At 35.8% G+C, this 60,948-nt stretch overlaps 3 protein-coding genes and 1 non-coding gene across 8 annotated transcripts; 3 read left to right on the top strand and 1 right to left on the bottom strand.

The window, feature by feature from the left end:
- Positions 1–4,231: 4,231 nt before the first annotated feature.
- Positions 4,232–5,968, top strand: LOC145051783 (thioredoxin H-type-like). Of its 4 annotated transcripts, none has more exons than XM_078999607.1 (5): positions 4,232–4,368; positions 4,873–4,928; positions 5,290–5,406; positions 5,528–5,650; positions 5,741–5,968. In XM_078999607.1, the coding sequence occupies exons 2-5, from the start codon at positions 4,908–4,910 to the stop codon at positions 5,894–5,896; spliced, it is 417 nt and encodes a 138-aa protein (XP_078855733.1). In that variant the 5' UTR covers positions 4,232–4,368; positions 4,873–4,907; the 3' UTR covers positions 5,897–5,968. The 4 variants fall into 4 exon arrangements, with proteins under 4 accessions (XP_078855733.1, XP_078855731.1, XP_078855732.1 ...); XM_078999605.1 differs by having other exon boundaries at positions 4,873–4,952; XM_078999606.1 differs by having other exon boundaries at positions 4,240–4,385.
- A 2,230-nt stretch (positions 5,969–8,198) lies between these two features.
- On the top strand, positions 8,199–8,301 carry LOC145055814 (U6 spliceosomal RNA). The gene has a single exon (XR_013685366.1). It is a non-coding gene; the product is annotated as a U6 spliceosomal RNA (small nuclear RNA).
- Positions 8,302–22,122: 13,821 nt separating this feature from the next.
- Positions 22,123–30,723, top strand: MAN6 (Glycosyl hydrolase superfamily protein). 2 transcript variants are annotated; one of them, XM_079003127.1, is made up of 7 exons: positions 22,123–22,220; positions 28,839–28,866; positions 28,937–29,222; positions 29,303–29,497; positions 29,655–29,777; positions 29,867–30,078; positions 30,149–30,723. In XM_079003127.1, exons 2-7 carry the CDS (start codon positions 28,859–28,861, stop codon positions 30,582–30,584), a joined length of 1,260 nt encoding a protein of 419 aa, XP_078859253.1. In that variant the 5' UTR covers positions 22,123–22,220; positions 28,839–28,858; the 3' UTR covers positions 30,585–30,723. The 2 variants fall into 2 exon arrangements, with proteins under 2 accessions (XP_078859253.1, XP_078859251.1); XM_079003125.1 differs by lacking the exon at positions 22,123–22,220 and having other exon boundaries at positions 28,722–28,866.
- A 101-nt stretch (positions 30,724–30,824) lies between these two features.
- On the bottom strand, positions 30,825–33,827 carry LOC145054868 (serine/threonine-protein kinase AtPK2/AtPK19-like). The gene is made up of 7 exons (XM_079003128.1): positions 33,682–33,827; positions 32,157–33,006; positions 32,005–32,087; positions 31,803–31,923; positions 31,557–31,730; positions 31,359–31,466; positions 30,825–31,275 (listed from the first exon to the last, which is right to left on the bottom strand). Exons 2-7 carry the CDS (start codon positions 32,739–32,741, stop codon positions 30,973–30,975), a joined length of 1,374 nt encoding a protein of 457 aa, XP_078859254.1. The 5' UTR covers positions 32,742–33,006; positions 33,682–33,827; the 3' UTR covers positions 30,825–30,972.
- Between the last annotated feature and the right edge of the window lie 27,121 nt (positions 33,828–60,948).

Raw genomic sequence — 60,948 nt, 5'->3', positions numbered from 1 at the left:
CGGTGTAACGGATAACACGTGATATCAGGGGCTATTAAGGTGTTAATGATTTTATGATTTTAATTTATTTTTTTAAAGATATGATTTATTAATTGATAATATATTGTTTTCTGAGAACATCTTCGTAATTAGTATTAGATTTGGTAAGTAGGTTCCTTTCCATAAGGCTATAAAAACTGAAGATATTATCGAAAATTGAATTATGATATGAAATCAAGAATAATTTACTCACGAAAACCAATTATGATACCAATATTCAATGGGATTCGAATAGATTGTGTAATATTCGAATGGATTTTATAAGATTCGATCGGAATTCTGACGGAATGTCTATATTATTTTCATTTTACCAAGTAAATACCTAACTGTTATAAACAAACTACATAAAAAAAGATTATAAAGAGAATTATACTAATGAAAATAGTATAATCTTGTCTCACTTTTCTTTCAGGTTAGTATTGAACTTATGGGTTATGTTATCCTTAAATTACCTATATGAATTCTATAAAGGATTTAAATTACAACAATTCTAAAACAGCAATATACAAAATGTAACATCAGAGTATAAATTCATACAGATTAACATTGCATTACCACATTCACAATATTATTTACACATTTAATATTACATTGTTAAATAATTCAAAAACACGTGTGTAACATCCAAACAAAAACGATATTGCTCATTATATAGATTTAACAGACACCAACTAATATAATATAATCTAACCATACATCAAATGATGTATGAATTTATTTGAATTACATAATGAAAACACCTAAAGTTTCATTGATAGAATCAACTCATACATATAACCGAAAACTCGTTTTTATTGAAAAATAAACTCCAAACAACTAGACTTCTAATTTGATTTCCCGGCAAATGGGCAATTTCGTATGTCATGATTCACCAACTTATTACAGATCGAACATCTTCTTTTTCGAATCATACTTGCATTCATCGGAGGAGGATCAATTTGTAAATTGAGATCGTTGTTTGGTTGTTGCTGAAAAAAAATGATAACACATATTGTATCGAAATTGTTAATTAGATAAACACAAATTGTAAATCATTTGTACCTGATCTTGATTATTGTTCGGTTGCTCCATTGCAATTGCAAAGAAAAAAACCGGCCGATGATAAGTTTAGATGATCCAAATGAAGTCGACTACAGAGGGATTATATATGGCTTAAAGGATAATGAATACAAATTAAAAATATATCTATAATTAAGCTAAAAATAAGGGCTTTGATTGGGAATAATTGGGAATAAAATCTTATTTAAGTAATGAAAATACTTGGTCTAGAGTAATCCCTACATCCACACAATATCTGTGTATCCACATTTGAACCTATATATATATTCACAATGTTAATATATGAATTTAGATATTTTTAGATTTTTTTTTCGATAAAGAATAAGCTATAGAAATTGAAAAAAAGATTTGGTTTCTTGAAAAACCAATAATTATGGTTCTCTATTGAACTTTTCCCTATATATATATATATATATATATATATATATATATATATATATATATATATATATATATATATAACATTGTGAATGTGAAAAATATTTTTCGGATTCACATTGTGAATTTGACGTTAAAAAAAATTCGAATTTGATATCATTGGAAAAATGATAAAAAGTTATGAATTTCTATATTTTTAGTTTTTTTTTTATAAAAAATAAGTTTTAAAAGTTAAAAAAAAGATTGGTTTCTTGGTATGGTTCTCTATTGAACCTCACCCTATATATATACAGGGTTAGGTTCATGTGAGACGGCCTAATTTTGTTAGACCGTGGGACGCATTTTTTATTTTTTTATTTATTTATTTTTTATTTTTTTTAGTTAATCAAGTTCCGAAAATAACATTTAAAAAAAGAATTTTTGGATTTTTCCATTTATTTTGCATTTTAAAATTATTTTTAGAATATGTACAGTGTAATATTCTATTAGAATATTTCACGTATTTTTCAAAAAAAAACGTGATTTTTTTTATTTTTTTATTTATTTTTAGTTAATTCAAGTTCTGAAAGTAATATTTAAAAAAAGAATTTTTAGAATTTTCCATTTATTTTGCATTTTAAAATTGTTTTTTAGAATATATATAGTGTAATGTTCTATTAGAATATTTCACGTATTTTTCAAAAAAAAAAAAAAAACGGGATTTTTTTTTATTTTTTTAGTTAATTCAAGTTCCGAAAATAATATTTAAAAAAATAATTTTTGGATTTTTCCATTTATTTTGCATTTTAAAATTATTTTTAGATTTGGTCTCACAAAATTAGAATGATCTCAAATGAACCTTAACAAATATATATATATATATATATATATATATATATATATATATATATATATATATATATATATAGGGTTAGATTATATTGTTTCCAGTAACTATTGTGTGCCAGAATGCACAAATCTGGACCACCGAATGAATAGAATCAACAATCATGATTTGAGGGTCTATGATATTACAATAGGGTAGCATGTATTATATAATCACACAAATTTCAGCAAAAGGGTATTTTAGTCAATTAACCTCTTGTAAAAAAGGTAATTTTCGGATTTTAAGGGATCATTAATTCCCTTATTTTTAAAAAATCTGATTTTTTTTAAATTAATTCTAGTTAAATTATAATATTACTTTTAATAATAACCGATTTTATTCTGTCAGAATGAAAAAAAGTCAACAATAAACTAATAAATATATTTGTGGTTTTATTCTTACATAATGTTTTTTCATTCAAGATACTTTTTATATTAAACATGCTTAAAGAATTATACAACATATTATCAAGAATAACATTTTCTAAAGAATACGGATTTTATTCTTTAAGAATCACTATTTACATTCACCCGTAGACAAAAAGAGTATAAACAATTATTACAATCATTCTAAAAAAATATGACTAATAATGGTTTAAGGATTACATTTACTCTTAAAGATTAAAACTAAAAATGGTTAAAAAAAAAACATCAAAATCTAACAAAAACACTACTCTATTCCGAAAGAATATTATCCTTCTCCATATTTTCTTCATTTTCCATATTAATGGCAACCTCTTCAAAACCTAAATTCACAAGGAAAACATAATCAACTTTCAAATATTAAAAATTTTAGTGCATTAAATAGAATAAAACAATAAATTCTAATAGAATGTGATATATATTCAAATAGAATATAACTATAATTTCTACAAACCAATATTAACAATCATCTCTAAACTTGCAATGTATATTATTCTGAAAGAATGTAATGTTTCATTATATAAAATGTTATTCCATAAGAATCAAGACCAATAACAAGATTATAAACCAATTTTATTCTGACAGAATTGGTTAGGGTAATTCATTGCTTAAGTTGACAAGGAATTCAAGATTATATTCTAACAAAATTAGAATTCGATATTCCATTCTAGCAGAATGATCGACATCAAGATGCCTTAAAAAACCTAGATTTCAACTATGCATTTTATCAAACACTGGTGTGCTTCTTCAGTTTCTTCAAAAAAAAAAAAAAAATAGTGAGAGTCTTACCAATTCAGTTTCTTGGTGGTCGAGAACTGGAGATACAACTAAAAATACATGTTATATGATTAGTACAAGAGTATACCAATTCAGTTTCTTGGTGGTGTCGTTGACGACCTAAAATCCCCATGTTGCCTTCGTTTTCACCTCCTTTTGCAGACTCCACAACAGGCACCGAGCACCTCTTCACCACCATCTGTTGTTGTTGCTTTTCCCCGGATTTCTTGTTGCAGACCTAAAATCCCCTGCTGCCTTCGTTTTCACCTCCTTTTGCAGAGTCGATGGAGGGATCGCTAGAGAAAAAGACGATGTTCGATGCAGACGAAGGAGGGTCGTGAAAGAAGCAGAATCAGAGTAGAGAATTTTGTGAGGAGGCGAGATAGTTTTGTGAGCGGCAACTGAATGATAAAGGGATGGTGGTTTTCTAGGGTTTAACTAATTAAGGAGAGATTAATTGAATGCCTTTTTACCATAATTAGATATACTAAGTTTACCATTATACCCTTTTCTAATTTAATTAATGATTTATTGTTTTCTGAGTTCTCATTGGTGCATTTAGGCACACACTATTTGCTAAAAACATTTGAACCTAGCTCTATATATATATATATATATATATATATATATATATATATATATATATATATATATATATATATATATATATATATAATGAAAAATAGAAAATGTGGCGTCTTATGGTCTCCTACAAAAATTTTGAAATTAGTTCCTTTTACTTTCTTGTCATCGGTTATGAACAAAGATCAACCGAATTCGGTATTTAGGTTACGTTTGTGATTTCGCCGGACATTTTAATCGTTGCCGGTAAACCTCAGATTCAGGTATCTCGTTCTGTTAATCCAATTATGTAAAGCTGTTGCTCGTCATAGGCAAAATTATCGTCTCAAATTTTCTCCTAATTCACGCGTCTATGAGGAATGCGATATAATTGGAATCTTTGATTCATTTTGAGCTAATTTTTAAGTTAAGTTGAGATTAATGGATGTTTATTAGGTCTTGGCAGTTCACGTTCATACTCTTACCTGTCTTTTATTTTTCGCTAGTTAAAAACCATATTTAATTTGTATATGTTCTGAGAATCTATGAGGTTTGAAGCATCTTGATCTATTGCTCTATGATACTTTAGTTTACTGCGGTTTCCATTTTAACACTAGATTTCTGATCTTCTGTATGCTTCTCTCCTCCTCTCCCCTGATACATTGATCTTAATTTGCTATTAATAACAGCTTAGATTTTAATACACCGAGTTTTAATTTGCATTGATAAACGTAGTTTGTTCTGCTAATATAGTTTTTTTTTGGTTTTCAGGGTAAACCCACTGCAATTACAGGTTTAAAATCTGAATGGGACTTTGCTTCTCTTCGGTGAGTTTATGTTGCTTCTCTTCGGTGAGTTTCCTTGTAAGTTGCAACAAATAACAGGACTTGTATGCAATTTTTCTTAAACAGAGGAGCTCCTGTGGCCTCAGTTTTTGTTTCTTGAATGATTTTTTCAAACTTTATAACTAGTTTCTCTGGCTAAATGAAGAAGATGTGACAGAGGAATGATAGTTTCCAGACACTTGTTGTCTTCTGATTTTAATATGTTATTACATTACATGCAACATATGGGACCCACAAAAAGGAGAATGTGGTGATTGAATATACAAATAGTCAAATACAACCTTAGTTTTCTTGAATTCTTGATCATTGAGTTTGATTATGCTATTGATATTTGTAAACTCAGACTGAAGAAGATGAACCAGATGATCGCCCTCAATTCGCAGGAGGTAAAGTGACACTTGTCACTACCAAGGATGTTTGGGATCGAAAGCTCTCTGAAGCAAAAACACAAGGCAAAATAGTAAGTGTCATTTTCATCATTTCATGGTTTCTTAATTAAGACAATAAAGATTAGGTCTTTTCTTTAACAAATATCTGCTTCAAAAGATTGTAAGTAATTTGAAAAAGTGGTTATTTTACAGGTGGTTGCCAACTTCAGTGCATCTTGGTGTGGACCTTGCAAGTCAGTTGCACCATTATACATCGAGCTTTCAGAGAAACATCCATCTCTTATGTTTCTGACTGTAGATGTTGATGCATTAACAGTAAGTCTTTCTTGTTGACTTAATGCAGAAAGAGCGACTTAATACAGAATTTAGTCATTGGAATGATGAAATACATTATTTTTGATGCAGGATTTTAGTACACAATGGGATATAAAAGCAACTCCAACATTCTTTTTCCTTAGGGAGGGGAAACAATTTGATAAACTTGTGGGGGCCAACAAGGAAGAATTGCAGACTAAGATAAGCAGCATGGTGGTGTCAGAAGCCCCAGGTGGTCAAAAGTAATTGGTTATCAGAAATTATGTAATGTAAATACATCTTGTGTTTCATAATATCAATATGAACATTCATTCTCAATATGGGTTCACCAACATTTGTTTTCATAATTATGGTTTAGCTCTGAAAATACTTGAAACAATAACAAACTTCATACTATGCAGAAATATGAATGCATATGCTTCTAAAATCTAAATGATACATCGGAAATCAATCATAATGGAAACAATACGGAGGATCCATGCTTAAACCTAGTCTGAGGAATAACAACCTTCCATGGGAACAATATTACACATATATGATATATGTGCTTGTATTGAACAGGAGAAAGAAACCTACGAACTATAACGGAGACTTATACAAAACCTATAACTTACAATTATTATTTTTAGTATATACCCCTGTCAAGATCCAAAAAGCCCATTGGTTGCTCGTATTGCTCGATTTATAGTCTTGGATAGTGCCATATACATATGATGCAGTGTAGAGACACAAATAAAGATTGACCATGTGGATTTGTAGACCTAGAATAATCTATTCCAAACCATGTTGATTCAATGAATACAGTGGAAATGGGGTTCAAAATCTGGTTTGAAGAAAAAATGATTTTAATAACACTTGAATAAAAAGAAAATTTTAAATGGGTCCCAAAAGAGCCATGGGTCAAGCACAAACCCAAAAAACATAAAAATGTCTATAACTTCACTTCGAAAGCATTTTTGGGACATAAATATGGGTAAGTCACCATGACGTGTTACTCGTTTCAAGCTTTGATTTGACCACTAGGCCTAAAATAGAGCCCATAGCCAAAGTTATGGTCTTTTATCATGAGCCTCTAAGAATATAACGTCAGATCATCCACACTAGGGCCCACATCAACGTCGTAACAACACACGCTTGGTCTATCTTGGACAATTTAAGACAAACTTGATGATTTAAAAGGTGTATGTACCATAGTTTTCGAAGCCCATGAACTATTACGTGTGGAGAGTCATTGAGCATGTATAGAGCTTGAGCTTGAGCTTCAAGCCTAAATTCTGCAAAGCTAATTGGGTACCTCAACAAGTCGACCCCCTAGGAGACTATGGTTCTTTTTTGTGTATTTATAGATTTATTTATTATGGAAAACTTCTTGACTTAATATACGGAATTACGGATCATGAAAAATCGTTATGGCTTACCGGGTACCATAGGTGCATGACACATATTCTAAAAACATGGTGGAACTCTTAGAGAAGTCGAGAATAATCCATATTACTGTATGTTATCCATTTTTACCCTTTTCAATTTCTTTTTTACCTTCGGGAATCTACTTCTTCTCCATTTTGATTTCTATTATGATATTGTCTCTATATGTAATAATTTTCTTAAAACATCCGATGTCCTTTTGGTTGACTCTTCATAGATCTCGATATATAATCTCGATAGTGGCAATTGTATACCACAATAAAAGTACTTATTTCCTAAGGAAAGTTGAGGAAATTAAGGGGTTGGTTGTGAATAAGGACCATTTGCAATGATAATCACCTTTGTAGGTATTATTAGAGGACCTTGCAAATCCTTTACCTTTGTTGGCAATAGGCAATAGTGTACAACCTAGCAGATATTCTTTTGAAAACGAAGAAATCGGAAAGACAAAATGTAATAAAAGTAGAGTTAGTGTGATTGAACCATGAAACTTTTGCAACTTTTATAAGAAAAAATAGGTGATTTTGCAACGATTTAAGGTGTTTACGCAATGTGGAGCCTAATTACACTAAATGAAAAAAATGTAGTATTGAACCTCCTGAGAAAATATTTCGTAACTACGAGTTACTTCGCAACGTGCATTATAAAATGACTACTATTTCAATATCGCCCTTAAGCGATCGTGATGCTAGACGAATACATTTGCATTATCCTAAACTGAACTAAAAGGTCATACACATATTTTAATAGGGATAATGACTTGGGAGGGTAATTAGGTTTCCAGTTTGTCCGTATTAGGTCACTAAGGTTTTTTTTTTTGTGTGTATTAGACCAATATGGTTGTTATTACCGTTTAGAAATAGTCTTTTTACCAGTTTTAACCGGTAAGAATGACTATTTGTAAACGGTAATAACAACCATATTGGTCTAATACGCACAAAAAAAAACCTTAGTGACCTAATACGGACAAACTGGAAACCTAATTACCCTCCTAAGTCATTAACCCTAAATTTAAAGACATTGAGAATATATGACCATCAACAGTAAACTAGTTTGTTTAGAACTCACGTCGTCCCATATAACCTGCTACTCCTCTATATGGTGAAGCTCTTCATCTACAGTCATCCCTTTGGGGACATCCGATAAAATTGGAACGATACAGAGAAGATCAGCATGGCCCCTACGCAAGGATGATACACACAAATCGAGAAATGGTCCAATTTTTTTAAACCCTTCGTCGTCTTCTCTAGAACCCTAATTCCATTTTCAAATGCTAATAGAGTTCAATTGCAATTCTTACGTTTCGGTAGTTCATCTACTAAAGTCATGATTAGACAACATGTGGATTCCATGGTCAGATTGATCTTCTTGTTGATGTCTTCAACCATTTGTGGCAAGTAAGGGTGATCTTTCTTTTTATAAAGTCTCCTTTAAGTTTTTTACTTTTCATGTCATTAAGTTTCATGCTTTATAACTTTCGTTTATGTGTTGTATATAGTCTATATATGTTTGTTTATGTGTTGATTTTTGATTAATTTTGCAACTTCAGTTTCTTACTTCATGTTGTGGTTTTGCTTCTTATAAAATAATTGATAATAGGCATCCTCTGCAAGTCCCTGTTGGTTTAACATTTCCATTCGTTATCAAATGTAGACATTGATTGGAGGTATCAAAGTGAGATTGTATTTGTACATATGGATGTGATCATGTAAACATTTAAATGACAAAAAAGAAGTTATTGATAAAATGTTGCATATTTATGTAATGAAGTCCATCAATCATATGAGTTTTTGGACTTAGAAGTTCTGGAAGGGTTGTGAAATAAGTTTAAATGGAAGCAACTATTTTCAGTCAAACAAGTCAGTCACATTGATTAGTAAGCATGTTCTCTAAATAATTAGGGTTAATGACTTAGGAGGGTAATTAGGTTTCCAGTATGTTCATATTAGGTCACTAAGGTTTTTTTGTGCGTATTAGACCAATATGGTTGTTATTACCGTTTAGAAATAGTCATTTTTACCGGTTTTAACCGGTAAAAATGAATATTTCTAAACGTTAGTAACAACCATATTGGTCTAATACGCACAAAAAAAACTTTAGTGACCTAATACAGACAAACTGGAAACCTTATTACCCTCCTAAGTCATTATCCCATTTTAATAAAAAAACACAGGATTAGGTCTACACGTGCATTTTCATTTGTCCTACATAGATCAATGGGTCACTCAACTTGTTTGTCATATATACTATGAGCGGTATTTTCCTTCACTCGTCAAAACTCAAGAAATGGTCACCTTTAATTTTCTTTCATTTTTTCACAATAAATTTAACTTGATTTAAAAAACTATAAACTTTTTATAAAATATAATTAATTAAAAAATACTTAATAAAAATAAAAATATTTCATTTGTTAAAAATAAAAATGACATAATGAAACGAAGAAAACATGATTAAAAACTACACAATAGTCGTCTGAATCTTCGCCTGAATCCTCGACGATCATATATGAATCTTCATTTGATTCGTCAAACAAATAATCATGCAAATCTATAACCTCAGGTTGTATGTTAGCCCAGTAAATATGTTCCACCAAATCTGATTTAAGGGAGTGGCAAATGTCACAATCATGTACATCTCTTATGTTTTCCCTATACTCTTATGTACTAACAGTTACTCCTTCGATGGTTTTGCAAAACTCCGTCGTCATTGTAGCGGCATATCGTTTTTTCTTCATCTTCTAGAATCATATTATGTAATATGAAGCACACGTACATTATGCTTTGCAACCTTTTGACTTCATATGATTGTGCCCCGACTTGTAGTACTTGCCAACGCCTCTTAAGCACACCAAATGTTCACTCCATATCCTTCCTAGCTGATTCTTGTGTTGCCTTAAATTTTATTCTTTTTTCGTCGTTCAGACATGTGAATTATGATAGGTTGGGATATATCACATCAATAAGATAGTACTCATGCTTATATGATACCCCATTTGCTTGAAACGGTACATCGTGCGACTTTCCAAGATAGATGTTATTGAATATCGACGACTGGTCAAGAACATTGATGTCGTTGTTTGTTCCAGCGAAACCAAATAATGAATGTCATATCCAAAGATCTTGTGATGCGATTGCTTCTAGAATAATCATCGGATGTCTATGACCACCTCGTATGTATTGACGATGCCATGTATTAGGGCACAATACCCAAGACCTGTGCACGAAATCGATGCTACGTAGCATTATCGGGAACCCATGATTGTTTTCATGCAACGTGTGCAATTAGTGGATGCCATTGATCGTTGGTTTGTGTAAATATCATTTTCCTTAAACCAAAATAACAACTTTCACGAACTTGTACACACTTTCCCGTGTTGTACATTCTGGCATCCTCAAATACCCATCCTATTTGTTTGCTCCCATCCTCAAATACCCATCCTATTTTTCTACCTCTCACATCCCACTTCAACTGAAAATATGGAAGTCGACCCTCCAAGTCACCAACAATACGCACAAACTGTTGGATTAAGTGTCTAAGCCCATAAGTATTATGGTATGTACTTGACCCGATTATGAGCATGGTCCTTTTGGGCTGCCTTCACCTTAGCAACTGATAGGATGAATTATGGAGAAAGAGGATTAAATGTGATTTATTAATATATTATGTGAATAATATATTAAAATAGAAATCATATGGTTTAATTAATATTGATCAAGAATTAATTTAGAATTAGTTTTGTGGTCAAAAGAGATTAATTAAATCAAGGGGGTTGATACTGTAATTACAAGATAGTTACAAAGTTGGGCTTAGGATCCATAAAGAAGCAATGGACGAATTCTATATGGGAGTCCATATAGAAATTGTCCAAGGGGCCTTCTGGAAGGATCCTTTGTGCTGCTTAAGGACTAAGCAGCTGGATTAGGGTTTTGACTGAAACCCTAATTGCTCAGCTATATAAGGAACCCTTAGACATGCCAAAATCGGCCACTAGAAAGCCTAGGAGGATTCTATAGCCGATTTTGAGCCTCTCCTCTCTCTCTTGTTCTTCCTTGTTGCTAGTGGTGTTTGGGACTCCATTAGAGGTGCAACATTTGAGGCACTAAGATTTCAAAGGTCAAGGAGTTCTTGTTATTACTACATAACAAGTTGAGGTAATCATTCTAACTTGTTTATTATGTCTATTTTGAAATAAGCATGCTAAATTAGGTTTTATTGCTTTGGTATTCAATGTTATATGTTCAAGTTAGAAAAACCTAGATCAAAGCGATTAAGGTTGCATGTACACCATAGGAATGATGCTATGCTCATAACCCATCAGTGGTATCAGAGCCTAGGTCAGTTTTCTAGTTGAATAGATGCAAAAGTGAACTGCTAAAGGATAAAAAAGTAGAATTTTTGCTGTCTGTGAAGCTGACTCAGCGAGTCCATCAGTGGACTCGGCGAGTTGCATGAACTCGGCGAGTCCAGGGTGCTGTTGCCAGAATTTTCAATGTTTTGAGCAGTTTTTGATGAGGATGTAGCACTTGGTTCCTGGTATGTAATTTAAACTAAGTATTTTTGCATTTTTAGCTAGAACTAGGCGATTCATTTGTAGGCCCGACTCACCGAGTAGGATCGGGATATTGAGCACGTTTAAGTTGGCGACTCGGCGAGTCCGTCAATCTGGAAGAAAACCTAATTTCAAAGGGTTGCACCCCATTTAAACATCGTTTTGTGCCTCATAACGGCCCCCATTGCGTCCAGAACACCCCCTCTCGAAGCCCTAACCCTTCTTTTAGTAATTTGAGTGCTTTTGGTGCAATTCCTTGAAGTTTTGGAGAGAAGAAGAAGGTAGATCAAGAGGAGAGGAAGAAGATCCAGAATCTTTGTGCCATTTTAGAGATTCTAGAGGTATTAGACTCGAAACCCTCTATGTTCCTTCATTATTATCTCGTTAAGAGCTTATGATAGTCATTTTTAGGCCTCTTCTAGTCTTGATCTTTGAGTAATGAGCTTATAGTGTTAAGGGACTTTAGATCTAGGCATGATTAGGCTCTAGGAGCTCGGATCTACTGCCTTTATGGATCCATATTGCATGGAGGCCCTAGATCTACTCTTTTAGTGCATTTTGAGCCCTAAAACCTTCATTGGTGTTTATTTACACGTAAAGTTGGAAGCTTTATGTAATAATCAAGCCCTAAGAACCCAGATCCATGAATGGAATGCACTGGATTCAAGCAGAATCGAGTATATAGTAATTGCATGCATGCGAATCGGCGAGTCATTCTTCGGACTCGGTGAGTCGAGTCACGAGTCCCCGATTTTTCCCCTTTTGAGTTATGCCGAGTGGGATCAGTGAGCTATAAGTGGACTCAGTGAATCGGAAGCCAAACTCAGTAATGGAGGGACTCGGCGAGTCAATGCCCTGACTCGGCGAGTCCAAGGCAACCTTCTTGCCTCAAGAACAAACTCGACGAGTTGTTCATACAACTCGGCGAGTCACAGACCAAAGTGTTCATCGGATGAAGATGATCTCGACGAGTTGTTCATACAACTCGGCGAGTCGAATGAAAGACTATTGGATATTTGTATGGAAGGAGAACTCCTCGAGTCATGCCTAACTCGACAAGTAGGGGCGGGAGTGAGGACAATCGACTGGATATGGACTCAACGAGTCAGCAAGCCAACTCGGCGAGTCGGGTCAACTGGAAGTTGAATTTGACTTTGACTTTTGACTTGGTTAGGGGTAAAATGGTCATTTTACCTTGAGGGTGGTTAGCAGTGTTTGATTGAGTGTTTCGTGGGAATTGCAGCCGGAGGATTTCCGGAGCAGCAGCAGCAGACAGACAGTTCCCGCGCAGGTCAACAACTACTTTAAGGTGAGTTACCTCCCAGTAGCGGTGGGTCTACAGCCACAATGCCGGCCCACCAGTAGGAGTTGTATGTTAGATGATTTTCTTCGTGGTATCATCTAGGTTTGCTACTACCTGATATGTTGTATGCTAGCATGATATATGATAGTAGTAGAGATCGATTATCAGGACCGAAGGGTAGGTTGGGCACCCCAGATTTGTCTGACAGTACGTGATTATATGTTTATATGCTGGCTTGATGTGATATATGAGATAACGGTAGCAGGAGGGGAATAGTCCCCAAGTTCGGTTGTTAGGACCGACGGGTAGGTCAGCACCACAGAATGGCTTGACATGGGTAGGTCAGCACCCCAGAATGGCTTGACACGGGTAGGACGGCACCCCAGAATGGCCGCACGGGTATGTCGGCACCCTAGAATGGTCGTACCGGGTGAGTCGGGCACCCCAAAATTTCCTGGCAGTATGTATGTCATGTGATTGTTTGGTATGTGGTACGTTGGGGGAACTCACTAAGCTTTGTGCTTACGGTTTATAGTTTTGATTTCAGGTACCTCTTCAGCGAAGGGGAAAGAGCTGGCGCGGTAGCGGCACATCATACACACATCTTGTTTTCCGCACTATAATATTGTTCTGGGATTTGTACTCTGTCACTATGGTTGATTTTTCATATTTTGGCTTTCAGACACGTAACATGTTTTAAGAAATGATAGGATCGAATGTTGTTTATTTTCAAATGTTTTGTAAAGTGTTTAATTGAAAATGAAATTTTTGGCCCGTATTTTGGGTTGTTACAAAGGATAATTACCAAAACTCGTTTTTCTTGCCTAAAATCGATTTTTCATGTTTGGTATGGTTATCCTTATCAAAATTAATGGATTTGGTTAAATATAGATGATATACGATTATTATGATTCAAATATTTAACCTAGTAAGTTTGAAAAGTTTCAATTTACACCCTTTATGTTTTATAGTTTAAATTTGAACTTAAAAGTTTTAGTTTTTGAAATTTAAATAGTTAAACCCTAATATTTTGAAAGGTTTCAAAATTTGTCCTCAAGTTTTGGAATTTAAAATTTAATTAAAAGGTATTAATTTTGAAATATTAAATTCTAGAACCCTACTATTTTGAATAGCTCAAATTACACCCTTGTGGATTTTATTAAATTAATTAAGAGTTTAATTAAAAGAGAAAATTAATAAATCCATAATAATATTGTTTTAAGATTAATCAAATTAAAAGTTTAATTTATTAATAGATTAAACCACCTAGTATTTTTAAAGTATAAAATACACCCTTATATTATATAGAATTAAAAGTTTAATATTATATATGTATAAGTAAATGTTCTTTTTTTAACACCTAAAGACCTTCTAGAGCATGCATGGGGAAGAACTAAGCATCAAGATCTCATTTTTATGACTCAAGACCCCTCATTGGGTCTGAAAGGACGAATTATTTTATCAAGAGCATGCCATTTTCAAGAACCACAAGGTTGGGACAAAAATGCCCTAAATGGAGGAATATCTAGATCTACAAGAAAGGAGGATCAAGCTAAGATCTTTTTACCTCCTGAAGGTTGCTAGTAAGGTGAGAATCCCATGTCCAAACTCCTTCCAAGCTCTAATGTCTTTTTACCACCTTCTTCTTCTTCAAGAACACCACGAAAACACACACATGAGCTCAAGGTGCACTCTTCACACTTAGGGTTAGCTAGAGGGGCGAGTTTTATGTGGAGGCTGATGAGAGTATATATATATATATATATATATATATATATATATATATATATCTTAAATTAATTTTTATTTGAAAATATTTTTATTTTACTTAAAATTATAATATGTATAAAAAGTATTTGATCACAAAACAAAATTTACGGATTTTGAAAATATATATCAGTACTAATTTTTATTTGAAAAGAAAAAAATTAATTCGTTTTTAAAATAAAAATAAAAATAAAAATAAAAATATAGATATATACATTTTGCTCGCAAATTAACATTTTGCCATGGGGAAAATGACTTATTAAGGTAACTAACTATTTCAGTTGTCCATATATATGTAATGTTCTTTTTTTTGTACACATTAATGAAACTAACTTGTTTTGTTTGTTCACATTTAGGTAATATGACCGGCTATCACCTGTTTTCACCCGCTTTACCCAATAGCATCGATTGACCTCAGTTAAAGTGAAATATGTGGATTCTTACGTGGACATTACACCCGTTTCTCATTTAATTAGGGTTCAACAAGTTCAATTTGTCCGAAATCACCTCCTGATTAGTATCGATTCATCAAATTGAAGATTAGAGTTTGGAGTTGAAGCTACGTGTTGAAGTCGACTGTAAGATGGCATCCCCATCATTTATAGGTAAGTATCTAACCGTAGATGTTCATTACAGGGGACTATTTTCCCCAAATCCGTTGAAATACTTAGACCCCAAAACAATAATAGTGCGTGATGTTGATTTTGGAGGATTTACATATAAAGGGTTTCTTTTGTGGCTTAGGGATTTAACCAAAGGAAGTTGTAATGATGTGTATTATTGTAGTAGAAAGGAAACCTTAGCTGAGGGTATTATAAGAATCAACAGTGATGCTAATTATTGGGAGTTTGTTGAAGCTACTTATACTCCTGAAACTAAGTTGGATGTCTACATTGACCACCAAAAAGAACCAATCCTTGATTGGGCTGACAATGAGGTGTTATCATATGGTAACAGGTATGATTTGGATGATAAGGAAGAAGAGGATGACAATGATGAAGATGATATTATGGCATATGAACATGAAGTTGATGAAGAAGTCCATACCTTTAACAAAAATGTTGGTGACGATTTTTTAAACAAACTTTCAGGAATTGGTAACCTCAGTGATGATGATGAACCTAATGTTGGGATAGATGATAAGGTTGTATTCCCTGTCCATGATGAGAAACAAGAATGGGATAAGATGGTGCCAGTTATAGGTATGAAGTTTGCTAACCCAATGCAATTGAAGTTATGTGTAACCAATTATGCAGTGAAGAATTGGTATGATTTATGGTATGAAGAAAGTGATCATAACAGGTTACTGGTGAAATATTGCAAAGTTAAGAAGAATAAGAAGAATAAAGGTTGTCCCTTTAGGTTGTGGGCAACCTGGATGACCAATGAAAGGTCATTCCAGATTAAATCTTTAGTTGATAACCATAATTGCTCAAGAGTCTTCAAATTTGGGTCCATTGTAAGCTATAAATGGATATGGAATCATTTCATGATTGAGATACTCCAGAAACCAAAGATGAGTGTGAGGAAATTAAAGGCTAAAGTTAGAAAGAGATTTAATTTGATTGCAAGTGTGGGACAGTGCAGAAATGCTAGGAGGTATGCATTTAAGGAGATAAAGGGTACTTTAAAGGAACACTATGCTAAAACTTGGAGCTATGGAGAGGAGCTAAGAAGGACTAACCCTGGATCAACAGTGAAGATGGATGTGGATGTGATGCTTGATGGAACCACTTACTTCTCAAAGTTCTATGTATGTTTAAAGGGTGTGAAGGATGGATGGATTCAAGGTTGTAGGAGGGTAATTGGACTAGATGGCTGCTTCTTAAAAGGAATTTACAGAGGTCAGTTGCTTGCTGCTGTAGGTTGGGATGCAAACAACCATATTTACCCTCTTGCTTGGGCTGTGGTTACAGTGGAGAGTAAAGAAACATGGAAGTGGTTTGTTGACCTTCACCTTGATGACATTGAAATGGGATGTGGGCATGGATTGACATTAATATTAGACCAACACAAAGTAATGATTTTATCTACTCTCTTTATTTAATACTCAATTTATATGAAGCTTATGTTTTGTTTATAATGCTTACAAGGATTACTTGAGGCTGTCAAGGAAAGGGTGTCTGCAACAGAGCATAGACAATGTGCTAGGCACATATGTGCTAACTTTTTGAAAAAATTTAAGGGGCAACAGTAGTAAACTTTTCTGGTATGCTGCTGCTTCTACTACCCAGGCTAAATTTGAGCAGCATATGAATGAAATCAAAAAGCTAGAACCACTTGCCTATGATTATCTGATGGAGAGGGACCCTAAAACTTGGAGTAAAGCATTCTTTGAGACTGATAGGGCATGTGATGCATATGAAAATGGTGTATCTGAGAGTTTTAACTCAGTCATTGATGATGCCAGGAAGAGACCTCTAATCACTATGTTAGAGGAAATTAGAATTTATGTTATGGAGAGACTTTGTACACAGAAAAGTAAGGGAAGTTCTTGGGGAGACTTACACATATGTCCTTCCATTAGACTGAAATTGTCTAAGATTAAGGCACTTCAAAGGTTAGTGGTTGTACCATCTGGTTATCAATTGTTTATACTTACATATATATGTGTGTCATTCAATTGTTTATACTTACATTTATATGTGTGTGTGGAAAGATTTTGGAGAGTTGTACCATCTGGTTATCAAGAATTTGAAGTGAGGCTTGGATATGATGCATATTCTATAGACCTTGGTAAGAAGACATGTGCATGTAGAGCTTGGCAATTAACTAGTTACCCTTGTGTGCATGCATATGCTGCCATTTCAAACCTCAATAGGGATTCAGAGGACTATGTGTCACCATGGTTGACCACAACAATGTTTGGTAATGCATATATGTACACCATTAAGGCAATTAATGGCAATGATATGTGGTCTAATGTTGATTACATCAAGCCATTGCCTCCCAAAAAGAGAAGGATGCCAAGAAGACCATCAACAAAAAGGAAAAAGGATCAAATTGAGAGGGAACTAAAGGGCAATAAGCATACAGTCTTAAAAAGGGGTATGGTCATGAGATGCAGCATCTGTAGGGAAACAGGGCATAATAAAACCAAATGTCCTCAAAAACCAATTAGGGAATCATCTGATCCACAGCCAAAGTCAAATCAAAAACCAAAGTAAAAAAAAAAGCCAAAAAAGAAGGTATGTGTTCTCCTTTACATTTAGATTACAATATAACAGTTTGTAATGCTAACATTTAAATTATTTCATAACAGGTAAAGTGAAGGTTGAATTGACTCAAGAAGGTGATATGGCAAGTGATAGTGACAGTGAAGTTCAAATGGAGCCTAATTAGGGGTGTGCAAAAAAACCGGAAAACCGAAAAACCGAGCCGATCCGGCCAACCAGAAACCGAAAAAAACCGAATCCGAAAAAACCGAAACCGAAAAAAACCGAAACCGAAAAAACCGAGTACCTACAGGTCGGTTTCGGTTTGGATATTTAGATATCCGCGGATACTCGAACCGAACCGTTGTATATATATATATATATATATATATATATATATATATATATATATATATATATATATATATATATGAGATTCGGTTATATTAATATATTTGATTGTAATTTAAACATCAACGAATTAACTTTTTTTTACTGTAATTCGAATATATTGTGTTTTGTTATGCGTAAATCTAGAAAATCTAGAAGTGAAGTTGGTTTTATGATATCAAATTAATTATCCTTCGTAACCAAAGAATTAGTTTGACGCCACATGCAAAAAAACAATAATTAATAAATATCAAATATCAATATATCAAAGAATTGATGATTGGTTTTATAATATTAAAGAGTTGGTTTATTAGCAAGCATTGATTTTTTTTTTTAAATTTTGTGAGTTTTTTATTTTTAGAAAAGAATTGTTGAAAATGGAGTTTGTAGTTTTGATTGATTATTATTTTTTATATTTAACGGATACCCGTGAACCGAACCGTGGTTACCCGCGTTTATACGGTTCGGTTCGGTTCGGGTTTTTTAGCAATTCAGTTCGGTTACGGTTAGTGATAGCAAGGTACCCGCCCCGTTGTCACGGTTTATAATTTTTTTACTATCCGATCCGAACCGCCCCGTAAACACCCCTAAGCCTAATAGTGAGGTGGAGTCTTATGAAGTTGATTTTGAAGGGGATAGTCATAGATATGAAGATGTAGACCAACCTAAGGTTGAAGTTGAAGCTCAAGGACAGGGTGAAGGTGTAGTTGGAGGGATTGAAGAACAGGTTGAAGTTGAAGCACAGGTTGAAGTTGAAGTTCAAGATGGTGAAGACCAGGCTGCGGTTGAAGTTCAAGGACAGGGTGAAGGTCAAGAAGGTGAAGAACTTGCTGCACTTCAAGATCCATTTGGACAGGATGACCAAGGACAAGATGCAGTTCAAGATCCAGTGGAAGAAGAGCATATGTAACAAGTACCAGCACTTCAAATTCTACAGGGAAAGATAAGAAGGAAACCTTCAGAAAGAATCACGAAGATTCAGATAAGAAAGAAGTGGGAAGGGAAACAGGGGAGTAGTGGTGAAAATCCAATGGAATTGGAATAGAATTTGGCATCATTGACTGGGAATTTTTTGTCTAGTTATATGTGTAGCTTTTGGACTTTTGTCTAGTCATATGTGTTTTGGAATCTTGTGTGTAACTTTTGGCAGTATTGCATGTGTAACTGTGTTAAAAATAACTTATGGCACATCTTTTGTAAACAATGTTTCTTGGGAATCCAATGTTTGCTTTAATTACATTCCAATGTTTGATTATATTACATTCTCATGTGTCATTATATACCATTACAATGTTTAATTATATACCATTACAGTGTTTAATTATATTTCATTCTAATACAAAAGTTCCATTCATTACATCAGAAGCAAAAACATGTAACACAAGTTTGTTGCTTTAATTACATACATAAGCATACACAAGAACAGGTGGACTACATCATTCTAATACCAACCAAGTTTCATTCATGAACTAACAGGTGGACTACATCATTCTAATACCAACCAAGTTTCATTCATGAACTACATCATCCAACAATTATACATCATGAACAACATCATTCAACCCTAATACATCAAATCAACATTTTCACATACAATACAAATGACAAAATCAGTGCCACTTTGTGAGTAAACAACTTCCACTTCACGTTGTCCAATTCTTGTCTATTAACCAAATTGGTGTTGTCTTCTTGTTTGATCTTCATCCTACATATGTTGATTTCATTTTCCAAAGTGCAAATTTTTAAGGTTAGATTGCAGCTTTCTTCTGGTTTCCTCCTATTAGAACTTCTTCCATCTATCCTCCCTTCATCCTCATCCAGTTATTGCCAGAATTTACAATTTGGACTTTTTCCATTCTTGAACAAAAATAAAAAAAATGTTAAATTGAAGGATGAAGAAAAAGAAAGTTGCAACATATTCAACAATATAGATTTACCATCGAGTTTTGACAAACTCTAAATTTTCCTCCAAGGTTGTCAGGAGTTCTTGAAATCTTCACACGATATGGTAAGCCGCAATCACATGAATGATCAGCTTGAAATTCATCTGGTCGTTTTGAAGAATAAGATGAGGAAGAAGAAGCCATCGTCGATCGATCTAGGGTTTAGAATTAGGGGTGGAATCGTATGACACAGTTATAGTGTAATCGAATGAAGACAATATATGCACCATGCCACGTAGGTGCAACGTATTCAAGTCATATGCCAGGTGGATGCCACATAAACAAAAACAGGTGATAGTTGGTCATATTACCTAAATTTGAACAAACAAAACAAGTTAGTTTCATTAATGTGTACAAAAAAAAAGAACATTACTATATATGGACAACCGAAATAGTTAGTTACCTTAATAAGTCATTTTCTCTTTTGCCATATGTGTACGAACTTTTCAAGTTAGGTTCGCCACTTTTATTTTCCTACTAGGTATGAGACTCATGTATTACATCGGTTTATTTCAAAGAAAAAACTAAATGTAAAATTCTAAACATTTGAGAAGTTTGAATTTATAAGAAAAATGAGAAAAATATTGAATTATAAAAATTAAAGTGTTTTTTTTTTCTCTAAATTTAAACAAATAATTTAGATAAATAAATAAAAGAAATTAATGAAGCTTTAATTTAGTAATTTTAAAATTAAAAAGAAAGTTTTTAATTTAGTAATTTTAAAATTAAAAAGAAAGTTCATTATGGAAACTAATATGCATTTATTATTGCATTTAACTATTATATGAAATTTAATAAAATAAAAAAACCATAAAATAACATATGGAATAAAAATTAATTCAAAATAACTACAAAATAATATTTGGCAAATTGAAATGACAAATGACAAAAAAATCTTCATTTATTAGAGTAGATTTCCGTTTCTATAAACTTAATTCAACCATTTTCTTCTTGTCGTGACCAGGTTCAGTAAAATCATCGACGTTTGCAATATTGCATAAAGGAAGGGAATCCATATATATATATATATATATATATATATATATATATATATATATATATATTATATATATATATATATATATATGATGTTCAACTTTTTACATTATTTACTTAGAAATATCCATTAAAATATATTAAGGGTCATCGTCATGGGGACAAAGTGGGTTGAGCCCAACTTTTTTATTATATATTATATATCTTTTTATTTAAAAATAAAACTTATAATAACCATAAAGGTTTTTTTGTTATTTGTCTTGTGCCTTTGATAATAATTAATTTTTCAGGACTGGTTTTGGTCTTCGTCAGCGAGTAGAGATCAAATCAACATATTTGACTCAACCAGTACCCAAATATACAAGTAAGACCGCTTTCTAAATACAATAATGTAAAACAAAGGATAAAAAGTTCAGTAACATAGGTGTTCATTATATATATATATATATATATATATATATATATATATATATATATATATATATATATATATAAGTACGTTTGATATTTTAATAATGTCAAATCATATAAACAAATGGAACGTTTTCTGTAAAAACAATGACTTAGGAGTACATGTTAAAAAAACGAAACTAAATGAAACATATATAAAAAAAAAATATGGGTGGCATTTTCTAGCATTTGGTCAAACATTAGGGTCAAGAATGTGATTTGAAAACAGGTGATCATCTGGAACACCATGACCACCAACACGTATACATAAAATTCAAACATGTTGCATAAGCAAACCTACTAAGTTAAGTTTTATTGTTGTCATAAATAGATATACTTACGCATCCACATCTACACCGATATCTAAATTAGAATTGTCTTTCTCGTATCCATTCAAGATGATGACCTAATATTAGTATATAGCCGACATGGTACCACATCTAATGCATGTTGAACATATATATATATATATATACATCTACTTCACAATTAATATGAGCATTTACAGAAGAGAAAAGGAAAGCAAATTAAGTATATGGACTTTTGAGGAGCTGCTTTGATAGATAAGGCCTATATCGATCTTCATGTTCAGGTGAAATCGTTTGTTCTTATGTCAACCTCTGTGTTATACGATACGATTTGTATTTTCTTTTTGTTTTACAAATATTTTTGTTTTCATTTTCGTTCGCCAAGAAACATGAGTTGATTATAACCTAAAAAATAATAAAAAGTTTTTATGATAAGAATACTTTTAGTTAAAGATTGTTTTATTAATAAACTAATAGGATCGATCTTTAATTGGAGTTTTATTGAGAGTTTGATCATTTAAAATCAACCCATAAAGTTTTTTATTTATTTTTTTATTTTTTATTTTTTATTGGAGGTGATACATTTTTGGGTCGATATATATTTATCACTTTTATTCTACGAAATATTATTTTTGAGTTTCCTATGATTTATAAAATTAACATTTTTTTATTCAATAATGTTCTATTTTTACTCCATAATTATATTTAATTTTCAAAGCTTTATTATTTTTATCAATCAATTTGTTTCATTTTACTCTCCGATATTAAATATTAAATTCGTAATAGTCGATATGATTATAATCTTCAAAACATATCATCAACTATCATACAACGCGATAAAAATAAAATAAGGACTCATGATTAATTAGTACTATTTGTATAAATTTAATGTATTATTGATATATTGATTTTATTTGATATTATTGTTTATTTTTTTTTTTCATAAATATTACATATGTTTAAAAAATAATAAATTAGATGGGATGATTTTACAAAACATTTTATTATGAAGGTAAATTATTTAATTTTACAATAATAATAATAATAATAATAATAATAATAATAATAATAATAATAATAATAATAATAAACTTTTAAAAATGGTCACTAATTGGAAAGAGTTTAAATTTATGTCTCGTTGGTTCATGATATATATTAATAATAAGTAAAATATTACAAAGGGTTATCAAATGTTTTTTATTAAATAGTAAACAAAAAATTTATTGTTACAAAAGATAACAATAGTTTACTTGCATTTTCATTTTACAAAAACTATAATAAATACAGCAATCAACATCAAATTTTATATCACAATTTTATTCATTTATAAAACAAACGTAATATTAAGTTTAAAATTAAATATTTAAATAATGACTTCCTTCGTCGCGTCCTCCAATATGTCGCACCCATGAACTGCCAATATGACTTCCTACGATGTTGTCGATGGTTGAGCGGCGTTCTTTCCTTTTCTTTTGGATTGGGATGGTTTTGTTTTCAGAAAAGTATTTGAATTCTAGCTTAGGTGGGGTTAGGTTTCGGGAACATATATGGGAAGATGCCATAAGTTGGGAAATAGGGTTGGGGTTAGGTTTGCGTGGATAAAATGAGTATGCCATGCCCGGGAAATTGAAATTGGATGGATGAGTGTATATGGGCGTCAAATTGTGGTCGGTAAAATGGTGTTGAAGAATTGAAACAAAAAATGATTCTAGTATGCATGTTGGAACTAGTAACACACGATTGGTTTTGAACGGATGTTAGGGTGGTGTTGTTGGGAGAATCATTTCAAGCCATTTGAATGTAAAATTGGATTGAAAGAAGTAGAAGATTAAGATAAAGGATTGAGTGGAGGTGTGGTAAAAAGTGTTAGAATTGGTTGGGAAGTGGAATGAGGCGTGATGGCCTTCCACCAAGGTTACCCCACCACAGTGCTATCTCAGTCTACCGCACCTTAGACTGGCCACTCATCGGTCTATGGTTTTCAAGGCTTTAAAATTGGTTTCACTTGTCATAAGAGAAAAAGAGTAGGTACTCTAATGAGTGCATTATTAGAGAGGACCCACATATAAGACTACAAGTGAAGAGGTCTTTGTTTTTTCTGGGTCCTTAGTTTGTTATTTGAATAAGTTTATTAGTATTATGTTTAGAATAAGTCTTCAGTTATTTTAGGAGTATCTTTTATTTGTTTGATGTATAGGCCTATATAAGTCCTTTACCTACATTGTCATTTCAATTGAAGAATCAAAAGACACGAATGCCATGATAGTGGATGGCCTTTAGATTTCTCTTTTGATTCATGAGCAAAAATTTAAAAGAGTAACACAGGAAGATGAGGGTCAAGCTCTCAAAGCTAAAGGAAGCAGAAAAAGAGGTCGAAGTGATAAGAAGTGGAAGACTACGGATGAAGATGGGCAATCTTTTAAGATAGAAAGTAGTAGAGGTAGAGGTCGAGGAAGCTTTCGAGGTGGATGAGGTCATGGTAGGGGAAGGCAATAACCTTTCTTAAAAGCCCACATAGAATGTCACAATTGTCTTTATCTTAGACATTTTCAATATGAATGTCCAACATGGGGAAAAAAAGCAAATTATGTCGAGCTAGAGGAAGATGAAGAGCTACTTCTAATGGCTCAAATAGATGAAGAACTGCTCTACAAAAACCAAGTAGAAAAAAGACAAAGTTCAGGTGTCTAATATGCATAACAACATGTGGTTTCTTGACTCGGGATGCTAAAACCATATTTATGGAGATAAAGACATGTTCCAAGAGATAGAAGATTGTAGCAAATGCTACATTAAATATGGAAACAACTCCAAAATGAAGGTTGCTGGAAAGGGGAGTATTAAATTGATTTTTAATAGTGTCGTCTTTAATGTTCAAGATATATACTATGTACCGGATGTAAGACATAACTTGTTAAGTGTTGGACAGATACAAGAAAAGGGAGCCAGTCTACTCATTTGTAATGGGGTGTGCAATATTTATCATCCAAAAAAGGGAGCAATAGTTCAGTCAAAGATGAATGAAAATAGAATGTTCATTTTAATCAATGAACAGTCAATTCAAACAGCCTAAGACAGTGATGAATACTTGCATACAAGCCAAGACTTCACACACGTGTGGCATCAAAGACATGAGCACTTGAACTGCAAAGGATTAAAGCCGATGCAGTAAAATAACATGGTACACGGGCTACCTAAACTAGAAAACCTCAGTATTACTTGTGTTGATTGTCTCTCTGGAAAACAAAATAAAAGTGATATTCCCAAGAAGAGCCAGTAAAGAGTAACTAGCATCCTGGAGCTTATACACGCTGCTATATGTGGTCCCATAGAATTTGTCTCAAACAGTGAAAAGAGGTACCTTTTGTGTTTCATTGATGATTTTAGCTGAAAGGTTAGGGTTCATCTCTTAAGTTAAAAATCATAAGCTCTTGAATGTTTCAAGCTTTTGAAAACATGTGTAGAAAAAGAGACAAGTGGATTCATTAAATGCTTACGAACTGACATAAAGGAGAGTTTACCTCCTCTGATTACAAGGTGTTCTGTGAGAAAGAGGGTATCAAAGGGTAGCTGACTAATGCCTACACACCACATCAAAACGGTATGGTAGAAAGGAAAAGTAGAACAATGATGAACATAGTTAGATGTATGTTGATTGCAAAAAGGGTTCCAAAGCCATTTTGGGCAAAGCTGTAAAATGGACCTTTTGTGTTTTGAATCGTAGTCCAACCATGGGAGTGAAGGACATCACTCCACAAGAAGCACAGATTGGAATAAAATCCTTAGTTGGTCACTTTAAATTCTGGGTTTGCATAGGACATGTCCACAAACCTGAGAACAAAATAAGTAAGCTTGGTAACAAAAGTTTTCCTTGTATTTTTTTAGGTGTCATCAAAGAATCCAAGGGATATCGGTTGTTTGGCCTAGCCACAAAGAAGATCATGATAATCAAGGATGTATTCTTTGAAGAAAACAAAATTTGGGATTGGGACAACAGTTTCAAAGACCAAATTGATGCAGAACTAACATGGGGTGATGAATTTTCTGATGATGAAAGTGATGAAGAAGATGAAAGTACACCACAAGATGAAAATAACACTCAGATAGATGGGGAAATAGGAAACATGTCACAAGGTGGGATAAGTAATACAACATGTGGGAGATTAAAAATACCTCCGGCATGGCTAAGGGATTATGAAAGCGGTGAAGTCCTAAGAGGCCAAGAAGAAACTGGACATATGGCATATATGGAAATAGAAGACACAAATGACCCCATGTATTTTGAAGATGCTATAAAAGAAGAAAAGTAGAGAAAAGCCATGAACAAAGAGATAAGCTCAATTGAAAAGAAAAGACTTGGAGCTTAACTTACTTGCCGAAAGGAGCAAAGAAGGATGGTGGCAAATGGATCTACAAGACCAAATGTGATGAACATGGAGAGGTGATCAAACAAAAAGCCCGTCTTGTGGCAAAAGCGTACTCGCAAAAGGAAGAAGTCGATTACACAAAATTTTATGCACTTATAGCAAGACTCGATACAATACGCACCATCATCGCCTTGGCAGCCAATAGGAAATGGAATGTTTATCAACTTTATGTAAAATTAGCTTTCTTGCATGGTACGTTGAATGAGAATGTATACATTAAGCAACCAAAGGGTTATGAGCGGGAAGGAAAAGAACAAATGGTGTATAAGCTTCACAAAACATTGTATGGACTGAAACAAGCTCCATAGCTTGTTTCAGTCGCATTGAAGCTTATTTCTTGAAGGAAGGGATTGAAAAATATGTTACGGAACAAATGTTGTTTATCAAGAAAGGTAGCGGTGGACACTTAATTATTGTAAGTGTTTATGTAGATGACTTGTTGATTACAGGAGATAACCATTAACTGTTGTTAAGTTTCAACAAAATCCATGATGAAAGAGTTTGAAATGACGGGTCTGGGAAAGATAAGCTATTTCTGGGAATTGAGGTTATACAAAAGGAAGAAGGTTTTTTTATATGTCAAAGGAAATATGCAATTAAAGTTCTGAAAAGGTTTGATATGTACAAAAACAAAGAAGTATGTACTCCAATTGTCTCAGGTTCAAGTCTTACCGAAGATTTACATGGAAAAGAAATTGATAAAACATGGTACAAACAACTTATGGGAAGTCTGTTCTATTTGACTTCCACAAGGCCAAATATGACATATGTTACAAGCTTGTTGAGTAGATATATGAGCTGGCCAACATAAATATACCTCCAAGCAGCTAAAAGAGATCTTAGATACCTTAAAGGGTCTGTGAACTTTGGTATTTTTTATAAACATTCGGCTCCAAGAAAGTTCAGTGATTTCGTGGGCTACATCGACAGTAATCATGCAGGAGATGAGGATGATAGCAGAAGTTGTGTGGGCTACGCCGACAATGATCATGTAGGATGATAGCAGAAGCACAAGCGTGTATGTTTTTATGTTCAACTATGGAGCTGTTTCATGGAGCTTAAAGAACCAACCAATTGTAACCTTATCTTCCACGGAAGTGGAATATGTAGCGGTTGTGTCAGGAGCATGTCAAGCAGTTTGGTTGAAATGAATTTTGGAGCATCTTGGTGTTGATGATGGTGAAATTTCAAACATCATGTGTGACAACACATCGGCTATAAAGTTGTCATGAAATCCAATCTTTCATGGACGAAGCAGACATATACGAGTACGTTATCATTTCCTTAGAGAACTGGTAAATGAAGGTGATATATAATTGTTGCATGTGGAAGTGGTGAACAAGTTGCGAATATAATTACAACATCAATCAAAGCATAGGCATTTGCAAAATTCAGAAACATGATGGGGATGTGTGAAGTCAACAATGTAAGCTGATCAAGTTCTATTGTATTCGGCTTAGGGAAGGGTATGACGAGGTCTTTGTTGTTTATTATTTGAATAAGTTTCCTAGTATTACGTTCAGAATAAATCTTCAGTTATTTTAGTTATTTTAGGAATGTCTTTTACTTGATATATCGGCTATATAAAGCCATTTAGCTCGTTTTAATAAAGCACACAATTTGGGGCTTCAAATTAATTTCTCTCTTTACTCAATAACGGGCCATTCTTTGCTAGAATTTGTAACATACATTGGACAATAATCCTTAAATTAATACATAAAATTTCTCCATGTTTCATCCGGCTTTACATTTGTATTAGCCCATGTTGTCCTAACCTTTCTATTAGGCCCAAATCGTTTTTTCTAATGAATAAAATTTCGTACATACAAAGTAAGACATAACTTCGAATTCACAATGTTAAAGTCATTATATGCTCCTTGACTAAAAACATTTCCTCCTCTATTTGCTTTCTTTGTATTTATCTCAAATAATTGTTTTTTTTAGAAAATTAATGGAAATAATATGTTGTAATGAGACTACCTTCTTCATAACTCTTACTCAATCACGTATGTATGTATATCCTGCGAACCAATTTCTCTAAAAAAATAATTATTTCATGCCCCACAACTTTCACCACTTTTGGATGAATATTAATTAATAATAATCTTTTTTGTTATTTTATAAAAACTACACGTATAGTTAATTTGCAGTAAAAAAACCAAATGGTTAGCTAAAAAGGTAAACCATTCAAATCATAAATACATTAGAGAAAGAGAAACACCAAACCCCGTAATTTCATCATCTTAGCTTCGAAGGTAGCAAAATGGTTTCCTCCAACAACACTTCTCTTGAGTTGCACAGCAAGGATGCCATCATCATCGCCATTATTACACCAAATTATCTTGTTATTTATACTTGTTTCATTACACATTCACCATGTCACCATGGCTACCCATATAACAATTTTCTTCGTGGTTATTATCATTTTGATTTTCAATGGGCACACTAACGGTTTGTTACATGGTCTCAATGAAGGTCAAGTTACTGATACAACAATGCATAGGTTTGTGGATTTATCTTCATTACTATGTTTGTGTTCTAGAGTTTATTTGATTTCATCATTGAATATGCAGGGTTGATTGCAAGGGTGACGTGGAAATAGAAGATGATGCATGGATGATGGTGCAAAAAAGTGGGAACCAATTTGTGGTGAATAATCAACCGTTTTATGTAAACGGGTTCAATACATACTGGTTGATGGTATTTGCTGTGGACAACTCTACAAGAGGAAAAGTTACTCAAGTCTTTCAACAAGCATCTGATGTGGGATTGACCGTGTGTCGAACATGGGCTTTTAATGATGGTCAATGGCGCGCTCTTCAGAAAAAACCATATGTTTATGATGAAGATGTTTTCAAGGTTCTTTTTATCTGTTACGTGTTATCTGTTAGGGTTTTATTCTTCACTTCACCTTCCGACTAATATACGAAAGCTTACAGGCATTAGATTTTGTGGTGAGTGAAGCAAAGAAATTCAATATTAGGCTCATACTGTCGCTGACAAACAATTGGGATGCTTATGGTGGAAAACCGCAATACGTTAAATGGGGGAAGGAAGCTGGTTTAAATTTGACTAATGATGATGATTTCTTCTCTCACCCGACTCTAAAAAGCTACTACAAGTCCCATGTCAAGGCAAGTTTTCTTTTTAACAGACTGTGTGTACTTGATTTACATCTCACATGATGTTTTTAGAGCAGAGTTGTGTTGTTTGGGTCCGCTCTGTAGAAAGAATAACTATTTTGCAGAAACTTCTATATTTTACTTTACACATTGTTTCTTGGCTTTGTAGACTGTGTTGAATCGAGTGAATACGGTAACCAACATGACTTACAAGGATGATCCCACTATTTTTGCTTGGGAATTGATTAATGAGCCGAGATGTGAATCAGATCCTTCGGGGGATAAACTTCAGGTACTCTTTTGGGGTTTAGGGTTTATCGATAAAAAAAACATTTATGATTTGTATGCTTTGAACTAAGTATACAGTACGTAATCATATAGGAATGGATAGAAGAGATGGCGGTCTATGTGAAAACAATCGATCCAAAACATCTAGTGGAAATCGGTCTTGAAGGATTTTATGGTCCTTCAACACCTAATAAGGTTCAATACAATCCAAATACCTATGCTCAACAAGTGGGTACCGATTTCATCAGAAACCATCAAGTTCTTGGTGTTGATTTTGCTTCCGTTCATATTTATGCAGACTCTTGGTATGTCAACTATCAACTATCAATTGTTAATATTGTCTGTGTGACTCACAAATTCAATGGTTTTATTCAGGATTTCACCATCAATATCTAATGATCATATCGCATTCACAAAGTCATGGATGCAATCACACATTGATGATGCCGAGAACTACCTCGGGATGCCGGTTGTTTTCAGTGAGTTTGGTGTGTCTAAAAAGGATCCGGGGTACAACGAGTCATACAGGGACAACTTAATAAGCACGGTGTACAACACATTGTTGGATTCAGCGAAGAAAGGAGGGAGTGGAGGTGGGTCCCTTTTATGGCAAGTGTTTCCTGATGGAACAGAGTATATGGATGATGGGTATGCAATTATTCTTTCAAAATCTCCTTCAACATCAAGCATCATATCGCGACATTCCACAAGGCTCACGCTTTTTAATTCCTTATGCAAATGGAAGTGTCATTGGGGTTGCAAGAAAAAGCATGAGTTTGATGGAGGATTCCATTTCCTTGATGAGCTTTAAACAATGATGGTATTTACTAGTTACTTTTTACCATATGTTACAGTCGTACAATGAATCTACAAACATATGTCACATGTAAGTAATGACGCTGTCTGTTTTATATGATACACCAAAGTAATGCCATATTCCAGTTGTCTCATATCACTACTCGGTTTCAAATTAAGTTTTATTAAATAATTACCAGCTTTTAGTTTTGTTTCACCTAGTTACCTCAAAAAATTTAAGGGTTTTGACATCTAATTAAAACAAACTTTAATTTATGGACTTATATATATAATTATAAGTCGCAATAAACTATTTTAAGCATATCACAAATAAAATTGTAATAAAACAAACTAAAATTGAAATCAGAAATACAAGTTTTTTAGAACAAATAAGTAGAGTACCATTAGCATGCTGGGCTTTGTCTGTGAAGAAAAGAGGCTGCAGGCTTGACATAAGTAAACCCCTGAAAGAGGTCAGATGAGCCATTTGGGCTGGATGCAGGTGAATCCAGTAGGGGCATATCCGTCCAACGTTTATCAAAGTTAGCAATGCATTGATTTCCAGAAACTTCCGGACGAAAACTCGGCTGGATTTCACGTGCATCCAGTTTCTTCCAGTTTATTGGTTTGAACCATTTGTGATTCTTTATTTCATCACTTCCTGTTACCCCATTGCCTAGCCTCTTGCTTGGATCCTTTTGTAACAACTAAAAAAGAAAAAACAATTTTGTTATGTGGTCAAACATGGTCAAGATTCAATTTTTTTTTTTTAGAAAATAAATCCACTTACCCCTTTCAAAAGGGCGTGTGCTTCACTTGACAAAAATGCAGGGAGCTTCATCTTGTCTTTCACTATCTTTTTCTGTACTTTGTCCCTGTTTCCTCCATGAAACGGTGGCTGTTCAAGACTTAATTAAATTAGACTTGATAAGGGCAAAATGGTCATTTCACTAGGAAAATTTTTACCAATAAGAAAATCACATTTCACCTGTCCTGTGAGCATCTCAAACAACAAGATTCCAACACTCCACCAATCAGCAGCCTTGTCATGGCCTTTCCCAAGAATAATTTCAGGTGACATGTATTCTACTGTTCCACATAAAGAATTTGATCTTGCATTTTCATCAAACTCTTTTGCTAGCCCAAAATCCGTAAGCAAAGCCTAATAAATAAACTCACATTTTAATAAAAGAACTATGTGTGTGTGTGAGAGAGAAAACAAAAAAAAAAGTACATGTCCATCCACATCAAGTAGTATATTTTCAGGCTTAAGATCCCTATGCATTATCCCATTTGCATGAAGGTGAGAAACAGCTGAAACAATCTCTGCAGCATAAATACGAGCCAAATCCTCTCTGAAACAATCATAATCATAAATTCTTAATCGGTTTATTTTATTTTTAAAGTAACAAAACAAATAAATAAATAAAACTCACCGAAACAGTCCATGGTGATATAGCTGGAAAAAAAGATGTCCACCATTCACAAAGTCCAAAACGAGGTAAAGTCGATATTTTGTCTGAAGATTAAAAGAGTGAGCATAAACAGATAACAAAAAGGGTAGTTTTGGAATTTAGAAAAAAAGTACCTGGAAAGAGTAACGAAGCTGGACAATAAAGGGATGATCAATCTTTGTCAAGATATCTCTCTCTGCTTTCATATACTCAGCATGATTTTTCTCCACAATCTTATCTTTTCTCACAACTTTCATTGCATATATTTCCAAACTATCTCTCTTTCTCACTTGATACACTTTACCAAAAGCCCCTTGCCCCACAACTTTCATGACTTCAAAATCTTCAAGCCCTATGGTTTTCACCTTACAACCATTTTCTTCTTCTTCTTCTTCTTCAATCTCTTTATCTATCACATCACTGAAATCCTCCAATGATTCATCCGTTTCACATATGGTTAACTTCCTTAGATTTAGCAAGTGGCTTACACATGGCGTGGGGCCCACTAAAGAATGTGAACGGCTGTAAATGACCACAGGGTCATCACTTGGAATTTCAGAATTGCCAGCTGGCAGTGGGAGAGGACCAAATGTATCAGAAAAGTCCAATTCAAGAGTATCTGATGTTTCATTGGGAGGGTTTTTTGGGAATTGGAAATAGTTCTTGGAGGATTTGAATGGTTTGTTTTCAATTAAAGCAGTTAATTGAGAAGAAACCATTGTGGAAATTGGAAAACAGAAAGGAGTGTTTTGTTTGTATTAGTATTACAGACTATGGATGGAAAGATACTAAGATTCGAGCTGATGAAAGGCTTCTACCAATGGCTTTAATTAGAAGGAAGTTCAAGTAAACAATCGGATTTTTAAAGAAATTTGAGAGAATGCAAACCAAAGTAGAGTAAGTGGAGTTGTTCTTGTTTCCCGATTTACAGGAAACGATGGATGCAATGCTGTTTCTTGAATTCATGAAGATCTGGTCTAAATTCTGTTTACATGAAGAAACAACACACAAGTCAGAAATTCTAATTTTGTAAATATGCATCGTGATGGATTTTAGTTGTTATTGACTTATTTCAGTATGTTGTATTATCATATGATAAATTTATACAGGCAATAGTAATTCCAGTTTATGAGACTATACGCTCCTTCACACAAAACATGCAAGCCAAGCCTACCACCTAAAAGATTGATATGAACTTCGCAAAAGTCCAATTTTGACTTTAATGGTCAAATTGACAGTTTTGTCATAGCAATATTACTATGAATCTATTTCCATTTCCAACCTTGAAACTTCTAGTTCTTTTGTCCAACATATCGTATTTTAAAGTTAAAGCAAGTTCATATCAAGCGTTGACCTTAAATTTTTAAAAGATCCCCATAAGATCAGATGCGATATCAGATCTTTCAGGGGAAAAAAAGGCATAACCTAATTCAACAGGGGAAACCAAAATTCCAGATTCTTTAACAATTCACTTTCTGGATTTCATTTCAACAAATGATAAAAACATGAGATCGGAATTTTGCTGCGAATTTTGTGTAAAAATATAAAGTAATACGGATTAAAGAATGAATTCTACTAAAACAAACATGAAACTCGTAATGTAGCGAAATCCCAACATAACAACTAACAAAAACAGATGGAAGGAGAAAAATTCGGTACCTTTGAGGCGCTTCAAGGATGGTTTTGGTCTTTGGAGATGTGTTTTTGGGGGGTTGTTCTTGAGATCGGAAGATAAAAGCACGAAATTTTGGGCCGCCACTTTAAAATACGGAGGACAATTTCTGAGAATGTGGGCTTTACCACGTGTTGACTTTTTAGTGGTTGCTTGAATCCAATACGAAATCTTTTTGCCTTTTTCATCTAATGCCAAAAAAAAAAAAAAAAAAAAAAAGTTAATACTTCAAATTTTAAGTTAAGTGAATTTGTTATGCCACACTTGATTTTTTGTACTAATTTTAGGCTGTGTTAGGGGTTTTACACTTAATTTTGTAAATGTTTTAGTCTCTTATTGGTCTCTTTCTTAATTCTTATTATATTTGGTTGGTGATTTAGGTAAACCATGGTATTATATTAAATGAATGATGGTTGGTAATTTAGCTGTGGACATGGTACACTAATGAAGGAATGGTTAGAAGAATATGGAACATAAGATGTGTACCAAATACATCCCTAACATCTTTGATATTTTATTTTAGGAATCTTGAGTTGATATTAATGTGTTTAAGATTATTATTGTGACATCTCTATTTTTACGTTAAAATTAAAACTATTTTTATTTATGCTTATTTATTTTAGAGTATAAAAATTATTGCGGAATTTGTTCATAAAACATGATAATAGTATTATCAAATCATTTCCAAATAAAAGTATTTATTTTATAAAATCATGGGATGTCATTGTCAATAAATATGCATAATCATAAATCAGTCTTAATAGGCCTTACAATATTTTATTATACTAATGGTCTACAAACTCCTCAAATCACTCACCATCCATGTATATTCGTATCGCCATCTGTTATATAAAGAAACTGAGTGAGTCAGGTTTGGGAGTCTGGTACAATAATTAAATTCTTTAATTATATATTTCACATCAAATAATTTACTCAATTACTCATTCCCATTGTTATCACATACTGATCCTAAAATATTGATCTCAAAGCACTTATCCTAAGGATCATCATTAGTAACGGATAGACAATAATGTTTAAGGGATTCTCTTAGCAATATATGTCAATAAGACAACCATGAGGGAATAGAGTACATTAAATGAACACATAGTTCATTAACATCTACATGTTGCGAGTATATCAGTGTTCCACTTGACTGTCTACAATAGTATGTGGTCGTCATCTATACTCTGTTAGATGAATGGTTCATCATCAATCAAGTCCTCTCATCATCATCTCATCTTTTCATCACCCGTCACTACCCAATATTATATATATTCAATTAAATCAAGTAAAAATCATATATTTCATCTAACACATATATCAAGAAATATAAATAATAAGCACATATAGCATTTAATCATCTAAGATCTTTTATATAAGATCTTTTATATTTATATGTAAGATGAAACTAACCATACACTCACTTGATATGACAAAGCTATTTCTTCTCAAATAGTTAATACGTTGCCCCCTTTGATATTTTATTATCTGAAATTTCTCTTTTCATAAATATGTTTTTATTTCTTCTAACTTTACTCTTTTTTTATTGAATAATGTCAAATAAACGAACGATATTTATACTACGAAAATAAAAACTTCCATTAAAAAGCGTAGTCACAAAGAATATTAACACATCACCCTTAAAAATTTGATATGAATTACTCCGTACTTTCAAGAAGATTAGTCATTCCAAAATAATGACATGTTATCCCAATATTACCACAAATTATATTTACTTCTGTTGTATATGAATCACCCAAATTTAATTATAGGCTCCATTCAAAGTATTTGGTTCATTAAAGCCATGTATTCTAATTTTTTTGTACGGGCAATTCTATCGTCCTGAAGGTTTCTTTTGTTTCCACCTTTATATTTCATAATAACTAGGAAAGAGACTCGTACATTGCACGGGTCAAACTTTTATTATCGATGTTAGGTGGGTCAGATATACGAAAATCCAACAATATGTTGTAGAGCAAAGAGGTGATTCGTGGAATTTATGACTTTCCATCTCACGAAATCATGTTTACTTTTCTTGTAACAAGCATGTATTATATTTGCTAATGAATCACATGGAGAGTGCATAATTAAAAAAAAAAAAAACAAAAAAAATATTTTTTTCTAAAATTTTTAATGTCTAAATAGAAAATTAAAGGGAATGATATGATCTAACAAACAAAGTCCATGCCGACCACATGAATAATGAGTCAATTTTATTTTACTTTGCTGCTTTACAAATGATCTTCTACCACTCTTTGCACCTTCAATATAATTATGGTCATACCAATAGTCAACGTTGATTGCATCCATCTGCAAACAACAGAGAACCATCAATATAACATATTTCATACGGACAACAGTAAACATTTGTACATTTTTTACAACAAGATTTTATAAAGTTTTTACAACTTAATAGATTTTGCTAGCAACAATTTTACCAGATTATGTCATTTTGACATAAATTTGTTCTCAAATGTTTTACACATTTAACTAATTAGGAGTTTGCTCATTTTATCACTGTATGCATTCACAAAGTTTTTCGGTTGGGTGTTGTGCATATAGTCTTGTATTGTAAGATTAGCTCATTGTAAGAAAACGCATTATACTTCCATTTTTTTATTAAGATATTCTACTTTGATTTAAAAAAATACACAATTATAGCAAGGAAAAATGCTTAGTATTTGAATAACATTGTATAATTTTGTAGATTTTTCAAAGTACAATGTTGTAATAAGAGAATGAAAGTATCATGTTGTAATAAACAATTATATGAAAGTAAGAAACAATGAACATAAATTTGTCATACCTATTCCTCCTTTTTCTTTTCTAGCTTTTCAAATGTTGTCCTATCAGAGACCAAAAAATAAAATAAGGCACTTGATGATCATATACAACCAACCCAACTTGTTTTCATTGTTCAAAATGGCAATTAGGGAAACATCACTTATCTTTACAAACAAATTTGATGAATGATTCTTACCTTTGACCACTTGGTTAATTGAACCAAGTTGATACCTCTATTCAACAAAACACCATTTCACTTTTTATTTTCAATTTATGCAACGAAGTTTTATTCTTTCACAAATTTATGCAATAATATTTCCATTTTTTACCAAAATATATAACAAAACAAAGAAAAAAGGATCATACTTGCTTCTGAAAGCTTTAAGAGTATTTATAGAATACCTGCAACATCTATAAAATCATAAGATTTTTCCCAATGTCATTACAAATAGCAAGCTTTATTGTTGCTGACCAATCATTGATTCTAGTTGGGATTCACATCGAAAACGAACTCATCTTTTTACCAAGATCATAAAAATAAAATCAAACATTAAAATAAGATGAATATAATTTTATAGAAACAAAAATTCCAATGGACCTGGAATGGTCAACAAAAGGTTTGACCATGTTTACTTTCTTTACTTCTTTTCTTTAGTAATATAAATGTGGACAGAAATTAAAAAATTCACATAAGCACCTACCGAATTAGTATAATATACGAACTAGATTATAACCCGCGTTAAACGCGGAAGAACGTATAAAAAAATCATATAAAGTTATAAAAAGTCGACACAATAAAAAAAATGATAAAGTAACCTAAAAAAATTAATATCATTAAACAAAATAAAACATGAGTTGAAGATTAAAATATATTTCTACTTGGCACAGTCATTATCTCAAAATCTAATTGAAATGAAAATACTTCTTGAGAAACGATGTGCCGGAACAACATACTTAATATTATTTCCTTTAGACAATAAGATGTAAACCACATATGATGGATGAGTGATCTTGTGCATCATTACTTTTATTGCTTGAAGTGTAATCCATTATTGATTTGATAAATTGAAGTGATTTGATAAGTCGAACTGACAATTAGTAAGCAAAACATCATGTAATAGCTGTCTTTCAATGTGTGTCAAGTAAAAAAATTGATATTGTATACACAAAAAGAATAAAATCACTAACCTTGTGTATTTCTCGGTATCTTGATTCCGATATTAGAGAGCTTTGATGTTCACAGTGAATAACAGTAATCGTTAAGGAAGTCATATACAATATATACAGCAGAAGTTTAAAGACAATTTTGGAAATTATTACCCGTATATTATAGATGTCAACAAAATTGTTTCTATACTTAATTTCAAAGGATGCATAAATAGATTATATATTATTTACTATTAAATCAACCTAAAAGTATAATAAGATCATACCAAAATATTTTAAAATCATATCAAAATTAATCTGATTCTTATAACATAATATTTAAAAAAATCATAATCATCTCTAATATATAAAAATGATATTTTCGTAATTAGTATCAAATCCAAAGATAATTAACTTCGATGTTGTTAAAATTAATTAAAATTAAAATTTAATATACATCTAAAAAATTATACCAAAAATATTCAACATCATACCAAAATTAATAAAGATTTTATAATATTTTCATTAAAATAAAAAAAATGATATCATACCATATTTAGATAGAATCTTAACATATCTTTCAAATTATAATTAAATAATATCGATAAAATAAAAGTTATATCATTTAAAAATTCGTTTTTCTAAATGGTAATAAAATTTTAAAATAACCAATAGATTAAACGTAATTTCATATTTAGTTATAACTAATTGTAATAACTAAGTTTACACCAAAATTCTAATTTGACACTATGTTTATTTTTATCTCAAATTTGACACTGCGTTTTTCAATTTTTTTACAATTCTGACCACTTGACCGTTCAATCCGATTGGCTGCTGACGTGGCATGATAACGTGACAAGTTGACATGACATGTCAAAATTGAATTTACTTCCCACAAAAGACACTAATTTATTGTTTTTTTTTTTGAATTTTTGACACTAAATGTTTTTTTTTTCCAGTTTTGACACTCTGCATTTTTGTTCCAAATCGAACATCATTTTATCCAATTTTATTCAATGTTGACCATTTTCCATTTGAAATCATATAAATATATTTTTATTACATTTTAAACCATATAAATATATATTTTTTGTTTAAAACCCACATTTTTATTTAAATAAAAGTTTTTTTCTATTATTATTTTTACATTCAAAGCATAATGTTATGCATAAATATGCATTACTTATATCATGAGAACCAAACTAACCATAAGCTTCGAATAAAATGCAAAAATTTCATAGGTTGCAAACCTGACATCTGGGCCTTGATCGAATAGCCAAATAGCTAAAAATGTCTCTAATCATATTTTTATAATTTTAGATTAAAACCTTTTGCTATTTCAGATTAACAAAAATAATTCCTTGAATATTGAATCTCGCACAAACCAAAAAATAAAACTTTTTGTTTTTATAAAGACGTATACACAAATAGCATAGTACTTTGCTATAAATAAATAAAATGAAAAAAAAAACTATAAACCATACACTTGCACCAAAAGCCAAGAAAATTATCAAATTTTCACAAAGGAATCTGAAACTAACCAAATCAGTCAGCAAAAATGACCTAAAACAAAGGATTAATGTGTGTTATTGTATAAACATTAACGAAAATGTCCCTATACTGTTTCCTAATAGATCGATATACTCCATCATAATCAGTTTATGTCATAATTCTATTGCAAATCGAATGACAAGAAACAAATAAATGTTCCTAATTCTCAATAAATAATAAGGAATAAGAGCTGATTAACGATTTTCAATAAATAATTAGAAAATAGGAGGTGTGATTTTATATTAAATTCAAATAATTGTCAAAAATAGATGAATTAGATGCATATTTAATGAGATTTGATTAAATGATGGTTTTGAACATTATAAGGGTCAACGATTTTAAATGATTTAAAGAGATTATTTCCTTAATAAACATTTTAATCATAAATGTCGGAATCCAAAAAAAATAATTATTTCCTTAATCAACACTTGAAAGGATTTAAAAAAATCCTATTAACATTGATGACATCATCAAATTGATCTAAGGGTGGAAAACTATAAGGAAAAGCTAATCAACGGACCTGATTTTTGAAGATGATGTAATCAGGTTTCTCTTTTAATATATATAGAGATTCAACGTATTACCAAATATATAATAAATGTTATTTTACAACCTATCCAAATTTATAATTGATGGATTCGTATTTACGATAACATCAACTCTCGTTTACATTGTTTTGGCTAACAAGTCACCAATCTTCGTTTCATATTTTACGACACATGTCCGACATGTGTCAGGTTGAACGCAAAATTTTGAAAAATCATAACTTCCTTATACAAACTCATATTTAGGTGTTCTTTATATCCACAGGCTCGTGATCACGATTAGTACGACTTTTGTTTATATTATTTATCCTAAATATTCTTTTATTTTTAACGTTTATTTTAGCCATATTTAATAAATTTTACACAAATGTTATATAAACATAATATTTAGGTGTTCTTTATATCCACAGGCTCGTGATTACGATTACTACGACTTTCGTTTATATTATTTATCCTAGATAATCTTTTATTGTTAACGTTTCTTTTAGCTATATTTAGGTTACAATCGTTTATATATATTATGTGCATGAAGATTGGACAAATATTATATTACCACTGATGCGAACCATTTTTTTTCTTGACAAAAAGGATCAGTGTTCCCCACGGCGAACTACTCGTCCGAATAAACTCCTTTCCTAACACCTTTTGAAGCTGAGAGGATAACTCTTGCATCTCAGGTGGCACAAGACAATATGGTGCCTTGGCAATCAGCGATGTACCAGGGATCAGGTCGATCGGAAACTCCCCCTGCCTCTTGGGAGGCACACCCGACAACTCATCCGGAAAAACATTAGGGAAATAAAGCACAATAGGAACATCAGAAATGGAAATCGATCTCTTTTCATCAACCTGAGTATCCACCAAATATGTCAGATAAACCATACACCCATGTTGTAAACATTGTCTTGCCCTGGTGACAAAACAGAAACTCGACCTTGACCTAGTACCCTCACTATAAATGGTAAGCACTCCCCCATTAGGATCTCGAACCGTCACCAATTGCCGCTCACAGTCAATCAGAGCCCCAAACCGGCTCAACCAATCCATACCCACGATAACGCAGACATCTCCCATCTCAATAGGGATAAGGTCTACCAGATACCCAACACCAAAAATCTCCAGTACACAGCCCTGATAAATGTCAGTAACGGAGACCGCATGCTCACCAGTTATAGAAATCCTTAGTGGCCTACTCAGGGCCTCATGTACAATGCTAAATCACGACAAAAGGATGATGACACAAAGATCGACTCCCATCCGAGTCAAACAAAACTAGAGTAGGTACATAATTCACAAGGAAATTACCTAACAGTAGCAATATCATAAGCAACACAGAACAAATAAACAAAAATAATAAAGAAACACATATCAAACATGACATCCGGTGTCGATTGGGCCTCCTTTGTTTTCAGCTGGAATGCTCTCCCTCGAGCCCTTGGAGCCTCGGCCTTCCCCTTCTAGCCATCAGTAATATGTAAAAGTAGTAGGAGTAGGAGCCTAGACCATCCTCAATGCAACCTGAGGACACTCAGAACTGATATGACTCGTCTGGTTGCAATTGAAGCAAACCCAAAATCCTTTGGGTCAATCCTTCGCTATATGCCCCTCCTTGCCACACATGTATCAAATAGTCCCTGACCGACAGGGTGCCTCATAACCCTTTGACATACTTGCTGCAAGTGCGGCCCTTCTGGCCTCCAACTCTCGAATCAGTGGGCTTGAACCGCTTAGTCGTCGACTGTGACTAAACTAGCCTCCTCTCTCTCCCTTGATCCTCTCTCCTGGGTCACTAGCTCGATCTTCCTCCTCCTAGCATTGGTCTGCAACTCAGCCAATGTTCGATATTAAGTGTTCGTTATGAACTCATGGATATATTTCCTTAGGATACTTATATACCGACTCACATGTGCCTGCTCCGAAGACACATGTTCAGGGAAAAACAGGGCCCTCCATGGAACAACCTGGTGATCTCACTCATCGTCTCTGTCTTCTGCTTGAGAGACAGGAACTCCTAGGCCAACCACTATCTCTCAACAAATGGTACAAACTCATCTCAGTAAACCTCTCCCACATCATTGCAGAACGTTCCGCAGGAAAATAGTCAACCGTCACAAACATCCACCAGTCCTTCGCTCCCAAGCGAAATAGGTTTAGCGCAAAGCAAACCTTCAGATTCTTCGTATAGGAGCAAGTGTAAAAGCAACCCTCAACATCAGAAACCTATCTCATCGCAGAAATCAGATCCTTGTTCCCGTCAAAATTTGGTGGAGTCATATTGTTGAACTCCCAGTACCACACCGAATTACCCCCCTAGTCTCGCAGTAGCAACGGTTATGGTGGATGCTGCATTAGCAGCCTTAGTGAAGGTAGCATAGCGCTCGTCAAAAGTCTTAATCGGCATGGTCTTAATAGACCTGAACATCTCTGGTATGGCCTCTCTGATTGCCATGGTCACCTTGGTAGGAATGATCCTACGGATCTCATCATCACTGGTACTCGACCTCTTGGGGTCGCTAGTGCCTGAACCTCAGGTAACCACCATACTGAAACACACAAGAATATTATCAAAAACATGCTAAAGCGCATACACAAACACTTACACACTCCTACAAGTTCCTTAGTACCCTAAGATTCATTCTTGAGTCGCATACGAATCTGATGCTTTTAGTAGTACAGGTCTAATACTAGCTTCCACACCAATCTTTATTTGCCTCAAGTCTTCCTCACAAGACCCTAAGTCACAAGAACTCTATTCATCAAGGGTATCTCTAGACTCACCCCACAGGCATTCTAAGGCTATAAAATCCTAACTATGTACAATTATGCAACATATACTAAGAAAATAGCAATGATAGGTTCATTCTTATAAAAGAAACCTCTTAGGCTAAAGGCATCACCACCATACTAAAACACACAATAAAACTATCAGAAACAGGCTAAAGTACATACACAAACACTTACACACTCCTACAAGTTCGTCAGTACCCTAAGATTCCTTCTTGAGTCGCGTACGGATCTGGTCTTTCAGTAGTACGTGCTTAATACTACCTTCCACACTAATTCGTATTTGCCTTAAGTCGTCCTCTCAAGACCCTAAGTCACAAGAACTCTATTCATCAGAGTATCTCTACACTCACCCTACATGTTCCTCAGAACTACTACTAAACATCTAGGCACTCATCCTAGACTACTCCCCAACACCACTCCGCCTCCCAAAGATCTCTATTAACCATGACATTTGCTTTGTGCATGCCAATCGTACACAATACATGACTCGATAGGCAGTCGAATAAATGATTCTACCTTAAGTCCACAACCAAACAAAGAACAGGAAGAAAGGCTAAATCAGGCATTCTAAGGCTATAAAATCCTAACTATGTACATTTATGCAACATACACTAAGCAAATAACAATGATAGGTTGAATCTTATAAAAGAAACCTCCTAGGCTAAAGGCATCACAAATCAGACAACCCTAACACACTCTTCCTAAAGGATCCTTAGCCTATCATCTAGCATGCAGTTATATCAGCTCATAAGATAACAACTCAACACTACACATAGAATAAATAGAGATATTTGGTAAACTACATCTCGAGCTCTAGCTGATTGTACACACTACTTCATCCGGGTCTCTCCTTTGAAATTCTTTGTTTCTTTTTGAAAAGTTTGATGAAAATCCTTAGATCCTTAGTTTGAGTTTAGAATCCCCCAAGAGTTCATCCAAATCACTCAAACCATGGCTCTGATACTAATTTGTAACATCCAAATTTACAAACCAAATTTTCCATTTTTAATTTCATATAAAAATATTTTTCATAAAAACCATCTCAATGAAATCACGATGTCAAATACAGATCATCATCCAAAATATCAAAGTGTCCCAAAATATCTGAAATCATAAACTGCAGGCGAATGGAGACTACTTGAAGTCTCATTGGGCAATAGCATGCCCGATGGGTTATCAGCAACCCTGGAGACTACCCGAAGTCTTAACACATATAGTAACACATGTCATAGTAATAACACATAGACCTAGTTGGTCATCACGAATATAAGTATATTCTACCACATATGTAAGAATAATGAGGAAACTCACCTTGCATAGATGACTGATAGAACTCACACCCAAACTGTCGGAACTAGACTCCGTCTAATAATTACACCAATTAACCATAATTAATAATTAAGGTAAATTTCCATACTCCACTAATCCCAAGACAAGTCTAATACACATTTAGGACAGAAGACCCTTTTTTGCCCCTTCAAATCCATCACGAATCCACCTAAGGCATAATGGTCATAAAGTCAACAAAAGTCAACATGGGACCGTATGCGGGGAGTACCCAGCTCTACGTTGGACGTAGAGCACAGGGAAGGAAAGGACTAGCTCGAAACTCGCTACACTGGGCGTATCCATGATTACGCTCGACGTACGCGGCTGATCCCAAAACTCCATTTTTAAGGTCTTAATCATTAATACATTTACTCCAACTTCATATCTGACACTAAAAAGACATCTTAATCCATAAAATCTCTGACTTTATACCTTTGCATGGATAAAGAGAGCTTAATCCCAAAACCCTAACTTCTAGCATCATCAAAAACTCCATAACACATGCATGGAAGAAAAGGAAGGACCAAGCTAACATTTTTATGACTCTAAGCACCCTAAAACGTTTGAAAGGACAACTCATATACTCTGGAGTATTCCATACTCACAAAGATCAAGGTTTTGGGAGAAAATGAACATAAATCTAAGCCTAAACAAGATCTAACAAAACAAGCTCCAAGGTATGAACTTTATACCTTCAAAAGATGAACAAGGAGATGTAGATTCTGGATCCAAAAGCTTGAATGCAACACCACCTTTTGGATGATCTTCCTTCATTACCAAGAATACTCAAAAATCACCCACAAGCTTCAAATCTCACTCACAAAGGCTAGGGTTTCGATATTAGAGTTTAGAGGGATGGAGGCTGGTCATAAGGATGTCCAAGGGGTATTATGATGTTTAAATAGGGGTCACAACCCTAAATTTTAGGTTTAAAGAGCTGCACGAGTACACCCGATGTGACATCCCAAAATTTTCAACAAATTTAAACTTTTCAAAACAACTCATTTACAAATAAAAGTGTTTGCAAAACCATTGTTTCCAAAACATGATTTAAATCAAAGTCTCCTAAGATCCAATTAGTAGTAAAACCAAGGATGTGTACGGTCACGCCTTCACTTTGCCACATTCCTCTGAAGTACGTGAAACCATAAACAAAAACTGTAAGCATGAAGCTTAGTGAGTTTCGTCAAAGTACCAGCACACGAACATATAACATATACAAATAACAACATGTATTGGGTCCACAACTAAAAGACTAGATTACCCTTGAGCCCACAGTATGAGTCTGGCTTGCCTATCGGCCCCACAACTTATATTTGGATTGCTCCTGAGACCACATCATAAGTTTGGATTGCCCTTAGGGCCCACAGCTTATGCCTGGCTTGCTCCCTAGTCCAATCAGTCATCAGACTAGAATATAATGTTCAGCTCGCATTACGAGTCTGGCATACCAACTGGTCCTCAAATCGTATATGGAATGCTATTGAGCCCTCAATATGAGCCTGGCATGCCCTACGTGGCCCTTATCTCATATTTGGAATGCTCCAATACCCTTAAGCCCTCGGTACGAGTCTGGCATATCGTAAGGTCCTCATCGCATATCTGGAATGCACCTGAGCCCTCGGTATGAGTCTGGTATACCCTACCCGACCCTCAGCTCAAATCTGGAATGCTCCACGATTTGTTGGCTACCCCACAAAGTACTACAACCTCAACCCGATACAATATGTCAACAAATTACAAACATATAAACAAATAATCATGTAGCCAAAATCATAGGCAGTCTTACAGATCTACCAGACTAGCATATCGACAATTAGAATATAATCATACAGATCTATTCCATACTCAACATATCAGTGTATATCAGGATATCAATCCAATAGGCCAGCCTTGGTACATTCGACCCGTAAGTACAGTTAGGAAAACTCAACTCTCGATCTGATCAATAGATGATGAGGTCCCGATTCCGAATCTTAGCTTTAACTGCCACCTATCCAACCAAAATACCAATTCTAAATCACCATCCAAAAGACCTATTTCTCAACACCAACCAAAATACCCAAAATACCCCTGGGTCAAAACTTGGTTAAAGTTAAAGTCAAAGTCAAACTAATAAAAATCCAAAAGTCAACTAAGCCAACTGTGACATCCCTATTTTCACGGCTAGAAAAGACCGATTTGTTTATGCTTTATTTTGAAAATTAGAGTAACCTTTTAAAGAAAAGTGTTTCGGAATTTGTTCCCAGAAAAAACATGATAAATACGTTATCAAAGCATTTCCGAAGAAATGTATTTTATTCATTTTAAAACATTGGGATATCATCGTCAATACAGAAACATAAGCATAAACAGGTCTTACATTTGTTATCACTAGTGATTTATATCTCATTAATCTCTTAGTGTAATGTAACTTCATATCGACACCTGTGATACAAATAAACTGAGTGGGTCAGGTTGGTAAAACTGGTGAGTACTTAGGGTTTTCAAACCACAATAATATAATTATTATGTTTAAACATCAAACAATCAACCCAATTACCCATTCCCATTATATTCTTTACTCTTAAGGATCTACACTAAGAATCGGCTATTGGTGGTTGTCGAGGCCAACAAAATAAATGCCCTAAATATTACACATTAAAATAGTGTATAATGGTAAAGGGATCGTATCCATAGAGATTGGTTCAATTTAAATCTCTATGTAAATCTTTGTAAAATACTTGCAAAACAAAATTTAAAAGTAAAATGGGGGGGGGGGTTAATTCTTTTTGATTGTTTGACAAAATTAAAACTAGCTAGAATGAAAATATGACAAGTAAACAAGTAAAAGATTGGATTAAATTCAATGAAGTAAAATTGGTTGATTTTTGGGTACACCTCATGGATGATATGATTGACTTATCATTAGACTTAATGGAATGACACTTATGAATTGGTTTGACTTGGCTATAGCAATTCATAAGCATAAATTGCCTCAACTCTTCTTAGAAATTAAAATGGCTAGAAGAGCTCTTAACACATTTCCTTAATTGAAGTCACAAAATCAATGAAGCATAAAATCTTGTGAAAATCAATTAGCTTTAAGTTATAAGAGTCACCAAGTCCAAAAGATAATCAAAGGCTTACATTATCATTATGGAGGAAACATATCCATGGTCTAAATGAAATGAAAACAAACATATAAACCATTTGTTGCTTACTAATTTGAAGGCCCATTACTTAACCAAGAAATTAGTCAACAAAAACATGCATTCATTCATCCAAGCTCATGATCAAAGATAAATAAACACAACAAGATGTTTAACTAGAAAACATTTCCATAAACTTCAAACACAAGATAATAATAAGTCTTCAAAGCAACTAATCATCCATGGGTTAAACCCTAATCAATCAAATGAAAGTTTAGCCAAGCATGGCCAAAGTAAAAGAAAAGCAATATAGTTTAGTGGTACCAAACATTGTCTTAGATGCAAGATGGAAAGAAATTACACTATTCTTCCAAAAATTCTTCAAATCTTCCAAAGCTTTCTTGAGAGAGAATGGTATATGTTCTTCAAGTCATAGCCTCCAATAATGCCTCCAATCTCCAGCAAAAGGGAGCTGATTTCTGGATTAAAAAAGGTGCCAAAATCCACCCACCAAATTTCCACAAATAGAGTCAACAAGTCAAAACCCAGAATCAACTTAGCACAATTCACGCGGACCGCGTATGGGTCCACGCGGACCGTGTGGGTCATGCTGAATGTGGGACTTGGGCCATTTAACATGCAATCTAGCCCAATCTTCAATTCTTCAACTTCAACCCACATGAATAACTCTTTAGAACCCATTTGTATTATTCCAAAGCCTTTTAATGATTGATCCAATACTCCTCATTTTTTTTGTAGCTCGATTCTGCGTTGCCTCATCATCATCCTTGCTCACAAATTAAGTTCAAATTGATTTCTTCTTTATGCAAGCACCAAGCCCAATCGCACCACTCCAAATCCACAAGCAAACCGCAAGCCTCCATAAGTCCCGCACCCTCTAAGCCACCAATAACAAAAAGTCTTCGATAAATCCTGCAAATAAGCTCAAAAGACTGGAAAGCACCCGGTAAAGGAGAAAAATAACAGAAAGAGAAAACATGCATGAAGATTAACTAAAATGAGATGGTTTTAACTAAAAATAAACCACGGAAAGAAGTAATAAAATGAAGCTATCAGCTATTCCTCGTTCAGTCGTTCCTAAGGATTATCCTAAAGAATAGGCACGAAGTCCATCGTCGCCAAGGTTTATACAATAGGCACTAAGTCCATAGTCGCCATGGTTTATACAATTGGCACTAAGTCCATAGTCATCAATGTTTACTTATATCCTCTTTCATCTCTCCTCATTCATCTACCCATGTTTTACCCAACATATTTGTATATATAAAATACATATACAGTTTAAATCACTTAAAACATGTATAAAATTATTCATCCAACATAAATCCAACATATCTATGTGTAAGATGAAAGTAACTATTAGCCCTGTTGAAAATACCCGATACCCGAATTACCCGCCTGATTTTTTCGGGTATCGGGTAAATCGGGTATCGGGTAAATTTTTCTGGGTAATCGGGTTACCCGATTTTTTTTCGGGTCGGGTAAAGGGTACATTTTTTGGGTTTCGGGTATACCCGAATTACCCAAATTATTTTAAAATTTTCTTTTTTTTGTAGGGCTTGTACTATATAGCAGGTATTTGATCACGCTTAAACTAACTATCATTATTGTAAAACATAAATATATTTTTTATGACAATACGACACTAACAATATTAAAAGTAATTTTATATATCATCACGTTCTTTAAAACTTAACTGTTTTCTAGATTATAGTTTTTATTGCAACTAACAAACTCATTATCTTGACGAAACTTCAGAACATGACAAAACTTATGGCTACATTTAGCTTAAACATTTTAAACTTTTAAATTAAGATCTTTAGGTATTTGTTTTTTTAACATCTTATTAGATTAGATTAAGTTGTTAAAAAATTACTTGATATCTCATGTATTATTGACTAAAAAATCTCAATGTTCAAACAAGACTAATAAAGCACGACGTATTTATTTTATTAAATTTATTTTCAGGTGAAATTCAAAAAAAAATTATATATTTCGAGTAATACCCGAATTCCCCAAACCCGACCCGATACCTGAATTACCCAAACCCGAATTACCCGAAATTAGTTTGGGTAGGGTAACAGGTAATTTTTCTAACATGAAAAACTCGAATTACCTGAAACCCGAAAAAATTACCCGTTCAACACCCCTAGTAACTATGCACTCACTTGTTAAAGTGATGATTTCAAACTCGGACAACACTTCGCTTCTTAACAATATAGTTTCTTTCGACGAAACCTAGTATTATTACCACTATATTTTAGTCTAATATTTACTGTGACTAATTATTAGTCTTAGCATTATTATTATATAAGCATTTAAACAATATTTTCCAACCACTATGTACAGACAGGGGCCAGACATAAAACACCGAAGGGCAGGACTATTTTGGCATATAACACTTCTAAAATCCAACAACTCTATGCAGCCATTTAAACCAGATTATCCGTACCGCAAGTAGTTAAAAAGATATTATAACGACACTTATATAAGTCATAATAATAGCCTAAATATTTATTACAAGTTCATAATAACAATATTAATTTTAAATATAAGCTATATTTAAAATAGGGTAAGCATAACTTACTTACAATGGGGTTTTTGCTAGGAGTCGGGCTCTGCAGAGGCAGAACTTCGTCCCTGAATCTTTCTAAGAAAGATTCTTGCAGCGCTCACCTTACTATACTAAAAACTACAGAAAGATAAGTCGAATTATGAGGGACCAAAATTCTAGGGGGATAAGAAGAGAAAGACTCTTGAATCAAGAGAATGGTGCAAGAAATATGAGAGCCTAAAGGCTCTTATTTATAGTAATTAAAATTTCAAAAACCACCATCTATATTTACTTAAATGACTAAACACCCACTTATAATACTATTTTAAATAGATTTAATGATATTTGTACTAAACTAATGTCGAAAGTACTCAACATTAGTATTATAATGACCGCATCGTCGATACCTTTCTAATGATATATACATATGTATATATATATATATATATATATATATATATATATATATATGTAGACGTATATATGATTTACGCTTTATTTTAATACGTAAATGTGCTATTAAAAATTATAAATCGTTCATACGAACTCCATTTGAAGTTCTTTATATCCAAGCGTTGGTATTTACGAGTACTACAACTTTCATTTAGACACCGTCAGCTAATTCTCATTCTATCTCAGATTTACAAAACTGTATCAAATTTATCGCGCTCGAAGAGTAGGGACCAAGTTTCGTCCATATCTTTAACATACGAGCTCTATTCTCAACGTTATTTATATCCACGCTATTCATACCACGCATTGGTATTTATGAGTACTACAAATTTCATTTAGACTCATTCGGCTAATTCTCATTCTATATCGAATTTACAAATCTGTATCAAATTCGTCGCGCTCAAAGAGTAGGGATTAAGTTTCGTCCATATCTTTCGCATACGAGCTCCGTTTTCGACTATCTTTTTATCGTTGAACTCCTATTAACAATATCTTCATTTCTAGTTTAGACTATTTTGGTTAAAAATCGACCGATCTAAAATTCAAATTTCAGGTTGTGCACTGCTATGCAAAATCTTAGAAAAATCATAACTTCCTCATACGAAGTCAGATTTGGACGTTCTTTTTATGCACACTCTCGGTTTAACATATACTACGACTTTCATTTAGATTGCTAAGGCAAGAAAGTATTTTATCGTAAATTCACTTTTTATGATTCCCGGTGTCGTGCCGGTTTTGCCGTAAAACTACGACGAGTCATAACTTCTTCGTTATAACTCGGATTTCGGCGTTCTTTATATGTACGGAACCCTTGTGACATATACTATAACTTGGTTAAGATTATTTATTCTAAATAAAATTCTATTAAAAAGTCATTTTTGACGCTTATTGTCTGTAACACCCAAAAATACGAGCCAAAAATTTCATTTTTGAAAGCATATATTTAGCAAAACATTCGAATAAAACGTTTACTGGTCATAACATTTTATAAAGATATCGCATGTCTGGAAAAACATTTCAGTAACATAAAAATGTCATAGTACAAATCCCCAAGAAGGTCTCATGATGCGGAATATGAAACATGTGTGTGATGGGCTGCTACCGCGCCAGCTCCTTCCCCTTCGAAGAAGAGGTACTTGAAACCAAAACTGAAAATTGTAAGCACGAAGCTTAGTGAGTTCCCCCATTATACCACATATCATATAATCGCATATCATACATATTGTCGGGCATTTCTGGGGTGCCCGACCTACCCAGTACGGCCATTCTGGGGGGCCGACCTACCCGTGTCAAGCCATTCTGGGGTGCTGACTACCCATGTCACGCCGTTCTGGAGTGCTGACTACCCTTCAGTCCTAACGACCGAACCTCGGGGACTATTTCACCCCCTACTACTACTATCACATATATCATAACATAACATATTATCAGACATATCTGGGGTGCCTGAACTACCCTTCGGTCCTAACGACCGAACTCGGGGACTAGTCCCCTCCTACTACCTCTATCGCATATAACGTAAAAAGCCAGCATGCAAACATATCATCATATACTGTCAGACGTATCTGCGGTGTTTGATTACCCTTCAGTCCTAACAACCGAACTCTATAACTATCACATGTAACATATCATGCTAGCATATAACATATCAGGTAGTAGCAAACCTAGATGATATCACAAAGACAATCATCTATCATACATTTCCTATTGGAGGGCTGGCATTGTGGCCTTATACCCACCGCTACTGGAAGGTAACTCACCTCGAAGTAGCTGCTGATCTGTGTGGGAAAGGTCTGTCTATTGCTGCTGCTGCTGCTTCGGAAATCCTCTGACTGTAATTCCCACCAAACGCTTAATCAATTACTGCTAACCGCCCTCGGGGTAAATTGTCCATGTACCCATAACAAGTCATGAATCAAGTCACAGTCAACTGGCAGTTGACCAGACTCGCCGAGTTGGCTAGCCAACTCGTCGAGTCCCTTTCCTTTAGTCTGACCATAATTCCGTCTCCACTTGTCGAGTTAAGCGTAGACTCAATGAGTCTTCCTTCTATACCCAAGGCCAATAGTCCTTCATCCTACTCGCCGAGTTGTATGAACAACTCGCCGAGTTCATCTTCATCCAAAGAACACTCTAAGCTGTGACTCGCCGAGTTGTATGAACAACTCGCCGAGTTGTTCTTGAGACAAGGAGATTGCCGTGAACTTGCCGAGTCGTTGCAATGACTCGTCGAGTGACTTCATGAGTGAGTCTGGCTTCCAACCCACTGAGTCATACCCTATGACTCACCACTCCAACTCGCAACACAAAAAGGGTAACAACCCGGGGACTCGCGACCCGACTCGCCGAGTCTACCTCATGCAAAAACTATACACGTGATTTTGCTTGAATCCAGTCCATACCATTCATAGATCTGGGTTCCTAGGGCCTGGTTTACACGTAAAGTTTCCAACTTTACGTGTAGATAATCACCAATGAAGGTTTTAGGGCTCAAAGTGCACCAAAAGGGGTAGATCTAGGACTTTCATGCAATATGACTCCATAAAGGCAGTAGATCCAAGCTCCAGGGACTAAATCATGCCTAGATCTAAAGGATAACAACTTATTACAACCCACCAAGCACAAACAAGCTTGAAGAATGGCTCAAAAAGGACATTCATGAAGCTATTAGGGACTACAAGCTTGAAAACAGAGGGGAAACGAGCTATACCTCAAGGAAAACGTTGAGATGTCACAAAAATGCTTGGCCTCCTTCTCTTCTTCTTGATCTACTCCTCTTTCTCCTCAAAAACTTCAAGAACACACCCAAAAGACTTCAATCTCACAAGGAAAAGGGCAAAGACGATGTTGGGAGCTCCGAGGGTGAATGGGGGCGAGGTTGGGGCGGAAATGAGTGTTTAAATAGGGTGCAAACCCTTGAAATTTAGGGTTTCAACAGACAGCGGTGACTCGCCGAGTCCAGAATATGGACTCGCCGAGTCGCCAACTTAAACATGCCCCTAGACCGCGTCCCTACTCGGCGAGTCGGACCTACAACTCGCCGAGTCCAAGGCTAAAATGACAATTACTAGGATAAATTTTACGTACCAGGAACCAGGTGCTACAAATCTCCCCCACTTATTTTAGACTTCGTCCTCGAAGTCTGCCGCTCGATCCTGAAACAGCTCGGGGTAATGCTTCATCATTTCTTCCACCGGCTCCCAAGTCCATTCCGAACCCTTGCGGTGCTGCCATTGCACTTTCACTAGCTCCACCCTCTTGTTCCTTAGATCCTTTGACTTCCGGTCGAGAATTGCGATTGGGCGCTCAATGTAATTTAGGCTGTCATCAACCTGTATATCCTCTACTGGCACCACCGCTGAATCATCCACGAGACACTTCCGCAGCTAGGAGACATGGAAGGTGCTGTGGATCTGGCTGAGCTCGGCTGGCAAATCTAGCCTATATGCCACCCTGCCCACCCAGGCTACAACCCTAAACGGCCCAATGAATCTCGGGCCCAACTTGCCCTGCTTCCTGAATCGAATGACGCCTTTCCAAGGCGACACCTTCAGGAGAACCATATCCCCGACCTGGAACTCCAGGTCTGATCGACGCTTGTCGGCGTAACTTTTCTACCGACTCTGCGTAGTCTGAAGCCTGCTCTGAACCTGCTGGATTCTCTCGGTCATCTTGAGCACCACCTCGGTGCTCCCCATGACCCTTTGGCCAACTTCACCCCAGCATATCGGGGTCCTGCACCTTCGACCGTACAACATCTCGAATGGGGGACGATCAATACTCGCGTGATAGCTGTTGTAGTACGAGAACTCAGCCAAAGGAAGATAGGTATCCCAGCTACCACCGAAATCTAACACGCACGCCCGCAACATATCCTCCAAAGTCTGGATGGTCCGCTCACTCTGACCATCCGTCTGCGGGTGAAAAGCGGTGCTAGAATGCAGACGAGTGCCCAACTCATCATGAAACCTCTTCCAAAACCTGGAAGTGAACCGCACATCTCGATCTGATATCAATGACACTGGCACCCCGTGCCGCGCCACTATCTCCCTGATATAGATATCGGCCAACTTTTCGGCCGAGATACTCTCCGGAATTGGAATAAAATAGGTGCTCTTGGTCAACTGATCCACAATGACCCAAATCGAATCTACTCCTCGCGTCGTTCGTGGAAGCTTCGTGATAAAATCCATCGTAATATCCTCCCATTTCCATAACGGGATATCCAACGGCTGCATCTTGCCGTGCAGTCTCTGATGCTCGGCCTTGACCTAACTGTAGGTCAAACACCGCTCGACGTACCACGCCACATCCCGCTTCATGCAGGGCCACCAATAGTCCAGGCGAAGATCCCGATACATCTTCGTTGCCCCTAGATGAATAGAGAATCGGGATTTGTGCACCTCCTCCATCAAGATCTGGCGCACGCCTCCATGATACGACACCCACACCCTACGGTGTAGTGTCAACAACCCCCGGCTATCATAATCAAAGGAGGTGACTTGACCCACTATTCGCTCACTCTTCCGATGCTCCTCCTCCATAGCCTCCTGTTGAGCCTCCCGAATCTGCTCCAACAGGGGAGTCACCACAGTCATCCTCATGCAAACATCCCTGGTCGCCGCCGCCTTGCAGCTAAGCGCATCGGCCACCACATTGGCCTTCCCCGGGTGGTAAAGGATCTCGCAATCATAATCCTTCACCACGTCCAACCACCGACGCTGCCTCATGTTCAGATTTGGCTGATCCATGAGGTACCTCAAACTCTTGTGGTCCGTGTAAATGGTACAACGAACCCCGTAAAGGTAATGCCACCAAATCTTGAGGGCGAAGACCACCGCCCCCAACTCTAAATCGTGCGTCGGGTAGTTCGCCTCGTGAGGCTTCAACTGCCTTGAGGCATAAGCAATGACATGCCCCCTCTGCATCAACACTGTGCCTAAACCTGAGATCGACGCATCGCAATATACCACAAAATCCTCCACGCCCTCGGGCAGGGCTAAGATCGGCGCCTCGCACAATCTCTGCCTCAGAGTCTCGAACGCTGCCTGCTGCTCAGGCCCCCACCAAAAGACCACGGCTTTCCTAGTCAACCGTGTCAGGGGTACGGCTATCTTTGAGAAATCTTGAATGAACCTCCGATAGTAGCATGCCAATCCTAGGAAACTCCGAATCTCGAATAGAGACTTCGGAACCTCCCACCTCATCACGGCCTCCACCTTGGCCGGGTCTACTGAAATCCCGTTCTGATTGACGAGGTGCCCAAGAAACTGCACCTCGCGCAACCAAACCTCACATTTGGAGAACTTGGCGTACAAGCTCTCCCTCCTCAGGGTCTCCAATACCTCTCTCAGATGCTCCCCATGCTCCTCCTGAGTCTTGGAATAAACCAAAATGTCATCAATGAAAACTATCACAGACCGATCCAACATCGGTCTGCACACGCGGTTCATGAGGTCCATGAACGCGGCAGGAGCATTGGTGAGCCCAAACGGCATCACCACAAACTCATAATGGCCATAACGCGTCCGAAACGCGGTCTTCTGTATATCCTCCTCTCTAACCCTCATCTGATGATAGCCTGAACGCAAATCGATCTTGGAGAACCAAGATGCTCCCTGCAACTGATCAAAGAGATCATCAATCCTCGGGAGTGGGTAACGGTTCTTCACCGTTACCTTATTCAGCTCCCGATAATCTATACACATCCGATGCGACCCATCCTTCTTCTTCACAAACAGGATCGGCGCTCCCCAGGGCAAACTACTCGGACGAATAAATCCCTTGTCCAGCAGCTCCTGCAGTTGTGTAGACAACTCCTGCATCTCGGGAGGAGCCAACCGATAGGGTGCCTTGGCTATCGGAGCCGCACCAGGAACTAGGTCGATCCTGAACTCTACCTGGCGCTCCGGAGGTATTCCAGGAAGCTCCTCCGGGAACACATCAGCGTAGTCTCGTACCACTGGAACCTCGCTCACCGTCGCCTTACCCGTCACCCGGGTATCCATAACATACGCGACATACCCCACGCATCCCTGCTGAAGGTAGCGCCTAGCTCTCGCCGCTGAACATACTATAGGTCCACGTTGTGGCCTCTCGCCATGGATCACCAACTCTCCCCCGCTTAGGGTCCTGACCCGCACTAGCTGTTGTGCGTAATCTATCACCGCCCCATTAGGGCTCAACCAATCCATGCCTATAATCACCTTGTTTCCCCGCAACGGTATGGGAACCAAATCCACCAAATAACGCTCCTCAAATAACCTCAAAACACAATCCCTGAACACTGCTGATGCTCGCACCAATCGATCATCGGCAATCTCTACCTCTAAAGGGCAATCCAACATGCCCGAGGACTCAGTAAACCTCTTGCTAAGCGCAAGGGAAACAAATGATCGGGTGGCACCCGAGTCGAACAACACCTGAACCGGAATACCGTTCACATGGAACGATCCTAATGCATATACACAGAGCACAAATCAATAACATAACATCATAAAATAAAATAGAGAGAAAGAATCATACCCGTCACCACATTGGGTGCGGTGCGTGCCTCTTCTGCTGTCAGCTGAAACGCCCGGCTCCTCACCACTGGAGCCTTTGCCTTGCCCTGTTGGCCATCCGTAATCCGCAGGGTAGCTGGAGCTGGCGCCTTAACCGGCGTTGATGATGTCAACTGGGGGCAATTGGCCTTCTTGTGGCCCCTCTGGTTGCAGTGAAAACACAACAACTCTGATGTCTGAATCACAGGTGCAGGGGCGGTACAATCCCTGCTGAAATGCCCCGTCTTGCCGCACTTATAGCAGCCCGACGATCCCAATCTACATGCCCCCTCATGAGGCCTGCCGCATTTCCTGCAGCGGCTCGGTCGTCGATCTCATATCTAGGAACTCCCTGGCCAGTTGCTGAAGCTCGACAGCCGGCGCAAACTCTACCTTGAACCTGGTCACGAAGTCCGACCAGGTCATAGCCTCGACAGCCGAGGCTCCCAACGAGTCACCGACGGACTCCCACCAATCCCAAGCTCGATCTCTCAAACATCCTGCTGCAAATCTCACCTTCGATCCCTCAGTGCAGAAGCTAATCGTCTGTGCAGACTCAATGTCTGCAATCCATCGTCTGGCAGCTATGGGGTCCTTCGCCTCATGGAAATCCGGCACACCACTGCCCCGAAAGTCCTTGAAGGACAGTGTGCGGGATCCTGACTGGCCAGATGCCATGTCACTCCTGAATGCCCGGAGGCGATCCTCCATCATCTCCAATATCCCTTCCTTGATCGACCCGAAGATAATGGGGGTCGACTCAAGGATGCCTCTGGTGATCTCTGACGCGATGAACTCGCGTAGCCCCTCATCTACTGGCTCGGAACCTGATCCCGAACCCGATCTCTCTCCTGTACTGCCAACTACTGGCCTCGAGCGTAGTACCACCATTCAGAAATACAAAAGAAATGACAAGTGTTAATGATACTGATACTTCTGGAGGGATCACACCTACTACAAGTTCCCTGGTCTTATCTTGGCATTCCTCGATTCGGGTACGGATCCTCTGCTTTCAGTAGTACGGGACCATACTACCTTCCACATTTATCCGTACCTTCTCCAAGGACTGCCGTGACTCCACCAGGTCCCTTTCACTACCGCTGATCTCTGCTACTCTTATCGTAGGCTTACCCTAGGAAACCTCTGACTCCACCCAAACCAGTCCTCAACTGCTGAAGGCCTCTTGGTGATGCCAATTAGCTACCACCTGAATACAATCACATGTGACGAGGCTCGGATAATCCTTCGAGTGAGGGACTCATCCCTACCACGGTTAGGACTCAAACAAGAGCTACGCAATAGGGTCAAATCCAACACTCTGAGATTATTCAACCCTGGTCACATGTGACTTTAACGTATTCACCTAACAGCTACCTCCCATCACTTCAAAGCCCACATAGCACAAAGCAACAACATTTGGACATAAAGGAAACAATTTCAAGCAGCTCTATCCTCGTAGAGAAAAACTGGACTAGCATACAATGATAAACTCGTACTATCAGGAATAACCTAAACAGACTACCCTACTACTGTCTACTCAATTCTAGCATGCAACTTTTCATATACTGAAGCACATAAAGCAGGCACATAAGGCATCACTCCTAGATCCTTAGTCCTATTCTATCATGCTGTTCTACAGAAACTGATAAACATATATAAAGTTGTATGGGTACATTGGGGAATACTTACTTGAGCTCGGCCGGTCGCGCACATCACACACTTTGTTCTTTCTTAAAACCCTTTTACTTAGCCCTTTTAGAAAACATTTTCTTTTTCCAAAATCTTTTAAGCACGAAGCTTAGTGAGTTCCCCCATCGTACCGCATATCATATAATCGCATATCATACATATTGTCGGGCATTTCTGGGGTGTCCGACCTACCCAGTACGGCCATTCTGGGGGCCGACCTACTCGTGTCAAGCCATTCTGGGGTGCTGACTACCCATGTCACGCCATTCTAGGGTGCTGACTACCCTTCGGTCCTGACGACCGAACCTCGGGGACTATTTCACCCCCTACTGCTACTATCACATATATCATAACATAACATATTATCAGACATATCTGGGGTGCCTAAACTACCCTTCAGTCCTAACGACCGAACTTGGGGACTAGTCCCCTCCTACTACCTCTATCGCATATAACGTAAAAAGCCAGCATGCAAACATATCATCATATACTGTCAGACGTATCTGGGGTGTCTGACTACCCTTCGGTCCTAACAACCGAACTCTATTACTATCACATGTAACATATCATGCTAGCATATAACATATCAGGTAGTAGCAACCCTAGATGATATCACAAAGACAATCATCTATCATACATTTCCTACTGGTGGGCCGACATTGTGGCCTTAGACCCACCGCTACTGGAAGGTAACTCACCTCGAAGTAGCTGCTGATTTGTGTGGGAAAGGTCTGTCTGCTGCTACTTCGGAAATCCTCCGACTGTAATTCCCACCAAACGCTTAATCAATTACTGATAACCGCCCTCAGGGTAAATTGTCCATTTACCCTTAACAAGTCATGAGTCAAGTCACAGTCAACTGCCAGTTGACTAGACTCGCCGAGTTGGCTAGCCAACTCGCCGAGTCTCTTTCCTTTAGTCGGACCATAAGTCCGTCTCTACTCGTCGAGTTAAGCGTAGACTTGACGAGTCTTCCTTCTATACCCAAGGCCAATAGTCCTTCATCCTACTCACCGAGTTGTATGAACAACTCGCCGAGTTGTTCTTGAGACAAGGAGATTGCCGTGAACTCGCCGAGTCGTTGCAATGACTCGCCGAGTGACTTCATGAGTGAGTCTGGCTTCCAACCCACTGAGTCATACCCTATGACTCACCACTCCAACTCGCAACACAAAAAGGGGAACAACCCGGGGACTCGCGACCCGACTCGCCGAGTCAGATGAACGACTCGCCGAGTCTACCTCATGCAAAAACTATACACGTGATTTTGCTTGAATCCAGTCCATGCCATTCGTAGATCTGGGTTCCTAAGGCCTGGTTTACACGTAAAGTTTCCAACTTTACGTGTAGATAATCACCAATGAAGGTTTTAGGGCTCAAAGTGCACCAAAAGGGGTAGATCTAGGACTTTCATGCAATATGACTCCATAAAGGCAGTAGATCCAAGCTCCAGGGACTAAATCATGCCTAGATCTAAAGGCTAACAACTTATTACAACCCACCAAGCACAAACAAGCTTGAAGAATGGCTCAAAAAGGACTTTCATGAAGCTATTAGGGACTACAAGCTTGAAAACAGAGGGGAAACGAGCTATACCTCAAGGAAAACGTTGAGATGTCACAAAAATGCTTGGCCTCCTTCTCCTCTTCTTGATCTACTCCTCTTTCTCCTCAAAAACTTCAAGAACACACCTAAAACACTTCAATCTCACAAGGAAAAGGGCAAAGACGATGTTGGGAGCTCTGAGGGTGAATGGGGGCGAGGTTGGGGCGGAAATGAGTGTTTAAATAGGGTGCAAACCCTTGAAATTTAGGGTTTCAACAGACAGCGGTGACTCGCCGAGTCCAGAATATGGACTCGCCGAGTCGCCAACTTAAACATGCCCCCGGACCGCGTCCCTACTTGGCGAGTCGGACCTACAACTCGCCAAGTCCAAGGCTAAAATGACAATTACTAGGATAAATTTTACGTACCAGGAACCAAGTGCTACATTGTCTCTAAATTGACTAGCTCGAATCTGCGGGTGTTACACCAACCCAACCAAGTTGACTCAGTCGAGTCGACTCAAAAGACGTACGTTGGGCATACTCCAAGGGTACATGAGGGTTGACCGCGTACGTGGTACGTACACAAATTATGCAAGGCGTACGCCCAGACTTCCCAATCTTCATTAAGTGCTTAATGCCTTAAGCCCTTACGTCTATCTTTCAGATACATGGCTAAAATACCCTCAAGAATCATAAAGTTTTCAAATTTATGACTTTGCATGTCCATTAAGTTCTTAACTCAACTTCTTAAGCCATTAAGACGCTTTAGAGAATGCATGGAACAAAACCAACCACTTAGGTAGTGTTTGTTTTTTGTCTGCATGTATGCATGGTCTCTTATGTCTGCGTCGTGCAGACCACGCACATACATTAGCCTTCACAGACTGTTTGTTTTTTGCAGACCTAAAAATGTCTGCGCGCCCTCTTCTTGGTGCAGATGTGGACCAGAGTCTTCTAACATCTTCAGACATCTTTTAGCCTAAAAAAACATATATATCTTTACTTTTTTTAAGTTTTTTTTTTTAATTTATATTTTTTTCCAACTTTATTAATGATAAACAATTTGAAATAAAATTACAAAACTTAAAAAAAAAAACGTTCGGCGATACAAACATGATATTTTTGACAAATTTATAAATAAGGATTTATTACAATAATAGTCGTTGAAGTTGTTT

Source organism: Lactuca serriola, chromosome 5 (genome assembly GCF_051521515.1).
Source record: "Lactuca serriola cultivar US96UC23 chromosome 5, Lser_US96UC23_V15, whole genome shotgun sequence".
In the NCBI taxonomy this organism is placed as follows: Eukaryota; Viridiplantae; Streptophyta; class Magnoliopsida; order Asterales; family Asteraceae; genus Lactuca; species Lactuca serriola.
This window is presented reverse-complemented; position numbering and strand designations above follow the sequence as displayed.

Excerpts from the sequence above, each read along its gene's own strand:
- LOC145051783 (XM_078999605.1), top strand. The coding sequence starts at position 4,908 with ATGGGACTTTGCTTCTCTTCGGTGAGTTTATGTTGCTTCTCTTCG. Across the intron at positions 4,953-5,289 it reads GTTTATGTTGCTTCTCTTCG|ACTGAAGAAGATGAACCAGA; the intron begins GTGAGTTTCCTT and ends TTGTAAACTCAG. Across the intron at positions 5,651-5,740 it reads TAGATGTTGATGCATTAACA|GATTTTAGTACACAATGGGA; the intron begins GTAAGTCTTTCT and ends TTTTTGATGCAG.
- MAN6 (XM_079003125.1), top strand. The coding sequence starts at position 28,748 with ATGGCTACCCATATAACAATTTTCTTCGTGGTTATTATCATTTTGATT. Across the intron at positions 29,223-29,302 it reads ATGATGAAGATGTTTTCAAG|GCATTAGATTTTGTGGTGAG; the intron begins GTTCTTTTTATC and ends GAAAGCTTACAG. Across the intron at positions 29,498-29,654 it reads ACTACAAGTCCCATGTCAAG|ACTGTGTTGAATCGAGTGAA; the intron begins GCAAGTTTTCTT and ends TTGGCTTTGTAG.
- LOC145054868 (XM_079003128.1), bottom strand. The coding sequence starts at position 32,741 with ATGGTTTCTTCTCAATTAACTGCTTTAATTGAAAACAAACCATTCAAA. Across the intron at positions 32,088-32,156 it reads AGCTTCGTTACTCTTTCCAG|ACAAAATATCGACTTTACCT; the intron begins GTACTTTTTTTC and ends TTTAATCTTCAG. Across the intron at positions 31,467-31,556 it reads TTGAGATGCTCACAGGACAG|CCACCGTTTCATGGAGGAAA; the intron begins GTGAAATGTGAT and ends AGTCTTGAACAG.